This window comes from Bidens hawaiensis, unplaced genomic scaffold (assembly GCF_021521415.1).
Source record: "Bidens hawaiensis isolate Kalapana, Puna unplaced genomic scaffold, B.hawaiensis_p1.1 tig00004773_1, whole genome shotgun sequence".
Lineage (NCBI taxonomy): Eukaryota > Viridiplantae > Streptophyta > Magnoliopsida > Asterales > Asteraceae > Bidens > Bidens hawaiensis.
The window spans coordinates 524598-596686 of NW_027491297.1; the positions used below are offsets into that span (position 1 = coordinate 524598).

Consider the following 72089-nt stretch of genomic DNA (forward strand, 5'->3'; position numbering starts at 1 on the left):
AAAAAAAATTTTATTTTTTCCTTTATTTTTACTCAAATCTTGTGTATTTTGCTTTATTTTCTTTCGTGTTTGAATATTCTGCTTTATTTCTTTGGTGTTTCGTATAAATGCTTGAACTTTCTCTGCGCGATAATACGACATTTTCCGAATTGATTGTTAAAGCCGTATACACTTCAACTTATTTTATGTTTCTATTTTGTAAAATTAAAACCTTATCTGCATGTAGTAATGTTGATCTTAATGGAAAATTTTAATCCTCTGTTTAATTTTTTTCTTTATTTTTGCATGTGACAAATCTAATTATACTGAATCTGTGAAAAATAATACATGTGACAATTATGATAAAGATTGTGTCTGATAGGTGGGGTCCACCTATGATTTGTGCTTAATTTAACCTTAAACGTATCGTAAAGCTACTGAAATATTTGTGTAAAATTTAAAGTGGATAATTATATATGAAATCATCATTGAATTGTGTGCATAATAATGTCGAAATAGAAGTGTAGCTTAGAACGTTACTAGTCAATATGATCCCATGTTTTGATCTTTCTCACAAAAATATATATTGCTTATTGTATTTTGATTTTTGATTTTATTATTTTGGAAAAATTACAAAAATATTTTTGGAGTGTGTTGATATAAACTTTGAAAAAGACAAAAAGGTATTACGTGTGTTTTGGCTTAATTTTTTTTGAAAGTCAAAAAGATTTTGTTATACCACAACCTAAGGCGGAAATGACGGGGCACGAACTGATTGTTCACAACCCTCAAGGTACTATCATGCAATAATTTGAAAATGACAATATCTATTAAATTTAATTAAATAATCAAATAATCCAAACAAATTCAAATGACAAAATACAAATCATTAAAACAAAAATAAATAAGTTCAAATTTAAATCTTGATAAATTTGTGTCTTGATAATGTTCTTTTAACTTATGGCAACACTTAATACTCTTCCAAATCTTGCAATTAATGCAATCCAAAACCTGCATATGCGTAAAAAAATAGATATATTTTGTCAACACTAGTTTGAGTGAGTAAAAAACGAGTTAGATCAATATAATATAATATAAGAAAAATGAGCAAACTGTCCTTGTGAGTTATACAATCAAGGAGAAGCATTTAATATCGTAAGAAAATAATAATGAGCGGGCTAAACCGTTACCATGCGAATCGTGCGTTGTTTACCATAATTGAGTTGTCGGTGAAACCATTGTCATGCGATCGGACACCGACCACAACGACATGATTAAATGGAGTTTATCTCATAATGAGCATTGTTATGAACATTAAAAGAGATGATGAAAACAAACACATTATTAAACTAGAACAGTCTAACCAAATGTGGATGAATCACTCTTCTTAATGATGATAATGACGGATAATGATGATGTTAATGATGGTGGATGATAATGATAACCTCCAAGCCTTCAAACTCTTCACAAGATCTTCAATATGAGTGTAATGTGAGTGTTTTTATAAGAGAAACCCGTATAGAGATTTTCTTCAAGCACACTTGATTAATGCAACTTTATCCTCTATTTATAAGCAGTCTGAGGAATCAGGCAAGACCCCGTGTCTCTAGAGGCACGCCCCTCGTTTCCATGTGTCAAGTTGCATTAAATGCTATGTCAGATCGTACATGATGACTCACCACGGGGGGGGGGGGGGGGGGTGCTTTCTGAGTGTCACACCCCCATCTTAGGCCTGGGCATATGACTAACAGTTGGTACCACATTTGTAAATATATCAGAATTACGTGTTAAAGCGGAAGTCTTTTGAAACATGTGGATATAATATTTACATTATAAAAGACGGGATTATAAAATACCTGTTTTAAGTTATAACAAAAGTATTACTTGTTGTAACATCCCGTTTTCTCGTTTCGGTTAATAAAACGAAAACATGAGTTATTATGAGTCGGACTAGGGTTGGGTTAACGGATATGGGTTATGGACTTGGATTAAGAAGGAAAGAAGGAAAGACCATGGGCTTAAGACCATGATCCATAATTATATAAACCTTAATTACCCATTTAATTCATTCATTTACACATATTCCATACACCACCAAAACACACACTTAAGCTCTCTCTCTAGTTTCTCTATTTTCTCTAGCCAAACCAAGAAGGAAAACCGTTCCCAATTCAAAGTAATGATAGTATGATATTGTATGAACTCAAACCGGCTAGATTTAGTCACAAAACGACGAGCCGACACCTTTGAACCGTTAAAGTCACGAGATCCGGGTGAAATCGGGTATAAACCGAACCTAAGATTAGCTTAGGGTTCACCCTAGATCATATCTGGATCGAACGAGACGAAAAACGGTGAAAACGGTGGTGAGATAAGCGAGATCTCGCTTTTCCGACGAGATCCCGGTTTTCCGGCAATGGTGGCGCCGGAAAGACGGCGGGTACGAGGAAGGGAATGTCAGAGAATGTTTCTGACATTCTTTGGCCTAACTCTAATTAGTTAACGGAGAGTTAACGAACTAGAGGTAATTCGTCAGATGATTCGTTAAAGGAAGCTTAACGAACTAGCCTTAGTTCGTATCCAATTCGTTAAGGAAAAACATAACGAATTAACCCTAATTCGTTATAGTCATTCGTTAAAATGAGATAACGAACTAGAGGGTTCAATTCGTCAAAGGACTAGTTCGTTATAGGGTTCAATTCGTCAAAGGACCAGTTCGTTATAAGGTATGATTCGTTGCAAGGACCAGTTCTTTATACTGGTCAATTCGTTATAAAGTAACGAATGGGTCATTCGTTATGAACCCAATTCGTTAGGAACCAAGTAACGAACTAGAAGTTTGATAAAATGACAGAACACTCACTAGACTTAGAAAAGAATGATATAATTACATAATAGTCATTGGACTTTGATAATTATGAAAGATACGTTTAAAGGGTAACAAGTAATGATTAACTAACCGGTAAAGGTTCAATGAAGTAAAACCGGCTTAGACGCTTAATATTAATTAAGTAAATGATAAGAAGAGCTAGAGTCGTATTTAATATATGTAATGATTATACAGTTAGTCGTGCACAGCTCAAGAAAGGGATAACCATAAACGGTGAACGTAACCGAGTTCAGGTGAGTTTCTAGCCCCACTTCCTTGTTATGTTTTCGGGGTTGTGTGCATACTCGATGTGATAGTTAATACACTTACCTTAAGTGGTAAGTGTATGCTTGGTATGATTTATGTATGATGATTGCTTGACGGTGCATGAACGATCTTCGGATATTGCATGTACTCAGGTGGTAGTTAAAGATATGATTGATATATATATGATGTATGTATGTTATGTTGATAGGTAGTGAACGATCTTCGGATATTGCACGTATTATTAAGGAAGGTATGTAAAGACAGGTATGTTACAGTTGCACGAAACATAGGGACCAGAACCTAACAATATTTATGAGGATAGGGACTAGACCCTAATAATATCTGTGAGGATAAGGACCAGACCCTAATAATATCTGTGATGTTGGGGACCAGACCCTTATAATATCTGTGAGGTTATAGGGCGGAAGGCTCTTTAAGTAGTATGGATAATTATGCATGTAAAGTAAAGTATGAATAATGTACACACCTTCGGGCATGTGTGCATGTATGTGAACTGATTGTATGTTGTATGATTAACTAAAACTCACTCAGCGTAGCTGACTTTTAGTATGCACGCAGGTGAGTAGAATGAGGCAGCTCGCTTGAGAGGAAACACATGGCATGAAATTGAAGACACTGGCATCTCAAGGAAATGTTATTTTATTTAAAAGACAATGTTTTATGTTTAATGATTTGAATGCTCGTTAAGACAAGAATTGTTGGTTATGTAATATATTGGTTTGAAGTTTTAATATTCCGCGTAAATTGGAATTGGAATTTGCATAGGATTGGAATTTGAAAGAATTACATTTAGCATTTGAACAATTAAATAGGAATTGGAATCCAATTCCATTCTTCTTGTGTTCGTTTGACAAATGAATTATAGTTTATCACTACAAATGAATATGAATCGCTTTTTTTAACAAGGATAACGACGAAACATTTTAGTTTTTTCAAATTTTTTTGTTTTTTATTTATATTTTGAGTAACACCCTGGCTTTAGCGGAATACACCCGGCTGTTACATACAGATTGCCCAAAACACATGTGACACTATTAAGTGACAATAATATCATTAATTCATTCAAATCCCAAGTACACAAGTTATCAAGTAAACAAATACAAAGTAAAAGGAACAAAACACGTCTTCTTGTTTATTCTTTAAATAACCTAACTTCTAGTGTCTTTCGTCATTTCATCCTCTAATGAAAGTACCTGTAGCATATATATAAAATAAAGTCAACTAATTGAATAGTTGGTGAGTTCATACAAGTTTGATACATATACATAAAAACCATAAAATTCCATGAAACTTGGTGTAGTAATAGCGCAAGTAATGTACATTTGGTAACAACCAAATGTACTCGGATCGGGGGTCCCTATTCCACTCATAACATCGAGGCCGTGAGTGCATAGGGGTGTGTATGATCATACTTATTGAGGGAACCATTAGCAAGTAGTCTTTAAGCAAGTAAGCAAATAAGCACACAAGCCCATGTAACGAATTGTAGTTTGTAATAATAAATAAACGAAATTGAATTGTTAATAGGATATATATGCTACCCCCAAAATAGTTAAAAAGGTAAAAAGGGGGTGTGAGAAAACTCACCTTTGAATTGGGATGACAATCTTGAAATTGAAAAGAAAGCGCGTTATATGAAACCAAACGATCGAATCTCACGAGCTAGAAATAACAAGAACAAGAGAATTACTAACCAATTTGATGAACTAAAATGTGGTTTTATAATTCATACGTTTTTATTTATAAGTATTTTGTTACACACTTTTAGGTGTATTAATATTTAAGTTAACGGGTTTTTATGAATTATTATCATAATAGTACTTATAAAATTAATATTATATTTGAATCATGTTTATGGAATTTATCGTTATCGGTATGTTTTATTTTAGTATGAACATTTGTCGGTTTAGGATTTACAAAATTACAACATTATTATATATATTATTTATATAATTATTCTACGAGTTTCAACGAGCGGTTCGGGTTTGTAAAAGTTGATTCTTGAACAAAAATGCTAACGAAAAACAAAACAACCTTTATTTAACTATAAAACTAATATTTATTATTTTTTTTATAAATATATATATAATTTATTCTAACTAATAAAAATGGTTTTTAAAAATAAAAACTTGGATCTGCAGTGGCAAGTGTTCGAACCCGGGTCTCCATGGCATCAACAACAATACACAACCACTAGACCAGGCTGTTCTGTTGTTAAGAGATGGAAAAAAATAATTATAAACAAATGCCCAACTTCATCTTCTTCACATAAACCCTGGATTTTTAATTCTCCAGATTCATTCCATGTTTGATTTATGTTAGGGGTTTTGTTAGTCGGGTCAAAATGAATCAAAACCATGTAAAAACTACCTTGGATGGTGCCGGAAAGTGGATGAACGATGCTTGGCCGGAATCGGAATAATAAGAACAGATATGAGGTTATGGGTGGTTCGTTTGTGTAATTTTATGGTTGTAGTAGTTCTAGCAGATGATTAGGGTGCTATTTATAACCTCAATTGAATCATTCGATGTTAATTACGTGTTATTGCGATTTCATAGAAATTCCGACGATCTTAATGATTATTATAAGTTAATTAGGTGTTACATGACGAAATAACTCGAGAATTAATGTTGATAATTTGTGGAGGAGTCGTTTGGTGGGATTAACGGATCAAAACGGAGTTTTAATGGGTGTTTTGAGGGTCGCCGGAAAACACCGCCGTCGCCGGCTGGTGTACCGGAAAAACGAAGGGGCTAAGGGGGCGGCGGTTGGGTAGGGTTATTAATATTATAATACTATATTTTGAATTCCAATTTACACTATAAGCCCCTCATCTTTGAATCATTTTATGTGTCGTTTTTAAACTTATAAAACTTTAACCCTTTAACTTTATAATTATACATAATTGATTAAAACTTGTTATATTTATAATATACAGAAACAAGATCAAATACATTTTATTCTTAACATGAAAACGGTAAGAACCAATTTGCTATTATTATTAGGTTTATTTTTATAAGTGTTTGTTGTTATTTTTTGTTCGTATTTGCTAATTTTCCATTATGAGACGTTATAACTATTTGTTGATTTATATTTTTTTTCTATTATTATATGTTTTCTTTTGTTGTTATAAGTATTTGTTGGTATTTGTTGTTATTATTTTGTTCTTGATTTTGATTCTTTTGTTGTAATTTTTAAGTTTTTTTCTTTGTTATTATATATCATTGTTTATGTAGATTGGTATTGTAGTTGGTATTGTTTCTTACTTTCTCATTTTTTTTATAAATTGATATTATTTCCTACGTTCTCATGTTAAGATTAAAATGTACATGAACCTTCCCCTATCCTTATATTGTTTACGTTTTATACCTGATAGATTTACTTTGATTATTTTATAGGCTTTTATAGCTCGGAGATTTGTTTTTTTTTTAAATTAAACAAATAGACAATGAACAGGTAATAACTATAAGTCATCGTAATTAATATTAAATGATAAACGACAAAACAAATTTATAGAAACGACACAACGGGCTGGTTTAACGAATACAAATACAAATACGAATAAAAAATAAAAATTGACAAATGTCACAACATTCCCTACTTTTGAGAATTTCGTCCCGAAATTAAGTAGAAGAATCGGTAACAAAAAGATGAGGATACTTTGTTCGCATTTGATCTTCTCGTTCCCAAGTGAATTCAACGCCACGCTTGGATTCCCAACGAACCTTTACCAAAGGTATACGGCTACGTTTAGTTTCCTTGTCTTTGCGATCCATGATTTCCACCGGTTTCTCGAAAAAGTGCATTGTTTCATCAATACGCACTTCGTCGAGTGGTACATGGAGATTTCCATTAGCAAGACACTTCTTCAAATTTGAGACGTGAAATGTCGGATGAACGTTAGAAAGCTCTTGAGGAAGTTCGAGTGTGTAAGCAACACTACCAACACGAGCAAGAATCTTGAAAGGTCCAACGAATTGAGGAGATAGCTTGCCTTTCTTGCCAAAACGAACTACACCTTTCCAAGGGGATACCTTGAGAAGGACACGGTCACCAACATTAAACTCAAGAGGGCGTCGTCGGTTATCGGCATAACTCTTTTGACGACTACGAGCGGTTAAGAGGTTTTGTTGGATTTGAGCAATTAAATCAGTAGTCTCTTGAAAAAATTCTGGACCGGTGATTTGGATTTCACCAATTTCACTCCAACAAATAGGTGATCGACATATACGACCATAGAGAGCCTGGAACGGAGCCATACCGATACTCGAATGAAAACTATTATTGTACAAAAACTCAATCAAGTGAAGATGAGAATCCCAGTTTCCATCAAAATCCATGACACATGACCTAAGCATGTCTTCGAGCGTTTGAATCGTGCGCTCGGATTGCCCATCGGTTTGAGGATGATAGGCGGTGCTAAGATCCAATCGAGTTCCCAACGCCTTTTGAAACGATGACCAGAAGTGAGAAGTAAAACGGCTATCACGATCGGAAATGATACGCAAAGGTATACCTTGATGACAAACAATACGCTGAACATAAATTTGAGCGAGTTGATCAAACGAAAACTTTTCGTTGATCGGGATGAAATGAGCAGATTTAGTCAAACGGTCAATTATAACCCAAATACCGTCATGACGTTTTCTAGTGGTCGGGAGTTTGAACACAAAATCCATAGAGATATCCTCCCATTTCCAAATAGGGATGTGTGGTTGAACAAGCAAACCAGATGGTCGTTGGTGCTCGGCCTTAAATTTAGCTAGCGTAAGGCATTTTCCCACATACAACGCGATGTCTTTCTTCAAACCGAGCCACCAAAATGTGGTCCGCAGATCAAAATACATCTTATCCGCATCGGGAAGAATGGAATATCGAGATGATGTGTTGTAAAACACACTTACTTTCCGTATCGTTTTATCATGTTTTAAGTACTTAATTATTTAATTAATAAGAGTTATGGATGGTTTTTGCTTGATTTTACAAAGTTGGATTGATTACTTGTAGGTTTTGTGTTTTAAGGAAAAAAAAGAGTAAAGTTTGGAGACTCTAGGGGCTTATTTGATAAAGTTTTAATACTACAACTCAAGGCCCGACCCAAGCCCACAAGTTCAAAGCCTTTCATGCTTAATATAATAATTAAATAAAAAAAAGGAAAACCCTAACACTTGGGCAGCTAGTCCGATCACAGCGGGCAGCAGCAAGGTAGAAAGAAAAATCTTTTTTGCAAGCTTCTAGGCGGTTGGAAGAAGAAGAAGACCAAGGAGGGTTCGGTACAGCAGCTAGGGATAATATACATTCATAAACTCAGCCATATACTTGAGTATTAACTCCATAAACCTTGATCTTTAGTTCAAGATTGTTAACTAGTTGTTTTGATCTTTTGCTTTGGATTGTTTTGCAAGTAAAGCGAAGATTAATTTGTGTTTGATTGCTATTGAATCTTGAATGAGTTTACATGTGTTTATATTGATGTTTATGATGTTTAACTTAAGTGTATGCTACTGTCCAAAGTCAATGTTAGGCTAAACTAGTTAGTTCTACCTAGGTTAGATGAATATTGGTAGGTTTTAATGAGTAAATTAGATTGTTGATGATCATGACTTGTTTTGTTAATGAAAAGTTTGGTTTAACATTGAATTAGGTTGTGTTTAGTGGCTGTGTTTCGATTAATTATACTCAGTTACCTCTTGCTTTGATTGATTGAATCGGTTTTGGTTAATTTTAGCTTGTTTGAACTCTTTACTTTGCGTTTAGAGACTGTTTGCGGGGTGATCAATCGTAGGATTTAAGTGGGTATATTAATTAGTTAAAATCAGCGGGTAGGCACCTTCTTAGAGACCGAGAGGTGATAGGAAGTAGGGTCGTCTCATAGCTTTTACTTTTTAGGATTAGGATCGCGCGAGAGCGGGTTCTGTTCTTGTCGGGTTTGGGTTTGTGAGCGATTAGTTGACCTGGTTTAAGTTAAACTAAATTGTTCCTCTATCCTTTGTTGCGTAGTATTCGTCTCCATTAGGGTAGTGTGTCGGTGAGACCGAGAGGAGAGTCGACATTAGAGCACTTTAGCAATTCGTTACCCGGTTTTGTTCTTAAAATCAATTAAGGGTAGGTTAGGGTTTGTTAGTGAGACCGAGAGGTGATCTAGCTTTCTTGAGTGAACCTTAGTTGTGTCATCCTTAGATACCGGTGTCGTGAGATTCTACAGTCCATTAGCTTATTATACCTTCAATAGGATACTTACTTAGGTAGACATTTTCTCCATTGATAAGTCTTATTCTCAAAGTTTCGTCTAGTTTTGTTCATTTAAGACTTTTTAAGTTAATTAAAGTAAGTTAGGTCAAGTAGTTAATAATTAAAAATCAATTAAAAAAATATTATTCTTAGGTGAGTCTTGGTTAGGGTTAAGTACTAAATACGTTTTCACGTGTCCTTGTGTTCAACACCCGGACTTCCATATGTCTATACTATTAGTGATCGGTACACTTGCCGGTTGTGTGTGGACGCGTTAGGATTTTCGTTTATAAATTTAAAGCTTAGTTGTGAGTTATTTAAAAAGGGCATTCATTAAACACACATCACGAGACTTATGAGCTTCGTCCATGATGAATGTGCGAAGATTGTCAAGGTTTGGAACCCACAAACGATTGAGGTAATACAACAAACCATCGCGCTTAGTTTCAAGTTGATTCTCTACACCACAGGAAATTTCATCGTACATGTTATCCTCGGTGACAGAGACATGTTGGGCTTCGAAGATACGAAGTTGGAGATCGGTTTGAACAGTCACACAATGAAGCAGAATTTATTTCACATGGGTCTTTCGACTAGGGGCGTCGGCTACAACATTCGCTTTACTAGAATGGTAACGAATTTCGCAGTCGTAGTAGCTATGTAGTTCGACCCATCGTCGTTGCCTCATGTTTAGATCTTTTTGGTCGAAAATATGTTGAAGACTCTTGTGGTCGGTGAATACCACACACTTAGTGCCATAGAGGTAATGTCTTCAAATTTTCAACGCGAATACAACGGCACCGAGTTCAAGATCGTGCGTTGTATAATTCCTTTCATTAACCTTAAGTTGAAGTGTAAGCGATAACTTTACCTCATTGCATAAGGACACAACCGAGGCCTTGGTTGGAAGCATCGCAATAGACAACAAAATCAAAGCATGTGCTTAAGTGTTTGAAAAGCTTCATCTTGCCTTGGCCCGCATACATAAGGTTTATCCTTGTGAGTTAATGAGGTTAGGGGCAAAGCGATCTTGGAAAAATTAAGAATGAAGCGACGATAGTAACCCGCAAGACCAAGAAATGAACGAACTTCGGTAGGAGTGGTTGGAGTTTTCCAATTCTTAACGGCTTTGATTTTGGTTGGGTCAACGTTGATACCCTTTTCGTTTACTATATGCCCTAAGAACGGAATTTCTTTCAACCAGAACTCACACTTTGAGAATTTAGCATAGAGTTGTTCCTTCCTTAAGAGATCAAGTACGGAATGAAGATGTTTCTCGTGCTCGGCTTTGGACTTGGAATAAATAAGAATGTCGTCAATAAAAATAATTACGAATTTATCTAAGTAAGGTTTGCATACGCGGTTCATGAGATCCATAAACACCGCGGGTGCATTGGTTAGCCCAAAAGGCATAACCATAAATTCGTAATGCCCATAACGAGTCCGAAAAGCGGTTTTGGGTATGTCATCTTCATGCAAGCGTAGTTGATGATAACCCGAATGAAGATCAATCTTTGAGAAGCATGAAGCTCCTTGGAGTTGATCAAAAAGATCGTCGATACAAGGCAAAGGATAACGATTCTTGATTGTGAGCTTATTGAGCTCGCGGTAATCGATGCACATACGGAAGGATCCATCTTTCTTCTTGACGAAAAGCATGGGTGCGCCCCAAGGAGATGAATTAGGACGAATGAACCCTTTATCCAAAAGTTCCTAGAGCTGGTTAGCCAATTCTTGCATCTCGGAGGGTGCAAGACGATAAGGAGCCCTAGCAATCGGGGTTGCACCAGGCAAGATATCGATTCGAAATTCCACATCACGAATAGGAGGAAGACCAGAAACATCATCTGGAAACACCTCAGGATACTCGCGAACAACAGGAATGTCCTCAATTTTTCGTTCCTTCTTTTCCACCACATGGGCTACGAATGCAACATACTTCTTGCGTAAGTACGTTTGTTCATGAAAACAAGTAATAAAATTTAGGCTCAAGGAAGAAGGCTTTTCACCAGAGACACAAAGAATTTGACCATCGGCATGCGGAATACGAATGAATTTCAAGAAGCAAACAATTTCAGCACGTTGAACAGATAACCAGTCCATGTCTACTATGATGTCGAAACTTCCCAATTGCATAGGAATAAGGTCGATCGAGAACTTGGGTTCGTTTAGATTTAATTTGCAATTTCGAATAACCGAGTCAATTGTTACAGATTTACCATTAGCTACTTCAACAGAATACGAGTTCGTAAGCTTAGATCGAGGTTTAGCAAGTAAAGGCTCAAATTCAAAAGACACAAAGCTCATATCGGCACCAATATCAAATATAATGGTTGCAATGTGATCATTCACGAGAACGTACCGTTCACCACATCGCCGTTTTGTTGAGCTTGATCGGCGTTAATCATAAAAGCACGCCCACGGTTTTCTTGAGGAGCTTGATCAGCTTGAACAATTTGACCACCTTGTGGTTCAGGAGCTAAAATGGCGGGATGCGGCTGAACTTGAGCTTGGTTAGCCAATAATGGTGGAACTTGTGGCTGATAAGCTTGTTGGGTTTGATAGGTCTGAATATGGTACATCGGAGCTGGAGCAAGCTAAGAGTATTCACATGTGCGAGTCGTGGACACGCGTTGAGAAAGTGGTTAGGGTCACCACAATTATAGCAAGCTCGCATTTGGTTAATGGGTTGAGAATACGGTGCAGGGCGAGGGTTAGGTTGAGCAAACCGCTGAGGAGCAGTTGGTACAATAGCAGTCTCAGGACAAGCGGTGCTAAGGTACCCAAAACGGTTGCCACGGGTGCATTGGCGGCAAGCAGCATTGGCGGGGTGATGACGTCGGCAAAAGTTGAAATACGGATGCAAGGTTAGTTTGGGGTTGAGGTGCGGTTTGTTGAGTTAGCTCATAGTTCTTGTGCTTCTTGCTATGGTCCGTTGTTGAGTTTCTTGGGTGGTGATGCAAGGTTAGTTTGGGGTTGAGGTGCGGTTTGTTGAGTTAGCGCATAGTTTTTGCACTTTTTGTTATGGTGGTGTGAGGAGAAAGCAGGCTTGGATGCCTCAGGTTTTGATTCTTTGGACTCAGTAGAAGGTTTATCAGCAGGTTTCTTCGATCCCTTCAATGTCAAAGTCCCAGCTTTAACATGATTATCAGTTAAAGTTGAAGCAAGGTTGATTGCGTCACCAAGTTCTTTGGGAGAACTACTCAAAACACTATCTTGGATTTGTCTCGGTAGTCCCCGAATGTATTTATCAATGGCACGCGAAGTTGGGGTAACAGGTTAGGTACCAGCACACTGAGTTCATTGAAGTGAGAAGTGTAAGCTGCGTGATCACCACTCACTTGTTTGAGGTTCCAAAACTCAGCTTCCAAATTCATAAGCTCACTTGGAGGCAAGAACTGCTTGGTCATTAGTTCTTTCAATTCATCCCATGGCATAGCCATGGCAGCTTCAGCACCACGGGTTGTCTTTTCCTTCACCCACCAGGTAAGTGACCCTTTTTCAAAGACACTTGTAGCAAAACGAGTTCTCTTATCATCGGGACACTCAATGTGGACGAAATTTGAATTCCATTTGTTCGTACCACTGAAGTAGGGAAGTGGCACCTTAAGTCCCATCAAACTTCGGGGGTTTGGTGCTGGTGAAAGTCTTATACGAACAGTGAGATGGTTTAAGCTCGCTTGAAGCAGAGGCGATACTAGCAGAAAGGTTCTGGTGAATTTGGGTCATCATATCAGGAATGACCGCGGCTAGTTGTTTGGTGATTTGAGCAGTTAACTTGCGGCTAAGGTTTTGGAAGAACGACGCTTGTTGAAATGGATTGACATTCTGCGAACAATAGTAACGAAATTCGTGAGACTCGGAATAAGGTGTGGTATAATGAAATTCCTTGTTAAATTTTGTTTTAAAATAAATACATAAATGAAAATCATAACAATGTTAATAAATCTTGTGTGGAACTTTAGAATTTTCATGAACCACCATGGACTCTTATTTTTCAAACATCAAAGAAATTCGAAATCAAATCGAACCGAAAGCTGGGTTTTCGTGTACAGACTTCCAGTTAAAACACATTGTAAACATATAGAAGTGCAACCATATTCTTTTCACAAAGAGAACATGATCGCGGTGAAAACTTAAAGTTGTGATTCATATGGCGTTGAAAGTGGTGTGCTTTGGCCTAATAGGATTCATGCCCTTTCCTAACTCTCCAGGTAAGCAACCGGGTCCCGCGTCTGATTGGGATTTATACGCATTGCTTATCCTTAGGTTTCAATAACCTTGGTGTCAAGAGTTTCGGAAAACAAGCACGTCCCCCTTCCAGTTACTACATACCCGCCATAACGAACCATATTTAAGAAGAAGAAATATCGGAACACCACAATAAAAATCGATAATTGAAAATTGTTTGAAAAATCTTTGCTTTTAGGCATAAGCCTTGGACTTGTGTGTGATTTGTATACATGAGGCTTACATGAACTGATAATAAACTATTAAGCAAGTGAATTGAACAATCACATAAGGCCCACATAATTTTCTAATCATACAACCTAAACAATTAAGCAAATAAACATAACTAACTAGAACACTACGTCTAACGTCCTATCTTATAGTCACGGGTCTGATACCAATCTGTAACACCCCGGCTTTAGCGGAATGCGCCCGGGTGTGACGTACATATTGCCCAAAACACATGTGACACTATTAAGTGACAATAATATCATTAATTCATTCAAATCCCAAGTACACAAGTTTATCAAGTAAACAAATACAAAGTAAAAGGAACAAAACACGTCTTCTTGTTTATTCTTTAAATAACCTAACTTCTAGTGTCTTTCGCCATTTCATCCTCTAATGTAAGTACCTGTAGCATATATATAAAATAAAGTCAACTAATTGAATAGTTGGTGAGTTCACACAAGTTTGATACATATACAAAAAAACCATACAATTCCATGAAACTTGGTGTAGTAATAGCGCAAGTAATGTCTTTTCCATTTGGTAACAACCAAATGTACTCGGATCGGGGGTCCCTATTCCACTCATAACATCGAGGTCCTAAGTGCATAGGGGTGTGTATGATCATACTTATTGAGGAAACCATGAGCAAGTAGTCTTTAAGCAAGTAAGCAAATAAGCACACAAGCCCATGTAACGAATTGTAGTTTGTAATAATAAATAAACGAAATTGAATTGTTAATAGGATATATATGCTACCCCCAAAATAGTTAAAAAGGTAAAAAGGGGGTGTGAGAAAACTCACCTTTGAATTGGGATGACAATATTGAAAATGAAAAGAAAGCGCGTTATATGAAACCAAACGATCGAATCTCACGAGCTAGAAATAACAAGAACAAGAGAATTACTAACCAATTTGATGAACTAAAATGTGGTTTTATAATTCATACGTTTTTATTTATAAGTATTTTGTTACACACTTTTAGGTGTATTAATATTTAAGTTAACGGGTTTTTATGAATTATTATCATAATAGTACTTATAAAATTAATATTATATTTGAATCATGTTTATGGAATTTATCGTTATCGGTATGTTTTATTTTAGTATGAACATTTGTCGGTTTAGGATTTACAAAATTACAACATTATTATATATATTATTTATATAATTATTCTACGAGTTTCAACGAGCGGTTCGGGTTTGTAAAAGTTGATTCTTGAACAAAAATGCTAACGAAAAACAAAACAACCTTTATTTAACTTTAAAACTAATATTTATTATTTTTTTATAAATATATATATAATTTATTCTAACTAATAAAAATGGTTTTTAAAAATAAAAACTTGGATCTGCAGTGGCCCGGGTTCGAACCTGGGTCTCCAAGGCATTAACAACAATACACAACCACTAGACCAGGCTGTTCTGTTGTTAAGAGATGAAAAAAATAATTATAAACAAATGCCCAACTTCATCTTCTTCACATAAACCCTAGATTTTCAATTCTCCAGATTCATTCCATGTTTGATTGATTTATGTTAGGGGTTTTGTTAGTCGGGTCAAAATGAATCAAAACCATGTAAAAACTACCTTGGATGGTGCCGGAAAGTGGATGAACGGTGCTTGGCCGGAATCGGAATAATAAGAACAGATTTGAGGTTATGGGTGGTTCGTTTGTGTAATTTTATGGTTGTAGTAGTTCTAGCAGATGATTAGGGTGCTATTTATAGCCTCAATTGAATCATTCGATGTTAATTACGTGTTATGGCGATTTCATAGAAATTACGACGGGCTTAATGATTATTATAAGTTAATTAGGTGTTTAAATGACGAAATAACTCGAGAATTAATGTTGATAATTAGTGGAGGAGTCGTTTGGTGGGATTAACGGATCAAAACGGCGTTTTAATGGGTGTTTTGAGGGTCGACGGAAAACACCGACATCGCCGGCCGGTGTACCGGAAAAACGAAAGGGGTAAGGGAGGGGGGGGCTGGGTAGGGTTATTAATATTATATTTTGAATTCCAATTTACACTATAAGCCCCTCATCTTTGAATCATTTTATGTATTGTTTTTAAACTTATAAAACTTTAACCCTTTAACTTTATAATTATACATAATTGATTAAAACTTGTTATATTTATAACATCCTTAAATTGTTTACGTTTTATACCCCATAGATTTACTTTGATTATTTTATAAACTTTTATAGCTCGGAGATTTTTTTTTAATTAAGCAAATAGACAATGAACGGGTAATAACTATAAGTCATCGTAATTAATATTAAATGATAAACGACAAAACGAATTTATTAAAACGACACAACGGGTCGGTTTAACGAATACAAATACAAATACGAATAAAAAAATAAACATTGACAAATGTCACATTTTGCGTTATGATTTTTTTATTTTTATTTTTTTGAATTTTTTATGGGTTTTCTATTAAGATCAAAAGCCCCTCAAAAAATATTCAAAAACTATAATAAAAAACTTCATAACTCAAAATATAAATTAAAAACAACTAAAGTGAAAAAAAAAACTAAAATGTTTTATTCGTTATCCTCGTTAAAAAAACAACTCGAGAAAAGATTCTAATGAATTTCTTGAAATTCCTTAACATTTTGGAAGGATTTGGAATTACTTTATTTATAGGAATTTGAAAGAATTGAATTCTAATTTCAATTCTAATTCTTTGAACCGAACACACCAAAATGGAGTTAAAATTTTAATTCCAACTAAACGAACACGCAATGTCATAGGATTTTAATTCCAATTCCTTTGAATTCACAAGAATTTTGTGAAACGAACATGCCTTAAGGTTTATGATATTTCTTCTTGGTTTATTATGAAAAAATGGAGGTGAAAGAGATGGTGGAGGTAGGTTGTGACATTCGTCAAATTCGAGTCTCGATTTGTATTCGTTTTGTAAACTTTTATTATGTAAACCGACCCGTTTTGTAAACCGACACTTTGGAAATAATCAAAATGATGGATGTTTTGTTACAATATTGTTTCACACTTGTTAGGTCTTGAAAACATTCATTTCGGTCTTTAAAACGCGTAAAAATCACCTAAAACGAACTCCGGGGACTAAAACTGTCATTTTAAAAAGTTGGAAAATCCTGATCATCACCTCATCGCGTAGACCCTCCCTTGGTCACGTATCGCGAAGCTCGGGTCTGCACAGCTGCACATTTTTGTTGTTTTATGTTCGTTTTTGACCCCATTTGCATGCAAACTCTTGATATAAACACCCATAATTGACCAAACTCTTTCCCGTATATATACACACTCTTTCCCCCTCATTTACATCTGCTACAACTTCAATTTCTCTCTCAAACATCAAAGATTCAAGGTTAATATTAGTGTGTTCTTGAAGGTTTGACTTCTAAAAGTCAAACTGAGTTTAATCTTTCTTTTTTATTTGTTTACCTAACCTTATTAATACTTGTTAATTGTGGCACAACATATATATAATATAATACCCCTTGTCACCTTTGGTAGTTACTTCTCCGACTCCGGTCGGTGAGGTGTCGGACCTCGTAAGGCAAGGCTTCATGGAGAACTTCGTGTTCTTGATATATATATATATATATATATATATATATATATATATATATATATACTTATCTAACTTTATTATTGCTTACTAACCATGCTTAACTTTTGCTCATTTTAGTTTGTTAGTCACATTTACAAGTCTTGGGTATGTGGAGACCATCTATGAACTCATTGTGAGATGGAAACAGAACCAAACCAAACTTTTGTTAAAAAAAAGACTTGTTGTGGACTTTTTAGTTGTAGAACTTAAATATTTTCATTTGTACATTGTTATACAAGATCTATCATATATAGGTATGTGGAATCCATCTATGAAGTTGTTATGAGATGGAAACCGAACCGATCCGATTTTTACTCGCTTAAGACACACAAGTGTGTTTCTAGCTAACAAGACTTGTATATTTCTTTAAAAATAGTTTACAAACTGATTTTAATTATTTTCTTAAGTACTTGGAAATGTTGGATTAAACTTGATCTCATAACAAAGTTTGGACCGAAAAAACCAAACACTAGCTTAACGTACCTTGTTAGTTCTAAAACAATAGATCTACATATTTGGTTAAGTCTTATATAGTTTTGGTGAGTTATCTCATAACAATTAATATTTTGGAAAGTTGACTTTGAGTTTGACCATTCGTCAAGACCCGAACCAATAACCCGAACACTCGTTAAAGACCCGTTTTAGTATCTTTAGCCCAATGGAACTTGCATTTTGGCATTTTTCCCACCTTATTACTTAACATTGGTTAAGTAAATATTAAGGTTAGATACTTTAACCCGGTTACGAGCAAACTTACATTTTTAAAGGGTTATTGATCTAAATTCTTAAATACTTACATTTTAAACCTTGAACTTTAATTGTTACTTTTTGCAACAATTATTTTATTAAATATCTTCAAGACAACCTTTCTAAATCCAAGACTTTCTTTTATTTAGGCTTCATACATTAAACCCTTCGTTCCGGCAAATCTCCAAATTATCAACTTTTCAAGTTTATTATTTGAACGTGAGTACATTCATCTCCCGTTTTTATCTTTTATATTGGGGGTGACATTTCATATTTATTCAAATTAAATGCTTTATACTTGAGTCTTAAACCACAAACGTTATTGTATACTTTACTTAAATAAATGCTCGATTTGGTATTCTATGCTTACATGATTATATGCTTATGTGTTTACTGCTTTTGGAGGGTTGATTCATAAATCCGTGAACTATCTGGTATTCTCTTATAGCACGGTGCCGTTAATGTATTCTTATTAACGACCTCAAGAAATCCGAATCTATTTGGTATTCTCTTATATATGGTGCCGCTAATGTATTCTTATTAGCGACCTCATTTTATCCAAATTATTGCTATTTATTTGTTGTTTTGTATACAAGATTGTGGCTTTTCTTATTATATACATATTGTTCAAATCTATGAATTGCTCACCGACCTTTGTGTTGATAAACTTTATTTTATGAAATGTTACAGGTTTGCATCTAGGTTGATTATGGAGCTTGTGGAGAAAAACGTCACAAATACCTTTAGGATATTAGCAAAATGAACAATGTATTTCTTTGCTATGTTTTGTGTATTTGTCATATGAATATTCGTTATGTGGCATTTTCGATGTTGTGAAATGAAATGAGTTTATCTAAATATTGTTGCTTTAAATAGTGTCATGTGCTTATGGGCAATCGTTACACCTCGGCATGTTCCGCCGCCTTTGTTTGGGGTGTGACAGATTGGTATCAGAACCATGACAATAAGATAGGTGGTTAGACGTAACGACCTAGAATTGTTATGCTTAGGGTTCTACACATGTGCTTATACGTGTTTACTCTATAATGGATTGTTCATATCGCATGTTATTTATATACTTGTTTAAAATTCACCAATATCCTAAATGTTCACATACACACACTTTCATAGTATTTCCAAGGTATCCTTACCTTAAAACGCAAAAAGTAGATTTTCATTGTGTTTTATGGATTACAAGATTAACTTGGATCCCGTTGTTTCAAATCCCTTAAAGGTTTCGTTATATTGGGTTTGTAGCCATCATAAAGAATGAGACATTATAAATTGACCATTTGACAAAAAAATTCCAAGAATCGAAGGTGATTTACTTACTTGGGATGGTTGAGTTATAATGCTCGCTTTCTAGGCCACAAATCGCTATATATATGTCAATTCTTTAGGTAGTCGAATGCGAGCGTTCCGGTCACCATCCTTATTTTCGGTGTCAAAACAATAGAGCTCTGATGGTACGTGGACTAGTGTTATTATCGTTATTTGAGTCGAAAACATGAAAAAGTTGGGTGGTACGTACACATGTTTAGACTCCAATATGTTGTTTTATAAAAAAAAATTTTTAGTGTAGAAATATCAAGTCATGGTGGTACATACACGATTTTCCGACTCTATAAATCTCAAAATCTCAAAATCTTCAAACTTTAGCATCTCAAAATCTTTTACGTTAGTTTTTGGTTTTGCTATTTATAAACAAAGTTTTATATATTTTATCTAACACTAACATCTTCTCCATACTGACTCTAGGATCCACAATCAACAATCTAAACTTCATCTTATTTTATTTCTATTCACCTTCATATTCATTCTTTTTTTACCCAAAACTTATTCCATTTCCTTTATAATATTTTAGTATGCCTCCGGTTAGCCGTCATCCGCGCAAGAACTCCACCCGACGTATGGCCGCCTTTGTCGTCAAGAAAATGGCCACGATGATTCCCGAACTCATAACCCAAATCCAAGCTACCCAACACGCACCCGTTGTTGCACCTGTCGAACCTAAACCCGCATCTTACTTGTATAAGCAGTTTACTAGTACCAATCCGTCCAAATTCCTTGGAACCAACTGTGCAACTACTTTGTTGCAATGGTTCGAATCGACCGAAAGTGTGTTCCGACACAGCGAATGCCCAGACGGGAAAAAGATAAATTTTGCGTCAAGCATGTTTAGAGAAACCGCCTAACATGGTGGGGTAGTGTTATGCACCTCCAAGGTTCGGAAACGGCTATGGCTCTTTCATGGTCTGATCTAAAGGCACTCATAATGAAGAAATTCTGTCCTAAACGCGAGCTCCAAAAGCTCGAGGAAGAATTTTGGAACCTTAACCAAGAAAGTGGTGATAACGCCGCTTACTCACTCCGCTTCCATGAGTTGAGCATCCTTGTTCCTCATTTGGTTACCCCAACCGAACGTGAAATTGATAAATTGTAACATCGAGAAAATTTCGAGTTCAAAATATCAACTTTCCAAAGTATAGGGACAAAAAATGTCAAAATTCCAAACCTTAGGACTTAAAATAAAAATTCTGACTTTCTGTCCCTTCGCGATACGCGACGGGACAAAGGACAAGCCCATCACGTATCGCAAAGGGCTTACTAAAACCTTCTAGAAGCAAGTCAACGGCGACACGCGATCGTTGTGGAAGCTACGTCATTGTGTATCGCGATGACGTGGCCTGACACTTCTGGCACAAGTTCTGCCACGTGACCACACGTGGTACGTCGCCTGCCACGTGTCAACACGTGTCACACCGTCTACCACGTGGCGACACGTGGCAGACCTATATGGTAACTGGCCTGACCTATGTCGCGATACGCAACGGGTGACCAGTAGGCCATCGCATATCGCGATGGGTCTCTAGATTTTGTCTATAAATAACAAGCTCGGGACCATTTATTCTCATCACAAAATCAAGCATTCCTCTCTCTCTCTCTATAACATCTCACTAGAAGTTCATAACCATTTCCTTGATTCACCTCGAAAAGCGTGTCCGATATCTTGATTTCCGTGTCGTTTCCTCTTTGTCCGTACCACGTTCCACCGACGTATAAACCAAGAAGGAGTTTGCTGTTCCCCGACATCATGGTGATTAGTCTTGTAAAGCGTGTCGACGAGTGGTGAAAGTTTTGGTGTTCATCGTTTGGCGCGCTAAGGAAAAAGGTGACGAGAAAAGAAGTTTGATCAAGAAGATAAAGAAGGCCAAGTGGCGTTGGAGTGCTACTCGAGTTATTAGGGTTTATAGGCCAAACAAAGGTAGCCATAATGCTCGAATAAAATAAAAATAAAATATTATAAAGGCTTAAACCTTAAGCCGAGGTTATACTCGATACCTCGATAAAAGAAAAGAAGACATAACAAAGAAAGAATAAAAGATAGAATTATGAATGTCGATAATTATATATATATATATGTATAAGTATATATATTCTTTGTTATGAAAATATTATTTAAGTAATAATAACTATTCTTAAATAATAAAAAAAATAAAAGAATATGTTTCTTAGAGAAGAAGAAACGTAGAGATTTTATAAATAAACTAAAAGTTTATAAATTACTTTTGAAACTAAATGTTTTAAAGTAAAAGAGATTTTTGAACTTAAGGTTCATCGAGGTAAATTTTATAAAATAAGACTAAAGGTCTTAAGCCGGATTGTATATCCGACTAACAATTGGTTATACTCGTACTATAGGTGCGAGATAGCAATGGGAAAGACCCTCGGAAGGTGTTCGAAGCCGATCCAAATCAAAAAAGTGAATACGCCCCAACTTTTACAAACTTGTTTTCAAACGAGTCAACGTGTTATATGAAAAACTTTACATGAGACTAAGTGTCTCTAAAACATTTATAAACAAGGGTATAAACACTGGCCTCAGGCTATCGTGTACGTTTGTCTGGATCCTTTCATATGTGGTGGGCACATCACACATGGTCACAATTATGCTTGTCTGCGGGGAGTACGACCTTGTGTATACGAATAGGCACTCAACTAGTCGAACGCTGCGGTGTTTGCTGGGGGAACCGAGTATAGAGACTTGAGTTTATAAATTGTATTATTTTAACTTTATTATTCCTAAGCCATGTTGGGCCGAGACCTACGTAGTCTCGAGGGGTGATTAAGTAAAGAAAATATTTTTAGCGTCAGCATATTCGCCAGCATTCGTTGCTGACGTATTTTCTTACATTTTGCAGGTGATCAAGGTTAGCACTTGGAATGACGAAGTGCAAAGATATCCGATTGCTCGGATCTTTGGTTTAAACTTAATATAATGTTAATGGTAGTTTGTAAAGTAAAAAAAAAAAGTAATCCTTAAACATCAAACGGGAAACTTTTAAATCCCGTCTTTTTTTTTGTATATGTAAATATTACATTTCAAATCCACAAGTTTATAAAGTCTTCCGCTATTAAACGTAACTCTGATTTATTTACAATTGTGGTACCAACATATGTGTCACACGCCTAGGCCGTGGTTTGGGGTGTGACATAAATACATTGGGGGTTTACCGATGAGATCCGTGACTCCGTCATGAGTAGCAAACCCGTGAATCTTGATAACTCCATCACTTTAGCCGGTGCGCTATCGGAAAATCACGTGAAGGCGGGTACTCTAACCCTCATGAAAACGAGTGAGAAAGCCAAGCCCGAGCCCGTAACCCAAGCCAAGGTTGAACCCACACCCCAAGCCATCAACTACTCCAACTCATCCCGTCACAACAACAACAACAACAACAACAAGAAATCCAAAACCAACTACCGAAACTATGTCGTTACCCAACCCCAAACCAAAAAAAACCAAACCCAAGCTCTCCAAAACCGAAGACCCTATACCGGTACTTTCCCGCTATGCAACACTTGCCAACGAAACCACCCATCACATTTGCCATGTCGCCAATGCACCATTTATAACCGCTTTGGTCATCTCAATACCTCATGTCGATCTGCACATCCAACCCAAGCCAAGCAACCAAGAACCACTCCCCAAAATGCCCAAAACCGTGATGCACCCTCCCCATCAAACCAAACCCAACCACCCCGAGCTTGCTTCAATTGTGAGATCCAAACCATTTCCGCAACAATTGCCCTCGCCTCACTATTGATAACCAAACCATGACCGTACCTTACTACCAAACCCAAGCTTACCAAGTTCAAACCTACCAACCCCAAATTCCCTAACTCAATGCACCACTCATCCAACCCATCCAAGAAATCCAAGCACCACCTCCACCTCCACAACAAGCACCTCAAGTCAACCATGACAATCAAGGGCGAGATTTTATGATGAATAAAAATCAAGCTCAAGTGGCAAACGATGTCTTGAATGGTATGTTTTTGGTGAACCATCACTTGGCTTCTATTTTATTTGATACTGGTGTCGATAGAAGTTTTATTTCTTTGAAATTTGAGTCAAAACTTGCTATGCCTCGAACTAAGCTTTCCCGACCGTTCTTCGTTGATGTCTCCAATGGCAATTCCATTACCATCACTCCGTCGTCCGCGATTGTACTCTTATCCTTACTAATCATAAATTCTCCATCGATATCATCCCGATGCAAATGGGAAGTTTCGATGTCATAGTAGGCATGGATTGGTTATCTTTGCACCGTGCCAAAGTTGTTTGTTTCGATAAATTCATTCGCATTCCGCTCGTCAACGGCAAAATTCTTAAAGTCTTTGGAAACTCTACTTCTAGAAGACTAAATCTCATGTCGTGTGCTCAATCGCAAAAGTATTTACGCCAAAAGTACGCTCCGTTTTTAGCTCTCTTGGTGACAAAAGACAAAAAGGAAAGGAAAATCCAAGATATTTCCATTGTACGTGATTTCCTCGATGTCGTTTCCGATGATGTCACCGGTCTTCCTCCCGTTCGCTCAATTAAATTCTGAATCGATCTTGTGCCCGGCGCGATACCCGTGGCCAAGGCTCCTTACCGTCTAGCCCCGTCAGAAATGCAAGAACTATCAAACCAACTCATAGAACTTTCCGATAAAGGTTTCATTCGTCCAAGCTCTTCTCCTTGGGGCGCTCCCATCTTATTCGTGAAAAAGAAGGATGGTTCTTTCGTATGTGCATCGATTACCGAGAACTTAACAAACTCACCATCAAAAATCGATATCCCTTGCCACATATCGAGAACCTATTCGACCAACTTCAAAGCGCAACTTTTTTCTCCAAAATCGATCTTCGATCGGGTTATCATCAATTGCGTGTTCGCAAAGAAGACATTCCTAAAACCGCTTTCCGTACTCAATATGGGCATTTCGAATTTTTGGTTATGCCCTTCGGGTTAACAAACGCACCGCGGTAATTTATGGACCTCATGAACCACGTTTGCAAACCATTCCTCGATAAATTCGTCATTCTCTTTATTGATGACATCCTTATCTTCTCTAAATCCAAAGCCGAACATGAACATCATTTGCATTCCATTCTCGAACTCCTTAGAAACGAACGAATCTATGCCAAATTCTCCAAATGTGAGTTTTGGCTCGAGGAAGTTCAATTTTTGGGACATATCATAAACAACAAAGGTATTCATGTTGATCCCGCTAAAATTGAGGCTATTAAGGATTGGAAAAATCCAACGACTACCACGGAAATTCGATCCTTCCTCGGTTTGGCCGGATATTATCGGCGTTTCATTCGAATTTTTCCAACATCTCTTTGCCTCTTACCTCTCTCACCCATATAGGAAAACCTTTTGATTGGGGTTCGAAGCAAGAAGAAGCCTTTTGTACTCTCAAGGACATGCTTTGCAATGCTCCCGTTCTAACCCTTCCCGATGGAAACGACAATTTTGTGGTATTTTGCGATGCATCCCATCAAGGCCTTGGTTGCGTTCTCATGCAACGAGGTCAAGTCATCGCATACGCATCAAGGCAACCAAAGGTCAAGGAGAAGAACTACATGACTCACGATCTCGAACTTGGTGCCATCGTTATCGCTCTCAAAATCTGGAGACATTATCTTTATGGTACGAAATGTGTGGTTTTTACCAATCATAAAAGCCTTCAACATATTTTTGACCAAAAAGATCTCAACATGAGACAACGACGATGGGCCGAATTACTTAGTGATTACGATTGCGAGATTCGCTACCATTCCGGTAGAGCGAATGTTGTAGCCGACGCCCTAAGTCGAAAGGTTAATGTTAAATCCATCCTGCTTCTAAGCGTCGTTGTTCAAACCGATCTTCAAATTCGTATCTTTCAAGCCCAACGTACCTCCGTTAAAGAAGGTAACATGTACGACGAAATGTCATGTGGAGCCGAACTTCAACTCGAAACCAAACCCGATGGTCTTTTATACTTTCTCAAATGTTTGTGGGTTCCCGATCGCGATAACCTTCGTACTTGTATACTCGATGAAGCTCATAATTCGTGGTATTCCGTTCATCCCGGTGCGGATAAAATGTATTTCGATCTTCGTGCTACCTTTTGGTGGCCGGGTATGAAAAAGGACGTAGGGTTGTTTGTATCTAAATGTCTTACTTGCTCAAAAGTCAGAGCCGAACACCAAAGACCTTTTGGTCTACTCGAGCAACCACCGATTCCCGTTTGGAAATGGGAAGACATTGTTATGGACTTTATCACTAAATTACCCAACACCCCAAAAAGGCAACGATAGCATTTGGGTGATCATCAATCGTTTAACCAAATCCGCTCATTTCATTCCGATTCGCGAAAAGTACTCTGTCGAGCAGCTTGCTCAAATCTATGTTCGGGAAATTGTGTGCCGACATGGTTTACCACTGACTATCATTTCTGATCTTGATGCTTGTTTTACCTCTCATTTTAGCGATCTCTTCAAGAAGCCTTGGGAACTCGTCTCGATCTTAGCACCGCTAATCATCCTCAAACGAACGGTCAATCCGAACGTACGATTCAAACAATCGAGGATATGCTACGAGCGTGTTTTCTTGATTTTGGTGGAAATTGGGATTCTCACATTCCATTCATAGAGTTCTCTTATAACAATAGCTGTCATTCTAGAATTAATATGGCTCCTTTTCAAGCTCTTTACGGTCGTAAATGTCGATCTCCGATTAGTTGGAACGAAATCGGTGAAGCTCAAATCACGGGACCCAAAATGGTCCAAGAAGCTACCGATGTGATCGATCAAATCCGTACGAATCTCATAGCCGCTAGAAGTCGTCAAAAGAGTTACGCCGACAAACGGCGAAAACCAATCGAATTTATTGCTGACGATCTTGTCCTTCTAAAAGTATCTCCTTGGAAGGGGGTAGTCTGTTTCGGAAAGAAGTGTAAGCTAGCTCCTCATTTTGTTGGTCCTTTCAAAATTCTTGAACGTGTTGGGAAGGTAGCTTATCGATTCGAATTACCGCAAGAACTTGCTGGTGTTCATCCGACATTCCATGTTTCGAATCTTAAAAAGTGCCTAGCCGAGGGCAATATCCATATACCTCTCGATGAAGTACATGTCGATGAGTCGATGATCATAGCTGAACGTCCCGTTGAGATCATGGATCGCAACGAGAAAAATACCAAACGTATTCGGTTAGTCAAAGTTCGATGGGAATCACGGCGTGGCGCGGAATTCTCTTGGGAACGAGAAGACACAATGAAAGAGAAGTATCCACATTTTTTTGCATCATCGTCTTCGTCTTAATTTCGGGACGAAATTTTTTAAAGTAGTATATACTGCGTCAAATTCGGGTCTCGATTTGTATTCGTTTTGTAAACTCTTTTTATGTAAACCGACCCGTTTAGTAAACCGACACTTTGGAAATAATCAAAATGATGGATTTTATGTTACAATATTGTTTCACACCTGTTAGGTCTTGAAAACATTCATTTCGGTCTTTAAAACGCGTAAAAATCACCTAAAACGAACTCCGTGGACTAAACTTTCATTTTAAAAAGTTGGAAAATCCTAATCATCACCCCATCGCGCTACACGATGGGGGAGACCCTCCCTTGGTCGCGTATCGCGAAGCTCGGGTTGTAGTAGTTCTAGCAGATTATTAGGGTGCTATTTATAGCCTCAGTTGAATCATTCGATGTTAATTACGAGTTATTGCGATTTCATAGAAATTCCGACAGGCTTAATGATTATTATAAGTTAATTAGGTGTTTAAATGACGAAATAACTCGAGAATTAAAGTTGATAATTAGTGGAGGAGTCGTTTGGTGGGATTAACGGATCAAAATGGAGTTTTAATGGGTGTTTTGAGGGTCGCCGAAAAGCACCGCCATCGTCGGCCGGTGTACCGGAAAAGCGAAGGGGATAGGGGGGGGCTGGGTAGGGTTATTAACGTTATAATATTATATTTTGAATTCCAATTTACACTATAAGCCCCTCATCTTTGAATCATTTTATGTATTGATTTAAACTTATAAAACTTTAACCCTTTAACTTTATAATTATACATAATTGATTAAAACTTGTTATATTTATAATATCCTTAGATTGTTTACGTTTTATACCCCATAGATTTACTTTGATTATTTAATAGACTTTTATAGCTCGGAGATTTGTTTTTTTTTTTTTTTGAATTAAACAAATAGACAATGAACGGGTAATAACTACAAGTCATCGTAATTAATATTAAATGATAAACGACAAAACGAATTTATTAAAATGACACAACGGATCGGTTTAACGAATACAAATACAAATACAAATACGAATAAAAAATAAAAATTGACAAATGTCACATTTTGCGTTATGATTTTTTTATATTTTATTTTTTTGAATTTTTTTATGGGTTTTCTATTAAGATAAAAAACCCCTCAAAAAATATTCAAAAATTATAATAAAAAAAATTCATAACTCAAAATATAAATTAAAAACAAAAAAAGTGAAAAAAAAACAACTAAAATGTTTTATTCGTTGTCCTCATTAAAAAACAACAACTAGAGAAAAGATTCTAATGAATTTCCTGAAATTCCTTCACATTTTGGAAGGATTTGGAATTCCTTTATTTATAGGAATTTGAAAGAATGAATTCTAATTTCAATTCCAATTCTTTAAACTGAACACACCAAAATGGAGTTAAAATTTTAATTCCAACTAAACGAACACGCAATTTCATAGGATTTTAATTCCAGTTCCTTTGAATTCCCAAGAATTTTGTGAAACGAACACGCCTTAAGGTTTATGAAATTTCTTCATGATTTGTTATGAAAAAATGGAAGTGAAAGAGATGGTGGAGGTAGGATTTGACATTCGTCAAATTCGGGTCTCGATTTGTATTCGTTTTGTAAACTTTTATTATGTAAACCGACCCATTTTGTAAACCGACACTTTGTAAATAATCAAAATGATGGATTTTATGTTACAATATTGTTTCACACTTGTTAGGTCTTGAAAACATTCATTTCGGTCTTTAAAACGCGTAAAAATCACCTAAAACGAACTCCAGGGACTAAAACTGTCATTTTAAAAAGTTGGAACATCCTGATCATCACCCATCGCGCTACGCAATGGGGGAGACCCTCCCTTGGTCGCGTATCGCGAAGCTCGGGTCTGCACAGATGCACATTTTTGTTGTTTTATGTTCGTTTTTGACCCCATTTGCATGCAAACTCTTGATATAAACACCCATATTTGACCAAACTCTTTCCCCTATATATACACACTCTTTCCCCCTCATTTAAACCTGCTACAACTTCAATTTCTCTCTCAAACATCAAAGATTCAAGGTTAATATTAGTGTGTTCTTGAAGGTTTGACTTTTTATAAAAGTCATACTGAGTTTAATCTTTCTTTTTTATTTGTTTATCAAACCTTATTAATACTTGTTAATGGTGGCACAACATATATATAATATAATACCCCTTGTTACCTTTGGTAGTTACTTCTCCGACTCCGGTCGGTGAGGTTTCGGACCTCGTAAGGCAAGGCTTCATGGAAAACTTCGTGTTCTTGATATATATATATATATATATATATATATATATATATATATATATATATATATATATACTTATCTAACTTTATTATTGCTTACTAACCATGCTTAACTTCTACTCATTTTAGTTTGTTAGTCACATTTACAAGTCTTGGGTATGTGGAGACCATCTATGAACTCATTGTGAGATGGAAACCGAACCGAACCGAACTTTTGTTAAAAAAAGACTTGTTGTTGACTTTTTAGTTGTAGAACTTAAATATTTTCATTTGTACATTGTTATACAAGATCTATGATATATGGGTATGTGGGATCCATCTATGAAGTTGTTGTGAGATGGAAACTGAACCGATCCGATTTTTACTCGCTTAAGACACACAAGTGTGTTTCTAGCTAACAACACTTGTATATTTCTTTAAAAATAGTTTAGAAACTGATTTTTATTATTTTCTTAAGTACTTGGAAGTGTTGGATTCAACTTGATCTCATAACAAAGTTTGGACCGAAAAAAACAAACACTAGCTTAACGTACCTTGTTAGTTCTAAAACAATAGATCTACATATTTGGTAAGTCTTATAAAGTTTTGGTGAGTTATCTCATAACAATTAATATTTTGGAAAGTTGACTTTGAGTTTAACCATTCGTCAAGACCCGAACCAATAACCCGAACACTCGTTAAAGACCCGTTTTAGTATCTTTAGCCTAATGGAACTTGCATTTTGGCATTTTTCCCACCTTATTACTTAACATTGGTTAAGTAAATATTAAGGTTAGATACTTTAACCCGGTTACGAGCAAACTTACATTTTTAAAAGGTTATTGATCTAAATTCTTAAATAGTTACATTTTAAACCTTGAACTTTAATTGTTACTTTTTGCAACAATTATTTTATTAAATATCTTCAAGACAACCTTTCTAAATCCAAGACTTTGTTTTATTTAGGCTTCATACGTTAAACCCGTCGTTCCGGTAAATCTCCAAATTATCAACTTTTCAAGTTTATTACTTGAACGTGAGTACATTCATCCCCCGTTTTCTATCTTTTATTTTGGGGGTGACATTTCGTATTTATTCAAATTAAATGCTTTATACTTGAGTCTTAAACCACAAACGTTATTGTATACTTTACTTAAATAAATGCTCGATTTGGTGTTCTATGCTTACATGATTATATGCTTATGTGTTTACCGCTTTTGGAGGGTTGATTTATAAATCCGTGAACTATCTGGTATTCTATTATAGCACGGTGCCGTTAATGTATTCTTATTAGCGACCTCAAGAAATCTGAATCTATTTGGTATTCTCTTATAGACGGTGCCGCCAATGTATTCTTATTAGCGACCTCATATTATCCAAATTATTGCTATTTATTTGTTGTTTTGTATACAAGATTGTGGCTTTTCTTATTATATACATATTGTTCAAATCTATGAATTGCTCACCGACCTTTGTGTTGATAAACTTTATTTTATGAAATGTTACAGGTTTGCATCTAGGTTGATTATGGAGCTTGTGGACAAAAACGTCACAAATACCTTTAGGATATTAGCAAAATGAACAATATATATGTTTGCTATGTTTTGTGTATTTGTCTTATGAATATTTGTTATGTGACATTTTCGATGTTGTGAAATGAAATGAGTTTATCTAAATATTGTCGCTTTAAATAGTGTCATGTGCTTATGGGTAATCGTTACACCTCGGCATGTTCCGCCGCCTTTGGTCTGGGTGTGACATAGGGTGATCGATTGAAATTAGAAAGAAAGGAAGAGTGAAGTGAGTTAGTAGTGGGCTAATGATTATAAGATGTGTGGTGAGGATACTTGGTGTGTTGTAGAGAAAGATGGAAACATGGGCTCCATGTGTTTCACCCACACACATCTAGCATTCTTAGGTAATTATTTACAAGGGTTTTGGTGGGGTCCCTTATGGTGGACGGTTTTGGAGGTGGTTTGGTGATGAATTCTGTGTTAAATTGTTTAAATCTTATACTACATATTTCACATTTTATAAACTTTAGCTAAGTGAATGGTCTTTATATTTTTAATAGTTTACTAGTTGGTTTCAATATTAAATTCCCTAAAATACTAGCTAAAAATATTAAGTTTTGGTGAAGGTTGGGTTCGTTGCTCTTACGGTATGCTATACCGGCTCTTAAGCGTTTACTTTTTCAGCTTCGCGAATTAAAACTTCTAAAAGTAAGTTTATGATCTATCATTAATATTTTCATCAATAATATATTTTTTGGGTTATTCCCGACATTTGGGAATATTTTTGAACTTTTAGTTTTATTTGGGTCGTCGTCGGCGTTCGTTTCACGCAATGTCCGTTAACTTATCCTTTTAAACATAATAAAATATAAGCCACACATTTTTTTTATTTTGGACTAAAAATAACTTTATTTTATTATTATAATATTTTATTTTACCTAATTACGGATTAAATTAGTGTGTCAGATTAGGCTTAAAATAGTCGGGTGTCACATTTTACCCATGAATTTAAGTTAATTTTTGTTGGTTTTACTTCAAAATATTGGTTTTTAAGGGTAATATATAAATTTTCAGGGTTATATGGGTAAATTTACATCCATTCATTATTTTGTGTTCTTTCGTTATGAGTGGTGAATAGAACCCTTTCATTATATTAGTCTAGCAAATGAGTCTCATTCGTTTTGTAACTCATTCGCTTCAGTTACATACGCTAGCATTGTAGCTAATGAGGACTCATTCGTCAAATGGTGTGGCAAATGAATGGACATTCCCACATATGTAGCGAATGAACCCATTCGTTTCCTTGAAATTTGAGCTAAGATTGTACGGAGTATATATAGAGAGAGATATAACAAATGGCATTCATTCTTTCATCATTGTTTTACCTCGAAATTCCCTTTCTAAACGTCACTCTGCCAATTTTTTTCCATAATCATTATACCAAGATTGTGTGTTCAATCTTTGTTAATCATCATCGTTCGTCATTTTAGGTAGACTATCATTCACTTTGATTATTTAATTCTTGGTTTAAACTAATTTAGACAATTTGACGGTTAACCCTAATGGATTCTAAATGAATCAATTGACAATTAAAACATGGTTTAAAATTAAATTACCGATTGTGTTTGATATATCGATCATGTATCAGTGCTATTAAAACAAGTTTTGAGTGTCGATTTGTTGTTATAAGGTTAATCAGAATTTGAAATGCATGTTTGACAATCTGGGTTCTTGATCTGACTTTGACTCATTCGTCAATTTATTGACCCATTCCCTATTTCTGAATCATTAATTTCCATTCGCTCTGATTCTTTATTCATTCGTTAAATCTGTGACGAATGGATTCCATTTGTTATTTTTCTTTAACGAATGAACTCGTTAATTTACTTAGCAAATGAGCCTCATGATAGCGAATGAACTAGTTAATGATAGCGAATGTGGCCAACATGAATATTTGTTAGCGAATGAGTCATTCACTAATTCATTTTAGCGAATGAACGTATTCCAATCGTTAAGATCTTATGATTTTAATGAATGAGGGAAAATTGGTCATTTTCATTTATTTTTCAAAGTATACACATGCTCGTTTTTACAGAAATGGATGAACAAGAGCGGGTTCATATTCCTGAGGGACAACAAGAACAACTAGTGATTCAGCATGCACAAATTATACAACATCAACAAATTGAGTTCCTGTTGATGAACCACAACAAGAAGAAGATCAACCTGCCGGTGCTCAGTGGGTTGTTGAGCCCAAGCACAATTTTACGGCGTTTCTGGGTCAGAACTTCTCGGATCGTTCAACATTTGTAGACGTAATTAGACTTTTACGCCGATCAAGAATATATCAAACCATTTCAATAAATCTCCCGGTATTTTACGCATTATCAGACCGTTTTGGGAGATGGCTCGGCATGTGTCCACGGAGAATCATATTGCAGCTGAGGTTCAAGGCCACAAGATCATTATCATTCCTCAAGTTATTAGAGATGTGTTGTTTTTTGTTGATAATGATAATGGTGGTGGCTTGGACGATTAAAGTATGATGGTAATTTGGATGCCTCTCAGTACAACAAGGCGAATCTATGTGAGCAGTTAAGTACCTTCTCCACATGTTGATACATGTTTAGGTGGACGAAGAGGTGGTTTTGACCAGTGTCACATAATGATACAATTTGCTATGGTTTCCTTGATACTGAACAAGAAATTTAACTTTTCTGAGATGATATTCTTTAATGATGCGGGAACGGAAGCGATCAAATGGCTAAAGACACTTATGATTAATCAAAGACCATAATCGAACCAATGGTTCAAAGAAACAAAGTTCTTTAATATAAATCTCAATCAAAAACTAATGAAACTAAAGACTTAACAACTTTATTTATAAATAAAAATAAACGTTTGGGCCGGGCCGGGCCGAGCTGACTTAATGGACCGGATGCTCCTGCATCATAAATGATGCGGGAACGGAAGCGATCAAATGGCTAAAGACACTTATGATTAATCAAAGACCATAATCGAACCAATGGTTCAAAGAAACAAAGTTCTTTAATATAAATCTCAATCAAAAACTAATGAAACTAAAGACATAACAACTTTATTTATAAATAAAAATAAACGTTTGGGCCGGGCCGGGCCGGTATGACTTAATGGACCGGATGCTCCTGCATCATAAACTGACGTAGCGTGGAGATAAAATTGGAAGTCAAACACGTTGATTCTAAGAATACCCGTGAAGTACTTCCCAAAACTTCCAAAAAAAAGACGTAGATCGTAAATAAGATAAATAATTGAACCTGTTGATTCACACGAATACCAGGATCAATTCTTTCAACTATCGTTGATTTACAAAGAATACCGATAATTAGGTCCTTCACACACTAACACACACTGTGATAGAGAGGAAATAATTTTTTTCATATATTTCAAACCTTATTTTCTTACATGACAAAATCTCAAGTATTTAAAAGAAACTATAAACCATTGGGCTTCTAATGATTAAACCAAAAGACAAAAAATATTAATTATAAACTCTTGTAATTCCATAACCCATGTCTTCATTATTTGGTAAATGTTTGATCTCCCAACATCATTCTCTCCACCTTTGAAAAAACTCGCCCTCGAGTTTTTGTCTTTGAACCATAGCCACCTGGGTCAAAGGGATCATCCATCCGATTCATGTTAAATACTATCACCACACCTTCACCTTTAAGAGTTACGTGTATGGGGCCGTCACAAGTAATTACCACTTCATGTAATTCTTTTATATTCATGTAATCATCATTCACTTTGGGGCCCACCATATCAAGCTCAAACATAAAATATTTTTCTTTGACCTTCGAATGTGGGAAATAGTTGATGATTACGGTAGGCAATTTCTTAAAATTTGCATCTTCATTTAACTCATTAATATGAAGTTTCAAAATAGTGGGAGATACCATGTATATGAAAGACAATTTCGAACCACCATTAACCACAATATCACCACCATTTTCTACCGTACCATCCCTTAAAATTTCATCAAAAATACCTGAATAAATTGTAGACCACTCATGCTTTCTTTTTAAACTTTCAAGAACATCACCGGTTGCCCAAACATACCATTCCTCGTCTTCGTATTCATCAAACACGGGCCAAGAATCATAGATATTGTCCCCCTCACAAGCCATACTGAGCCAGGAATTCGGCTTTGATACCAACTGACGTAGCGTGGCGATAAAATTGGAAGTCAAGCACGTTGATTCTAAGAATACCTGTGAAGTACTTCCCAAAACTTCCAAAAAAAGACGTAGATCGTAAATAAGATAAATAATTGAACCTGTTGATTCACACGAATACCAGGATCAATTCTTCCAACTATCGTTGATTCACAAAGAATACCGATAATTAGGTCCTTCACACACTAACACACACTGTGAGAGAGAGGAAATAATTTTTTTCATATATTCCAAACCTTATTTTCTTTTATGACAAAATCTCAAGTATTTAAAAGAAACTATAAACCATTGGGTTTATAATGATTAAACCAAAAGACATAAAATATTAATTATAAACTCTTGTAATTCCATAACCCATGTCTTCATTATTTGGTAAATGTTTGATCTCCCGACATCAATTGCACTACAAAGACAAACAAGTTTCTAATGTACCATCGATTTCTTCAAATGATCATTGACCACTTGGTGTCGAGCTTGCCTAAAGATCCTCGAATTAAGGTTGATCTTATCAATCTTGAGAATATGCATGAAGAGACAATGAAGATTGATGGTGTATAGGGGCGAGACTGAAGAATTGTACCTGCCACCACCGAATGATCGTTGAATATACAATGATTAGGAATCTGAACGTGAAGATAACCAAGGTGGTCCTGGTGGACATGATGGTAGTGAAGCAGCACGTAAAAGAAAAGCTAAAAGCAAGGTTGTTGCCACTGATGAGTTTAAGAAGAAAAGAACCAGAAGGGGTACTAGTGTGTCTATACAAGAATCGGAACAAGTTGTTGCGAGAACTGTTCCTGTTATACTCCTCCTACACCTGTTAGTACCGATGCTCCGAGAACTCCAGTGGTTACTTTGGTGAATACTACATCTTCAGAAATAAGATCCTCAACCATACCTCAATCAAGCTTATGGCCGATCCAGACTCCTATTCCTTCAAACTACTGCAATTGTGTCTATTGGAACTATGGTGAGGCCTACACTGATGTTATCTCCTCCATTTGATGCCTCTTCCTCATGGTTTCTATAATTTGTCAATTCAAGAACTAATGTTTCATCTTATGAACCTTGTTCATTTACAAGCGACACAAATGAATGGTGATCGTTTATTTTAAGAAAGAGTGAGGAACTAATTAGTTAAAGATGAGAGGGATATAATACTTGAATCGGGAAAATAACAAGTTGAAAGCCCTGGCAAGAAAATAGAAGGATCGAGATCGTGACGATGATCCTGAAGCGGGACAATTTGATCAGCAACCAGGTGCCTCATCTGGTCCAATGCCTGTTGAGGGGGAGAGTCTCGTGGCAAATCGTTGGTGGTTTATAAATATTCTACTAAAGTACAACTCGTCAATATGTTGAAAGTGAAGAATGTTTTATTTGTTGACATCACTAGGGTGTGATTAATATGCTTAATGCGAACGAAATAGAAGAAAACGAGTTTGTTGATCACGGTTTGACGAAAGAAAAATTCTGATGAGAATCAGGATTTATACAAGGAGGATGTGGAGATATTGGAGAATCAGGTGGATGTGGAAGATTTAGAAGTTGATTGCCACATTACGGTCGAGGAATATCCCGATTTATACACAAAGAAAAATTCTGATAAGGTGATTCCGTTCTTAACTACAGAGCATTTAAAATGGTCGAGAAACAATTGCAGAATGAGAAAGGCCAAAGTGGGATATGGAATTCAGTACTTCAATCAGAATTTAGATTCTGTGATAGTGTTGGGTTCTGGGACAAGATCAAATTCTTTGGATTTTGGATTCGATGTGGTTGGCCAACATATAACGACGTTTTATTTCATAATCAGATTAGATGGGCGTATAACAAAAGACATTCAATTCCAGGTCATGCGTGTATGTCACGCATTTGGGATTCATAGATGTGCTAACTTGAAGCCCAATAGATTTAAGATGTGAACACTGACAAAGCTCGAGACGAGGGGATGTTTGTTGATACTATTGTCGTCTTGTTCTTTGTTTATAAATTTTGTAACTTGTTAATCTATAGACTAGTTTTGACAATTAATGTAACTTCATTCACTATGGTGAACACAATTTTGGTTCCTCATACGCTATATATAGGTCGCTATATATAGGTTGTTAGCGTATGAGATGTTAATTTATTAGGTCAATCGCTAGGTGAATGGCGCATAGCGAATGTGGCTCATTCACTATGAATGTATAATGAATGAGCCGTCACCTATATATATATATAGTCTGTAACTTATTCGTTTAACTTCCACCCGGTTACTCTGTCCATTTGATCTATCAAAACACAGGCAAACACACACTGAACCCCTTGAGTGCAATCAATCATATCATAGACTAGATTCAAGTGTATACCAATCCTATTGATCCTCGTGATTCCTCACGAAAAGGCTACCCGTGTTGATAACAAACAAAATGTTAATAGAAATTAAAGAAAATAAAAAACAACAATATATAAACACCAGCCCTATCATCTATCGTCTTGAGCACACATCTCGCCGTAGCATTAATGACACACACTTCTCATAGAATATAACATCCCAAAATTTTCGTTCTACACTAGACAACTCATAAAATATGAGAGCTTACAAATATTTCCATAATATGTAATAGAGAACGTGAGATAAGAAAAGTTGGTTCATCGAAAGAAGAAAATAGAGTTATCTCACATGAGTTTATCATGCATCGATTATTTACATAACAAAAAAGAATTTTATCACACATCGATTATTTACAAAACTTGTGAGCTCCTCATAAGAAGCTTAGCTCACAAAATAACAACAATGGTGCAAAGTACTTGACGCGCACGGGTTTGGGCGATAGGCAAAATGTGACGCTTTGGAATGTGACGCTTTAGTGGCACACTTTTTATTTCACACACTTGCTTCACCTCAAGATGCCTTAGTATTTTTAAAAGACGAACCAAAAGTCTTGCTATTTTTAAATTCTTGCATTACCAAGGAACCATCGCTATTCACAATGGAACAAGAGAGAAATCAAGGGTAAGCAGTTGCACTACACAACGTAAACTTCACAGCGAGGTGACACGTGTCACACCACCTTTATCACAATTAAGTAGAAGCGAATGTTCAATCAATCTTAGACAACTAACTGCAATGTAGTATAGGTATTCTGCTAGAATTATTCTAGAACCTTGATCACATTAAGCATAATTACTTTTCTTAAGTATAAAAAAATAATTAAATTAAAAAGATTTTTTTTAAAAAAAAACTCAGTATGTTTCTTCATAAAGAAGAAACGCATAATATATATGATAGATAATTAAAGAGAATAAAGATCCTAAGTTATACACAAACAAAAGATTAACATTATGTCTAATGCTAATTATTCTCGTATTATAAGTCCAATGTAACAATCAGATGCAGATGATAATTTAAAAGTTGAATACGCCTTTACGAGTGACCTATGAATCCTTAAAACCATATAGTAAAATAAAAAATTATCATAAAACTAATCTTTTATTGAATCGAACAAACACAATAGAAATCTTTAATTCAACATATATACAAAAGATACAATCAACAATTGCTCTAGGGAAAAACTAATAAACAAATTTTGCAAATGATTGTATACAATTGCTAAAGAATCCAAAGAAAAGATCAAACCCTAGATCATTAACAAAGAAGAAAACCTATCTAAATTCCATAAGTATCTCGAATAAATAACCCATACGCAGATTTATTTACTCTATCAATAACCGAGCCGAATCTGGTGTATCATAAGAGATTTGCCTTTTCTATTGATTCTTATGAATTAAATCCAAAACAATTATGTATTTGATATTTGAATTGACAATTGAAACTATATATTTTTAACAAAAATTGGACTATCTAATTAAAGATTTGTGTGGATATATCCATGCACTTTTGAGTAATTACAACCTAATAAGCTCAGTGTACTATAAGTTGTCATAAATATAATAATGTTGATTTAACTACTGAAAAAATTTTACTAACAAACTTCATGTTGGCGTAATTTCCTTCCACATTTAAGAACATGTTGGCGTAATTTCCTTCCACATTCTAGAAAACCAATAAAAATATTCTCTCTCTATTCCTCTACAAGTATCATGGTTTAAAAAACACAAAAATTAAAAAAAAATGATTGCACTTTTTTCTTAACAAATAACTTTAATGCTCTGAATATGTATAAAAAGACAAAATTTAATAAAGATGAATGATTGCATCTTTAAGAGTAAATTTGAAAATTAATTAATAAAGTTTGAAAGTGAACATTTATAACAGAACAAACTAAAAAGAAAATGTAGACATTTTCAAACGGACGGAGTAACATACTTGAAGATTGGATTAGAAGCTTGAAGATTTAGTCATTAGAAGCTAACCCCCATCAATGGGTCACAAATCTGGACCCTTAGTCGAAATGTGACAAAAACACTCTTGAAACTCGCCAACTCGAGTCGATAGTTCAAACATAATTTTATCCTTTTTTTAATAGGAACAAGTTTAATAATTTTTCTGTATAGCGACTAAACTTTCAAATTTTACAAGTTAAATGCATATCATTTACCAACTAGGTTATAACCGTCGACTTTATAAGCTTATATTAAAAAAAAGAAAAGAAAAATACGATACTAGACACCATTAAGATGAAAAATAGAATTTAGTGCTGTTATTTAACTCCAGTCTCGTGAAATTTACGAAAGAAGAAGCTGATGACAACACATACTTTGTGAGTTTTAAACTCAACAAAAGAAAATTATTAAGTCAAATCCATTATTATCAAGTGAAATACAGCTTCAACCAAGTGGTTCTCCCTGTAAAACAGGGTCTTGGATCCACGTACCTCATACGTTCGGATTATATCATCATCGGATGTAATAAAATTAAAACAATTAAAATTCAATAAGTAAGCTCAGAGTATAAAACAGCTCTATCAATCATGAATTCTCAGAAGCAGAACTGGCTTAAAGCTGTGAATTTAATCATCACTGCTTAGTAATAAAAAATAACAAAAATAATCAGAGAATCGGCTCATATTAAGAAATTCAACCATTTTATATCCTTTACTTCACTGATGACTCTCAGAAGCGCGGATAAAACATTCAAATCATTGCCGATGAAAATACTAAAAATTAAATATAGCGGATGATTTTAGAGGAAAACAAATGTTAAATAAATAAACCTCCACGTTAACACCGCCTAGCTGGTTAACTATTTGCCTCCATGACTAGACCTCTTTCCAGTGAAAATAAGTTAGGAAAAACGCTTAAGGTGAGGTAAGGCAAATGATAACTAATAAAAATAAAAACAAAAGATTTGTAGGCGTCAATTTGACACAGAAACGGCCATAGAAATAGGTACAAAAGACTGAACTGCAACACTCGACGACAGAAGAAGATCTTATATAGCACGAGCATTGGGGCTTACTTCTTCATACGACCATTGTTGTTTCGGAGAAGCCCGGGGTGCTACGTGCAGATTCATAAAATCAAATTTGTAGGTTTTGGTGGATGTGTGCGGCTGTGATTGTGATGTCAACACCCAAGCAGGTGATTTGATTAAATAGGCAATTTGGGGGAAATTTGGAACCCTAAAAAGTACCTATTTTGTTGCTGTTTTTTGGGTTTTAGGATCGGATGGGCCGGCCTATTCGCTTCAGTTTAAAAAATGACAGATCAAGTCCCTTCACTTATTAGTAACCGGAAAGTAGCAGTGCACAAACCGGGTTTCTCAAATACCTAGTTTCATGTATAGAATCGTGTTTGGGCATGGCCAGATCTTGCAAAATCGAGTATTGGTAATACCCGGATCGGGTTCAGGTTCGGGTCCAGATATTGTCTCTAAAAACCATACCCTATGAATCGGGTCGGGTATAAAAACGAGTATTCTAAAAATCGAGTATTTGAATACCTAATTTCCGAGTATTAAAAAAACCCTATAATCGGGTTTTTTTTGGCTTTTTATCATGTGTAGATTGTATTTTTTTTAAGGGGGGTGCACTTTTTAGGTGCATTTTTTCGGGTATTTTTTTGATAATTGCACGCTCCGTGTATGGAACCGGTTTCGGTTTTTGGGTATTACCATGTACAAATCAGGTTTAGTTCCGAGTACGAGTTTTGGTACTTAAATGAATACCCTATACGTACTATATGTGTAGGGTCAGGTACAGGTTCGAGTATAAAAAACTTGGGTATAAACAAACCCGGTTCTGGGTTCGGGTTTTTTTTCACATCTACCGGAAAGTAATATGTGTATAAAGAAATTGGAATTGATGTTATCGGTCTCGAGTCCGAGTCTCGTGGAAGACATTGGTGTATAGTTATTATTAGAAGTAAATTAGATTGTTTGTCGTTCAACAAGAAAGGACACAAAAATAGCCTTGTTTCGTGCTATCCAAATAGTAACATAAGAACCAAGATAAGTTATATAACTATATATAGGCAGTATTATTGTTATGTATCATGAACCTTTCTTTTCATTGATACTAACGTGAGGTCGAAGACTTACTCAAAAATAAACCGATTACAACTATTAGATAGCGGTAAGCGGGTATCGAACACATGGAGTTTGTGGAAAATGTGTTACGAATTAGCTTTATAATTAAACTATATTAAACTAAATGCGAAAAGTAAATTCAATGATTCGGTTGTTTGATTTGAATAACAAAAAGAACTAAAGCAATGAACGAGTTTTAATCAATATGCGAAAATATGCCTTCCCTCGGTTTTAGGTTTCCATGAATGTTACGGTTAATGTTTAACTGAGATGAATAATAGATAAAGTTCGTGTTTATGTAAACGATTGCGATAATTGAAGATCAAGTACTTGGATTATACAACGCAAGGTAATCACTCAAAAACCAATTAGTTTATCCAACCCTAAATCCCTCCCGATAAATCTCGATTACTTAAAGCACCAAGAACTGACGGTTTAGAACACAAAATCGATAAACTAACAATCTATCAACCAATACACAAACACCATAATAACGAAATCAATAAGATCAAATATTATCTCAGAAATTGTCTAAACAATCAACCAAACAAACATAGCAAACCTTACAATCCGAGGGAAAACACGAAGGAGTTTAGCCGAGCATGATTCGGTTTGTCATTCCTTCAATTACAATTGTCATAAGAATTAAAAACAAGCGTCTAATGATTACCACACTCACAATTGATCAATTATCTCCAAAAATCGCCCTTGGGTCGTCTTTAGATGAAAAGATATGATAATCATGTGAAAGGCCGTCCAAAAATACAAGTTAAACTGGCAGTTACGATTTCAGCGTTGCGCCCACCGTAAGCTACGGTGGCCACCGTGGCTTACGGTGGCTTTAAAAAAACTGACCGTGGGTAACAACTGCCTTACGGCAGTTGTTTGTTTTCTGGATCCACCGTAGCTTACGGTGGCTACCGTAAGCTACGGTGGCTTTCACCACAAACTCTTTTTCTTGTTTTTGCCATAACTTCCTCGTTCTAAGTCCGTTTTCGCCCACGCTCTCGTAATTCCATCTTCTATCTTCTCATACCTGCCATTATACGAGTAAACGTAGTTATATAATTCAACAAGATAAACCGAATAAACGCATGATTATTACCGAACTTAAACCACTTAAGGGTTGTCCCATGGACCACCCGTCACATTTCCACACTTACACGTTGCTTGCCCTCAAGCAACATCTCAACACAAACCTTCTATTACATTCAACTTGTATCCACCAATCTTACCACAAATCCAGTTCAGTTAAGGTCCTAAGTCATAACTTATTCCCTTATTTTTATCAGGTGCACTAGTTCACTTGATGTTCCATTTAAACCGAAGATTTCTAACCAAACCTAACATGCTTTCGGTTTTTACCTATAAATAACACACATTTACACATTAACTTTTCCTTGGTGATCATCCATACAATTAACATTTAATCAATTCTCCTCGCATACGCTTGTACAATCATCAAATCTCCACCTATGTAAATGCATTTGACATGAATACAAATCAAGAGGTCTTAAAACGGGTTGTAATGTGGCCAAGTGTAAGGGTATGGAAGGGAATATTGAAAGTAGCTCAAGCGGCCCGATCTGACTTATTACAAATAAACTACGCAAACAATAAAATAAACAACTATAAACATCACTAACTTTTTTTTCACTTAATAAATAATACTTTGAACTATGCATACATAAACATTGCAACTCTAATACAAACTTTTTTTTCCAATGAACTAATATAATACTTGAACATTACATACCAGCATGATAAACATAATGCTTCACATATCTAACTGATAAATACTAAAACAATTACATAGAAACCTATTAAGTCGGATAGTTTCGCAATATAACGACGGGGTTGATTAAATAAAAGAATAGGCCCAATAAGGTTTTCTAAAGGAACCAACCCCCCGCCCCTCACATAACCTCCTCATATGTATAATGTATGAAGCCCCAACCCCCCAGTACCCACACTCTCGCTCATCCAAACGAGGCTTAACCTAAGTGCCTCTATCACTTTTGCACTCATGCCAAGCTAAGATCTCGAAATGCACTAATTGTACAAATTCTATCGGAGAATATCAACCATTTCACCAATCCTTGCTTTCTGAATTTTCAAGTGTAAACGAACATGTTATTCAAGTTATTACACCGAAAGCATGCTAACATTGATTAGAAAACTACATAATCTCCTTTAAAAAAAACTAGGCACATGTTATTTAGGGAATTGTGACCATGAAAAGGGACCAAAACTTTACCCCGCCATCTTACCACTTTCCGATTCTTTTAAACACATTTTTTTTTAAATTTTTCTGTTTTTCTGATTTTTTAATTTTTTTCTTATTTTTGATTTTTTTTATTTTAATTTTTTCAAAACAAACAAAATTTTTCTCATCCCCACACTTGGGATACATTGTCCCCAAATGTACGGTTTTTGAGAGACAAAAGAAACAAACTACTTCAAAAACACAACCCTCTTTTCAACACAACCCTTTAATACTTAATCAAAAGTATTTTGTCCACCACCCATCCACCCAAACAAATAAAAACACAAAAGATAACTTATACAATAATATACAAAATGATGTTCACCTGGTAACACGAGATTCCATCAGAAGTAGGGCGATCGGGCCGGCCCGAAAATGGACGTCATCACATCGTTGAACTCACCAAATCCAAATGCATCTTGATCATCACCACCTTGCTCACCTCCTTGTTGTCGGTAGGTGCTTTGACTTGAACCTTGATTGGGATCCACCCACATAGAATGATGCAATGGTGGTGTAGGGTATGACACACTACCATCATACGGTGGCAAAGTGGTGTAATCCACATATGGCGGGTCAGCCACAACCGGCTGTCCCGCATGCCACGCGTCATGCATCCGTTGCTGACGATCATCAAGGTATCGGTTGTTCATGTCATTCTCAAAGGCATATGCATGGTTGCGGTTCCACTGCTCTTTTCGATCATAATTCTGCTTTAATGCTCTTTCCATGACCGCACCCATGAAGGTTTGTTGATCAAAAATGGTTTGGGAATATTCGGGCCAATTCCCAAACGTGGGCTGTCTTTGTCTTTCTACCACCTCTTGCATCATTCCTTGATAAGCCCAATTTGAATCATACGGCCTTTGTGCATAATCAAATGCACTTCCCACATAACCCGACTGCATACCCGGTTGCCTTCCATCCCAACTCGGTCCCGCTTGATCCGTTTCCATGTGAGCTACATTTGGATCATCTTGATACGCCTCATCACCACTTACCTCATCTTCACTTTCCGGGTCATCCGCTTCACCCGCATTCAATGGTCTTGAATCTTCCTTCAACACTCTCCATCTTCTCGCATCACTCTTCAATTTATGGTACCGTTCGGATTGTGAATATACCCACCCGGACCCCAAATGTGCAATATCAAAAGGTTTGAACTTTTTGTAAGACCCTTTATCACCTACACCAATTGCCCCGTACTTCTTTAACAATGCAGTGATCAATCGACAGTGAGGTATGATTTTTCTATCCACATTATTTCGGCTTATCCATATGTTACTCATTACTAAGAAACGTATGAAATAAGCGGTGATCCATGAAACATTGTGTATAATATTGGAACTTTGGGATATCTTACCTCGACCCTATCATCCCGACGCGGGATGATGTTATTGATGCTTATTGTTAACATCAATTTTGCTTTCATTCTCAGATTTTTCGGTACAACTTCCCAACGTATGTCCCGGGTAAAAACAAATCATCTAACATGGTGTTCCACATCGGGTGCTTCTCGGGGGCCAAATACAAATCATCCAAATCCGGGCACCTATACTGGTTTTGCGGTTTACTATCAAACTTTTCCACCCGTATCAAACTATCAAATGACATTTCCACTTGAACCCCATTCACAGTACCAATCAACCTGTCCTTTGATGGATGGTTACATGTAACCCGTCGTAAAGTAGCCATCCATTCTTGAATCTCTACATCAAATAAGTTAGTTGATTAGTTGTCCCAACACTTTAAAGCTGCTTCCCAACCCAATGCTCTGAATTTATCGGTAACCCCAAATGGCCCAAAATCCTCTTCTCTAACTTCTTTTTCACAAATAAACGCATCAGTTCGCTACCTCAACGAGTTCATTTGCTCATGAAATAGTGTTGCTTGCCATTCCTGAGGTTGATCAGCCAAAGACCCTGACTTCCAAATTGGCTTTTCACCAATTTGATCTTCTTCCTCTTCATCCATATCTGCTTGAAGAACTAACCTTCTTCTTTTTGGTTGATCAGCAAGGTTGCTCGAGGACCCAACCGGTTCTTTCCCTTTTCGACCCATTCTTGATATTGTAGAAGATGAAGATGAACAAAACTTCAAAATACACCAAAACCCACAAAATTTTGGATTTGATTATCCAAAATAGACCAGCAAAACGATAGATTCTCTCAAATACAATGGTATAATTGAAACCCTTGTGAAATTCTAGCCAATTTAGACCCAAAAGTCAATTGATTTGGTTATGAAATAAGAAAGTTATGATGATATGATGTAAGAGTTAGGGTTTTGAAGGTTTGGAGATGATGAAGATGATGTTGGTGGAATGAATGGTGAAAGAGATAGGAATCTCATGTGTGGTGTAGGTTAAATGTGAAAGTAAAAATATATATATATTGTTTTTAGATAAACCCGGTTCCCGTCGCCCAGCTCCAGGGTCCACCGTAGGCTACGGTGGACACCGTAGCTTACGGTGGACACCGTAGCTTACTATGGCTCTAGTTCACAATAACCCTGTCGTAAGGCAGTTCCTAGCCAGCGTTGGGTTTTAACTCCCCACCGTAGCTTACGGTAGGTACCGTAGGCTACGGTGGAACCTGCAAGTTTTCAAAAAAAAAATTCTTTTTTTTAATAAACATACTAAGAGGAACGAAAAATAACCAAAAATGATTAACAACTTATTTACCAAAAATTAAAATTCAAAATTACCCTACCCTCCATGAAAAACCCGAGTTGTCCCCAACACGGTAAAGAAAATCATAAAGACTTCCCCACACTTGACTTGGACAAACTCCAAAATGAGGAAGGTAATTTTTAAAACCAATTTTGAATAAAAACTAGATTAACCTATACTAAAATATACAACATACCTTGGCCTCTCAATTTGTTTCCTCGTCTGGTGAGTTTAACAAATAACTCACCTTATCCACATCAAGCACATTGATGTCTTTTCCTTCCAAGTAAGGTTTAAGTCTTTGATCGTTCACCACTTGTTTCATTTGGTCTTGAATATCTTCTATCTCCACATCACCAAACTGACCCACTCTTGTGATGATATATGAACCCATCCACTTACTTTTTAGTTTACCCGGAAACAACTTTAATCTTGAATTGTACAATCACACCTTTTGACCCACTTCAAAAGTCCTTTTTTTCAACTTCGCATCATGGACTTTTTTTAGTTTGTCTTTGTATGCGGAAGCACATTCATACGCTTCATCCCGGATTTCCTCAATCTCATTCAATTTCAACTTCTTCAATTCACCCGCTTCCTTATAATCCACATTCACATTCTTGATTGCCCAAAACGCCCTATGTGCCAACTCCATTGGTAAATGACACCCTTTACCATAAACTAACCGATAAGGAGTTGTGCCAATAGGAGTTTTGTAGGCGGTCTGATATGCCCACAACGCATCATTTAACTTAGAAGACCAATCCTTCCTATCGACCCACACCGTCTTCATCAAGATTTCTTTAATTTGGTGATTGGACACTTCAACTTGTCCACTTGTTTGTGGATGATAAGGAGTAGCAATGCGGTGATTCACATTGTACCTTTTTAAAAGTTTCCCAAAGTTGAAATTCTTGAAATGTGACCCACCATCACTAATAATAACCCGTGGGATACCAAACTGAGCAAAGATGTTTGATTGAACGAATTTGCAAACTACCGAATGGTCATTGGTTCTTGTTGCTACCGCTTCTACCCACTTGGAAACATAATCGACCGCAACCAAGATATATAAAAATCCATTTGAGTTTGGAAACGGGCCCATAAAGTCAATTACCCGTACATCAAAAATCTCTAACACCAAAATTGGTTGCAATGGCATTTTATCTCGTTTTGAGATACTACCCAACTTTTGGCAATTCAAACAATGTCTGGCATACTCACTTGCATCTTTAAAAATTGTGGGCCAATAAAACCCACATTAAGCACCCGGTAACCCGTCTTTTGACCTCTAAAAGGACCTCCACACGCCGATGCATGTGCATGAGTCAAAACCTCCCACACCTCGGAATCGGGAATGCATCTCCTTATCACTTGATCCGAACCAATCTTGAACAAATCCGGTTCATCCCAAATATATAGTTTCATTTGGGCCATGAACCGTTGTCTTCTTTTCTTCACCCAATGACTTGGAATAGACCCCGTTGCTAAATAGTTCACAAAGTGGGCATACCACGGTGTAGTTGACAAGGCTAACAATTGTTCATCGGGAAACCGTTCGTTTATTTCCATCGGGTCATCGACACCCTCCAATGGAATTCGGGATAGGTGATCCACCACAACATTTTCACACCCTTTTTTATCCCGAACCTCTAAATCAAACTCTTGCAAAAGCAATACCCATTGAATTAACCGTGCTTTTGCATCATTCTTCTCCATCAAATATCGAACCGCACTATGGTCCGAATAAACAATCACCTTACTCCCCCAAATATACGAGCGAAACTTATCCAAAGCATACACCACCGCAAGAAATTCTTTTTCGGTGGTTGTATAATTAAGTTGCGCTTCGGATAAAGTTTAACCCGCGTAATAAATTACCAGCGGCTTTTTATCGATTCATTGACCCAAAACCGCTCCAATAGTCGTATCACTAGCATCGCACATAATCTCAAACGGCTTTGACCAATCCGGTGGTTGTAGAATGAGAGCTTTCACCAACTGTTCCTTCAAAACATTAAGTACTTGCAAACACTCATTAGTAAAATCAAAAGGAGCATCTTTTAACAACAAATTACATAAAGGTTTTGTGATCACACTAAAGCTTTTAATAAATCTTCTATAAAAACCCGCATGCCCCAAAAATGACCTTACCCCTTTAGTGTTTTAAGTGGAGGTAAAGATGATATTACCCGGACCTTTGCCTTATCCACTTCCATTCCCCTTTTCAAAATCACGTGACCCAACACGATACCCTCTTGCACCATGAAGTGACTTTTCTCCCAACTTAGAACTAAATTTGTCTCAACACATCTTTTTAAAACTTTTTATAATTCATTGAGACAAGTTTCATAAGTTGGACCAAAAATGGAAAAGTCATCCATAAATACCTCAAGTGACTCCCCGACCATATCCGAAAAAAATACTCATCATACAACGTTGGAATGTGGCCGGGGCATTACACAATCCGAATGACATTCGCCGAAAAGCAAAAGTTCCATACGGACAGGTGAAGGTGGTCTTGTGTTGGTCATCCGGGTGGATAGCAATTTGATTATAACCCGAGTACCCATCCAAAAAACAGTAATACTTTTGACCCGATAATTTTTCAATAATATGGTCAATAAAAGGTAATGGAAAATGATCTTTAGATGTAGCGGCATTTAATTTACGATAATCAATGCAAACTCGTCACCTAGTGACCGGTCGGGTGGCATTTGTTCACCGCTTTCATCTTTAATTACCTGTATACCTGCTTTTTTCGGTACCACCTGTCTAGGACTTACCCATGCGCTATCCGAGATGGGATAGATGATTCCCGCATCCAACCACTTTATTTCCACTTTCTTCACAACTTCTCTCAAATTGGGATTCAACCTTCTTTGAGTATATCGGGTTGGTTTTGCCTCCTCATTGGTGATGATTTTGTGCATAACTATAGATGGACTAATGCCTTTTTAATCGGAAATTGTCCAACCTATGGCCGCTTTATTCGTCTTCAACACCTTCAACAATTCTTGTTCTTGGGCCTCTTCCAAATTAGATGCAATAATGACCGGTAATGTGTCATTATTCCCCAAAAACGCATACTTCAAGTGGCTAGGCAAATCTTTCAATTCCAATTTCGATGGGCTTTCCAATGAAGGTTTTGTACCCGAATCGATCACAGCTGGCAGACTTTCAATTTGATGAGTCCATGGTGGTCGTCCCTCTTTACTGCCAACACATCTTGTTTTTTCTCTTCCATCCTCAATGCACAAAGATGTATCCGTTCAGAAAAATCACAAACACATGCTTCCAAAGCATCTTCCTCATAATCATGCGGTTCACACATGTCAACAATATCTGCCATGAAACACTCATCACCACATAAAGCATTAGATCCGTTGGTGAACACATTTAATCGCATTTTCCTATTTTCAAAAGCCATATCAACTGTGCCCGATCGACAGTCAATAATAGCATGAGCGGTGTTTAAAAACGGTCTACCCAATATAAAATTTTGTTGTTGGGTCGAATCAATCGATGAGTAGTCTAAGACCAAAAAGTCAACCGGATTGTAAAATACTTCAACTTTTACTATCACATCCCGCACAATTTCTCGGGGAAGTTTATGGGACAAATCGGCTAACACAACCGTTGTCTCAACTCGTTTTAAAGGACCAAAATCATATTGGTCGTATAACCCCCCCCCCCCCCCGAAGAATACTTACTCCGGCCCCAAGATCTAGTAACGCCTTAGACATTTGATATTCGCCTACTTGAATGTTAATTAAGGGCGTTCCCGGATCTTGAAGCTTAGGAAGAAGATCTCCTTTTAAAACCGCACTTACCCGCTCAGTTAAATCCACTCGTAGAGGCACTTTTTATTGCCTCTTTTGAGTGCATAATTCTTTTAAAAACTTAGCATACGTGAGCACTTGTTTAATTGCCTCAAGTAAAGGTAAATTTACCTTTACTTGCTTAAAAACTTCCCACATCTCTTCTTTTTTATAACCCTTCTTGAAATGATGTTTTTCTTACCCAGGTCGAGTAAAGCCAAGGGAAACGGGACCGCATTTGGTTCCACTTCCTTATTTTTATCGTTTAAATTTGAAGTTTGAGCCGGATTTTGTAACGGTTTTTCAAATGTGACATGTTTAGTGGGTTTATTTGTTACAATTTCATCATCATTTCATTACCCGTAATATCCTCAACTTCCCCATCAACCACACCCGGTGATAAATCCTTTTTATATTCTTTACCACTTCTTAAAACACTAACGTGGTTAATATGAACATTACGAGAAGAGTTATGAGAAGGATTTACCTTTGTGTCGCTTGGCAATTGACCCTTATTCTTCTTCAAGTCGGACACTTCAGTTGCGAGTTGACCCATTTGTGTGGTCAAAGATTGGATAGCTTTATCTCTAACTTCATCCTTTTGCATGCGAATTTCATAGAGTTGATTTCTTCGTTGCATGTCTTGTTGCATCACTTTTAGCATCTCCATCACTTCATTTCCACTCGATGAACTTTGACCTGTTGACCCGCTTTGACCGCCACCCCCTTGACCTTGAAACCCTTGACTATTCCCACCATGAAAATTACCTTGATTATTATATTGTTGGCGAGGAACATAATTGCCTTGATTTCCTTGAAAATTCAGATTAGATTGAGTGGTCGGGTTTTCATATCGAAAATTTGGGTGATTTCTTAACCCGGGGTGGTAGGTGTTGGATTTCATGTTGTAATTCCTACCACCTCCCCCTTTAAGTGCATTCACCTATTCTACCGGTGCTTGACCTACCCCACATACTTCCGAAGCATGACCCAACTCGTTACAGTTTGTACAAACATCAATTACCTGATTAGTGGTTTGTACATTTCCTTCTTCTACGGCTTGCACTTGCGGTCTACCAATCGCCGGTCTTGCTGTTCGTCCGGTTTGGGCTTTTCTCTTTGAAGTGACCGCCATTTGTTCCAAATATGCCCAATTATCTTGTTCATAATTGGTACCAAATGTGCCATTCGTGATCGACCGCAAATCCCATTCATCCTCCATACTCAAACCCTCATGAAACGCATTCAACAATTCCCATAAAGCAATACCGTGATGAGGACAATTCTTGATCATCATATTGAACCTCTCGAATGCTTCATGAAACATTTCCCCCGATTGTTGTTGGAAGGTTTTTAAACTTCGTCTCGCGTCATTAGTCTTTTGGGCCGTATAGAATTCTTCCAAAAATCTTTGTTGCATTTCGGCCCAAGTATAAATAGACGCGGAAGGCAAAGTGTAAAACCATCTCTTTGCCTTGTCTTCCAATGAAAACTGAAATAGAACCAACTTAACATCATCCGATGTAAAACCTTGACCCCCAATTGTGTTGCAAATGGAGTCATATGCCTCCAAGTGGAAGTAAGGTTCCTCCGTTGCTAGACCCTTATACTTAGGAAGACTTTGAAGGGAATTGGTTCTTACTTCAAATGTCCTCCCTTGTTGATTGTGAGGGATAACCACCGGAGACGGATTATTAGTAATTATGGGTCGGAAATGTGCTTCAATCCCCTTTACCATCTCTCTTGCATGCCTTCTTGGTACCCCCATTGGTACTCTTGGTTGACCCATTTGCCTATAAATAGGCCTTGGCTGCGCAAATTGTTGTTGAAACTGTGGTTGGGGCATATGCGGTTGCATTGTTGATCTTGAGGTTGCCCTTGCGGTTGTTGAATAATTGGTGGCGGTTGAACTTGATTAACAACAACCGGTGGTTGTTGTTGAGCTTGTTGTTGAACCGGTGATGGTTGCACATTTTGTTGGACAACCATTGGTTGTTGTTGAGGTTGTTGTTGAACAAGCGGTGGTGGTTGTCTATTAAACCCTTGCACCGATTCCGGTTGTTGCCATTGACCATAGGCCAAATTTTCCGGATTTACCCTTTGACTTCCATCACCTCCTGTGTAGTAACCTTCCACTTCATACCCCTCGAATTCACTATCAAACCCATATCCGTACCCGTCACCTTGTGATCTTGAATGTTGCATGAAAGGCGGGAGTTGGTATTGGTAACTTGATTGTGATTGTTGAAAGGTTGGTGGTTGGTTTTGTTGAGATGATGATGCACCAAAGGTAGGAAAAAGGTTGGAAATATATGGCAATGTGGATCATGTTTGCGTAGGTGTATTGAGCAGGGATGGGTTCGGTTGTGTGAGGTGGCAATTCACTTGATGTTGTAGGTATATTAGTAGTGATAGGTGTAGGTGAAACTGGTGGAGGTGTGGATGGTAATGTTTGACCCGAAGTGGGAACTGGTGAATCCATGGTGCTGTTTGATGTAGTTGGAGAACCAAGAAGCTTGTTCTCTCTAAGTAAAACTCGGTTTCTTCGAAGTGTTCGGTCAATCTCGGCATCAATAACTAGCGTTGATGACCTGTTAGATCTTCTAGTATGCATACACCTGCAGGTACCTTCACACTAACACAACCAGCGTAAACCCGAAAATAACAAACAAAAACTACTAAAGCTAACACACGTTGCGCACTACTCCCCGGCAACCAGCGTAACACACGTTGCGCACTACTCACTAAAAAATAAACCGATTACAATTATTAGATAGCGATAAGCGGGTATCAAACACAGGGAGTTTGTGGAAAATGTGTTACTAATTAGCTTTATAATTAAACTATATTAAACTAAATGCGAAAAGTAAATTCAATGATTCGGTTGTTTGATTTGAATAACAAAAAGAACTAAAGCAATGAACTAGTTTTAATCAATATGCGAAAATATGCCTTCCCTCGGTTTTAGGTTTCCATGAATGTTACGGTTAATATTTAACTGAAATGAACAATAGATAAAGTTCGTGTTTAGGTAAACGATTGCGATAATTGAAGATCAAGTACTTGGATTATACAACGCAAGGTAATCACTCAAAAACCAATTAGTTTATCCAACCCTAAATCCCTCCCGATAAATCTCGATTACTTAAAGCACCAAGAACTGACGGTTTAGAACACAGAATCGATAAACTAACAATCTATCAACCAATACATAAACACCATAATAACGAAATCAATAAGATCAAATATTATCTCGGAAATTTTCTAAACAATCAACCAAACAAACATAGCAAACCTTACAATCCGAGGGAAAACACGAAGGAGTTTAGCCGAGCATGATTTGGTTTGTCATTCTTTCAATTACAATTGTCATACGAATTAAAAACAAGCGTCTAATGATTACCACACTCACAATTGATCAATTATCTCCAAAAATCGCCCTTGGGTCGTCTCTAGATGAAAAGATATGATAATCATGTGAAAGGTCGTCCAAATATACAAGTTAAACTGGCAGTTACGATTTCAGCGTTGCGCCCACCGTAAGCTACGGTGGCCACCATAGCTTACGGTGGCTTTAAAAAAACTGACGGTGGGTAACAACTGCCTTTGTCTTCAGGCTCCACCGTAGCTTACGGTGGCTGACGGTGGGTAACAACTGCCTTTGTCTTCAGGCTCCACCGTAGCTTACGGTGGCTACCGTAAGCTACGGTGGCTTTCACCACAAACTCTTTTTCTTGTTTTTGTCATAACTTGCTCGTTCTAAGTCCGTTTTCTTCACCGTTTTCGCCCACGTTCTCGTAATTCCATCTTCTATCTTCTCATACCTGCCATTATACGAGTAAACTTAGTTATCTAATTCAACAAGAAAAACCGAATAAACGCATGATTATTACCGAACTTAAACCACTTAAGGGTTGTCCCATGGACCACCCGTCAGATACCAACTCAATTAATATGCTTTGTAGCAGTATATCGAGAATTGTTTTTATATTTGTGCATCATCAAAATGTTATTCTTGTTATAAAACGATGTAATAGTATAATTCACAACTACAAGGCATGTAGGCTGTAGCTACTCCATGTTGTCTTGTCTGATGCTCTTTCTAGTACGTAGATATATTTTCATATTCAAACTTTTCAAATCATGTTGCTCAAACACAGTTTAGTACTTCTAAGTTGGTATTATACAAACATAATAATAAAAAATTTGTCACATATACCTATTTCTAAACTAATTTTGAATTTGCACTTATAGTTTGTCAGGACCCATGATCCTCACTTGTGTTTATTCAATCTGTTGTACCTTTGTCCTGTAAAGAGTATTGTATATATTTTTATTGTTCAAAGTTCAAACTAGTTTCATATGGACCTTATGCTCATGACCAAGTGACCCAATTCCATGTTCATTTAACCAAATAATCATAAACGTAGAAACAAAAAGTGTTTCAAATACAAGGACACTTTTAACAAATCATGATGAGTCAATTATGTATCGTAATTGATATATATCTGAAGAGCCTACCTGGGAATTGGGCTCTTTGAGCTGGGTCACTACCCATTAAGTGAAAAACATGATATATAGCTAAGGATAAGAGGCACAAGGACAAAAGGTATAATAAGATAAAAGACCAAGTCAAAAGGGTTAGAAGTTACTGTGCACCTGACTTGGGGGAGGTCCCAAGGCACGCATGCTCCAGGAGGCGAGACAATATCCAGCGGATAAAAGGAGGCCAATTACAGCCCTAGGGGGAAGAGAAGAAACGAAATGATAAAGAATAGGTCAAAGGTCCAAGGGACAAAAAGGGTCCACCTGGACCCTATATAATGAAACGTAATGTATGGGTTTGAGGGGCAAACATATTCATGTAACTAAAACCTTCGATAATATTAATGGCCATTCTTGTCTTCTTACTTGCTTGATCATCATCCTCACTAAAACCCATCATCGAACTCACACACAATCAGATTCGGTTCAACTAGGGTTTCAACAATATCAGATGCATAAACAATGTATTTGTATATTATGATCATGTTTAAATAATTTATATTCGATGTTTTACTAATGCTACTTATTGTCTTTACGGGACGGATTCGTTTAAATTGCTTAGTGTGTATCCCTTTATGGTCTTATTGTGAGCATTAGTGTTATCACGTGTTGTGTCTTGGACTGTTGGATATATAGATCCAGTTACTTCTATGAAAATATGAAATGTGTTCATATACATGATAGTTCAATACATTATTATACGTGATAATAAATGAGGAGAAATGGCCTTCAAATTTAGATCCTTGAATTTTAAAGGTGCAAGTGATATTTAGATTCTTGAATCTAAAAGGTACAAAAACAAGTGATATTGAGATCCTTGAATCTCCAAGGTACAAAAACACGTGACGTTAGGATCTTTGGGTATCAAAGATACAAGACAAAAGACATTTCATATTTGGATCTTTGAATCTCAAGTGTATAGTTTAAAGGTGTTGAAATCACTTGAACTGAATGGTCGTCAAAGTAGATATGTAGAAAACAGTTGCATGTGGAGTACGCGCATGACACAATCGTTATACGCTAACATGTGCCACATTTTGGCGATTAAAGCCGGCGTACTCGCACGCTGGCGCCAAATTTTATCACAAGATAAGAGAACTATTTATGCATACAAATAATTAAGGAGTTGTTGATTAAACAACACTCTCTTTAATATGACCATATTGAATTTTGGTTTTAAAACACTAAAAAATCACAAATGCAAGCTTACAGATTTTGGTATAGAAAGCATAACTTAGTCTGCATAGCTTCAAAAACTTAAGAATGCGATGCAGATTGTAGCAACTAGCAATATCCTTACCCAACAATTAGCCACAAATATGACTAAGATGAGGGGAATAAATTTTGCTACAGGTCATAATACTAAAAAACATTTCGAACATTATGCTTCAACTTAAGCTTTAGCATTTAACAATGTAACTACAACAACCAAACCCAGTTAAAAGTCCGACCAATAACAAGGCTATAAAGATGTAACAAATATAATCTAATTACCGGCAAAGCAGACGCCACATAATCCCTCTCCTCTTGGAAGTATTTAATTATAACAGTAGTTGTATACAAACAAAATGAAAATGAAAAAGAGAATTACCTATATAAAAAGGCCATGTGACGGGTGGATCAGGAACTTGTTGGGTCAAGTATCTAAATCTTTCAGGCATCAATAGCATCTTCTTCTTGTTGTCCGCCGTTGGAAGTTGATTTTACCTAGGTTTTTTGTACCTGCCCCCTATTTCTTTCTAACAGCCGACAAATTGCAGAAGCAGCAGCCTTGGATTGGCTGTGTTCTACGAAATGGAATTGAGTTCGAAATTGAAGAGAGTTTGTGGGAAGAGTAGTTGTAAGTGGACGCCAGTGTCGAGACCATCATCATCGCCAGCCAGGTTTTAGGGTTTACAAATTTAATTACCCATCTTTTATCTTCTCCTGAAATCTTAATTGACAAAAACAATTACAGTAGTATTATTATTATTATTATTATTAATTAACTAAAACTTTTTCTTTTTTTTTTTTGATAACTCCCTAGAATAATAACCAATTTTGTTCCAATCAGGTCACCGATAAAAACTTTTGTTTCAATCAGGTCACTGAACTTTCATTTTTGTTCCAATCCTAGATATTTTATCTGTATAGCAGGTAATCTAGGTTTTTTTTAATTTTTTAATGTTTTTATTTTGCATAATAACTTTTAAATGTTGCGAAAATTAGTAAAAATGCGAAATATAATTTTAAAATTCCAAAAATTTGAAAAAAAAGTTCTGAAAATTGTAATAAATTGCAAAAATTGAAAAAAAAAAGCAAAATGTTCAATTTTTTTTTGAAAAATTGCAATAAATTACAATCCTTTTAGTTATATTGTTTAAGCGATTTTTTTCAATTCCTTTATAATTTTAAAGCTCGTTTAAGCAATTTTTTCAGTTCATTTCAGCACTTAACAGCTCGTTTAAGTGATTTTTCAGTTCGTTTCAGCACCTAACAGCTCGTTTAAGCGATTTTCAGTTCGTTTGAGCACCTAACAGCTCGATTAAGCGATTTTCCATTTCGTTTCAGCACCTAACCGCTTGATTAAGCGATTTTTCAGTTCGTTTCAGCACCTAACGGCTCGTTTAAACGATCTTTCAGCTCGTTTCAGCACCTAACAGCTCGTTTAAGCGATTTTTCAGTTCGTTTCAGCACCTAACAGCTCGTTTAAGCGATTTTTCAGCTCGTTTCAGCACCTAACAGCTTGTTTAAGCGATTTTTTAGCTCGTTTAAGCACCTAACAGCTCGTTTAAGCGATTTTTCAGCTCGTTTCAACACTTAACAGCTTGTTTCAGCACGTTTTGACCAAAATGGGTTGTTTTGGTTCGGGTCGGAACAGGTTAGGGTCAACAGGTTTGGGTCAGAACGGGTCCGGGTCGGAATGGGTCCTGGTTGGAAAGGTCAAAACGGGTTTCGGGTCGTTTTTTTTTGTTGAACGAGGACAACAGACGAACGTTTTAGTTTTTTTTTTTACATTTTTTGTTTTCGTTTTATATTTTGAATTATGGTTTTTTTATTAATTTTTTTGAATTTTTTTTTGGGATTTTTTTAAAAAAACTTAGATTACCTGCTATCCAGGTAAAATATCTAGGATTGGAACAAAAATGAAAGTTCAGTGACCTAATTGGGACAAAAGTTTTTATCAGTGACCTGATTGGAACAACTTTCAAAGTTGGTTACTATTCTATGGAGTAATCCCTTTTTTTTTCTAATGTAATTAAAAATTTCTGGCTAGTCCAGCCCACCATAAACAACACTGGGTAGTCCAGCCCACCATCTCTTGTTCCGGGTAATATCTGTCGATTGAAGGCCTACTGCAATAAAACCCGGCTGAGATCATATTGGAACATGAGACATTGCGGCATCCAACCAAATCTTCACTTCCTTTCCAATCTCAATTTCAGTTAAGCTAAAGCTCATTCGCTAAAAGTTTGGTTTTGAGAAACCTAATATGTATATATCTTAATCTTAAAAACTATAATATATATAAACAAAACCTTTATAAGTTCTCTGGTTGCTTCATACTTTCTCTTAAAACATCATATTGCTTTATTTGTAAATGAAGACTTTTCATGCATTTGGCCCGAATTCACGGGTATAAGTCTCACGAAACCTAGATAACCCTTAAACATAACATCTCATTAAATTAAAAATCAATCTCACAAAATATTTGATATGAAAATCTTATAAAATAGGGATATACCAAAAATTAATATCTAACTTTTCGAAAAAAAAATATTATTTATAATTAAAAAACGATTTTATAGTAAAAAAAAAGTGGGTCATGAGTCTCACCAAACTCATATATCTTTTAAACTGAGTTATAACATGCTATTTAGGGGCATTTACATATATCCCCTCTCTAAGTTCTCTTATTACATATCTACCCAACCTTTAAAAATTTATTACATATTTCTCCTCCCTAAACCACATATATTACATATCTCCCAATTTCATTAAAATTTACTCCTTAAATGACTATTTTACCCTTAATGAACTATTAAACTAATATATACATATATCCACTTCTTAAAACCATCAATTACATATTTCCTCAATCTATACCTTAACTGAATCGGTGAAAACGAAACATATCGAACGCTAATAAATCCAAATCACGTTGCTAAGTTGAAGATCTTGGAGAGCCATAACTATAACTTTTACCTCTGTCCCTTGTAACTAGTATAGTATTCCAATGTAGTATTTTGCAAAAAGATTGAACATGTGGGATCAAGATGACAACTTTTACTACTCTATTATTTTTTTTGAAAAATAACCTTCATTAACCGACAAAAACAAAACAACCACAAACAAAAAACCAGTGCCTCTCCACCAAGCCCGGAGGAGCCACTGCCAACACAACCAATTACATTAAGACAAACTTACACCAATTAACTCAATTACCCGAAAACAAATTAGATCTATTTTTAACCCACAAAAAACCCAAAGATCTTATTTCATCAAAAACGTCCTCCATTTTAGTGTATTTCCCTTCGTGAATCTTCTTGTTTCTAGCCTTCCATAAACTCCAACAAGCAATAACCTTAATTCCTTGAATGATCTTCAGGGGTGTTTGGGATTCCTTATTTTTATCAACTTATAAACTTTTTGAAAAATTAATAAGGTGTATAAGGTGTTTGGTAAACCATAAGGCCTTATGGTTTTAACTTATGGTGAAGGCAAAATAAAGGGGTTTTGAAAAGTTATGAATATGTAACTTATTAACTTAATGAGTTTGATTTACTTATTACGCCCTCTAACCCTTAAGCCCCATTACACTCCTTTTAAAAAAGAGTGTCTCTTTTGGTCATTTTGGTTTTCACCAACATATAAGTTAATCTAAATATTTTTTTAAAAACTTATTTTCAAAATTTCATAAGTTTATAAGTCATTTTTACCAAAAGTCATTTTTCACTTAAATAAGCAATCCCAAACACACCCTTCTTCTCAGTCTCACCTTTGTTAACCTTGTTATACAAATTGAAGATATCTTTTACTGAAAAAACAAATATAGGGGGTAACTTGCACCAGACACTAATATCTTTGACTTTGGTTCGATATCCTAGTATGCTTACATAAATACTTCCTTGTAGTATTTTTATGGATCTTATTTAGGGGGGACAATCTTGACCAAAACCCTTTCAAATGAGTTAATTTGAGTTGTTTTCAAAGTTAAATGAGTTGGTTTGGGTAAAAAGTTTTAAATAAATGGGTCAAAATAGAGGTGCACAAATCGGTTTTTTTGAAAAAACCGGTTCGGTTATTAACCGGACCGGTTTTTTTTATCCAGAAAAAAACCGGTTCGGTTAATAACCGGACCGGTTATTAACCGGTTTTTAATGGTGAAAACTCAAACCGGCCAAACCGGTTTGGACCGGTTTAAAAACCGGTTAGAACCGGTTATTAAACCGGTTTTTTATAACCGGTTTTTAATAACCGGTCTAACCGGTTATCCGGTTTTTTTTTTTTTTTTTTTTTTTTTTTTTTTTTTTTTTTTTTTTGCTTTAGGGTTTAGGGTTTAGGGTTTAGGGTTTCGTTGTTAGCATTCTTTGCTTGGAAGATTAAAAACACATAACTTTCATTTATAGCTTTTACATTAAAAATACAAACATTAAATCGTTATCGCATATTCGTAACTCAAAAATACAAACATTAAAGAATGCTTAGACACGATTACATTAACAAGTTGATGTTTGTTACTCATTTTCTTCGCTACCCGATCCCGAGCTATTCCTTAGGTAATCGTCGTACGCGGCTTCTTCATCGGTCATTGGTTGAATGTGTCCTTGATTGACCTCGTCTTCATACAAGGCCGCCTCATAGTCCATTTCCCCCTCGAGTGAGCGTTGATGTTGTGCCCTGTCTAAAGAGTCCAAGTAATCCTTGTAGCAAATCGACATCTCTACAGCTGCTGGAGTGAGTCGAGTCCTCCTAATCGATATAACCCTGCCAGAAACAGAAAAAGCAGACTCCGAAGCTACCGTGGAAGCTTGGACCGTTAGTAAATCTTTGGCCATGGCGGCGAGGATCGGAAACTCATCCTCCTTACCTCTCCACCAAGCCAGCAAATCAAGACTTCTAAATTCATCCGGAGTCATGTGTTTCACAAAGTTGGTACCACCATACCTTCCAAGTTCACTGCTTGGGGTGTTTACCCTTTGACGTTTACCGGCGTCTTCCCAAATCATGTAGTACATCCCCATTTCAAGGTCGGTTTGGGATTGGGATTGGGCAACAGCTCTTAACGAGTCATGAATTTGGGAAGACGACCCGTGTTTTGTAAGGTAAACATCATACATGTTTGCCAATGTGGTGTTGAAATCATTCTTTAAAGTTTGGCTATGATAGGGGTTTTGATCGTCGTTTAACCCTAGCTCATCACAAATTTTTTCTATTAAAGCTTCAACACCACCAACATTGATGCAAGGGTTTAACGCAGCCGCACAGGTCAAAACAGCGGGTAGTTGTTGAAAATATTTTATAAATTTTTCTTTCATTTTTGCACCCATATCAAAATAAGGTGCACCCCTACAATGAATTTCAGTCAACTTTGTGCACATGACAGCAATTTTTGGTAAAGCAATGGGGCTTGTTGGATAGTAAACCCCGGATAAACTAGTTGTGCAAGATTTAAAAATTTGAAGAACCTCCGTAACGATCTCAATCAATAACCAGTTTCTAGGATCGTACGGTGCACATTTACCCCTACTTGACATTATTTGATGAAACGCAACTAGTGATTCTTTTTGTTGGATGGCTTTCTCAAACATATCACAAGTCGAGTTCCATCTTGTTGGACAATCCCAATTGGGCCCCAACCATTGACAATTAGCTTCATCACAAAATTTTTTGTATCTTGAAAATGTTTTATTGTTGCTAAAAACATCTCGTAACATTCTTTTAAAATTGTTTCTTTGCGTTTCGATCACGTTTAACCCATCTTGCACGGCCAAGTTGATAATATGTGCAATGCATCGGCTATGAAAAAACGCTCCATCACAAATAGGTTTATACTTTAATTTTAAATGGCCAACCGCGGCCGTATTGTTGGACGCGTTATCAAACGATATTGAAAAGATTTTATCTTCAATCTTGTATTGTCGAATGACTTTATCCAAGAGTTTAAAAATATTTCTACCCGTGTGCGGGTAATCAAACAATTGAAACGCAACGGTTCGTTTCATCATTTGCCACGACCGGGGGTCAACCCAATGAGCCGTCACACAAATGTATGAGTCGGGCGAACCATTAGGTACCGACCACACATCCGTTGTTAAGTTCACACCAGTTTGTAAGTTTGAAAAGTATGAAATTAGTTCGGATTTAGCGTCTTTCCATGCTTTAAGCATATCTCTTCTAAGGGTCGAACGACTTACGTGTTGGTAGCGTGGTTGAACATACTTTTGCATCATCTGCGTGAATTGAGGGTTGTCGAAGTGGTTGAAAGGAAGTGATTGTTGAATCACAAAGTTGCCAAACTGTTGACGTACCGCTTCAAGGTCGTACGTAAACACCGTTCCTTGATTCGTCATCTCCGGCTGCGAACTACTTCCGGATTCGTCCTTCAAGACCTTGCAAGAGGGCTTTTCTACATGAGCTCTTAAACTGGAGTTTGCTTCTTTGTTATAAAACTTCAAACAATGTTTGCATCTAGCTTTTTGGGTTCCGTTAGACATTTCGCATAGGTCGAAATGTTGCCAAATATCTTGGTTTCGTTTCGTGGGGATGACCCGAACGACGGTTTCTCCCGTGTTCGAGGCACCCATGTTGACCGATGAAGCAGCACTTTGGGAGGCCATGATAATCGACAACGAATTAAGAGTGGTATACTCGAGTATGAAATAAACGACTACGAAAGAAGAGCGTTTGGAGTTATAATCGCGTATGAAATAAACGTTTAGAGCTTTTGGAGTTGTATAATCAAGTGTGATCTAACCAATACCCAACCTAAACTATATATAGATGTTTGTGGGGGTTAAAAAACAAAAAAAACGGCAAAAAAAACGGGCAAAAAAAAAAAAAAAACGGCTATAAAGCCGTTTGGTAACGTTCGAAAACCGGTTTAACCGGTTAACCGGTTATTAAAAAACCGGTTAACCGGTTTTTTTTATAACGGCTATAAACCGGTTATTTTAAAAACCGGTTAACCGGTTTTTTAATAACCGGTTATTAAAAAAAACCGGTTTTTTTTATAACCGGTTACAAAACCGGTTTTGGCTCCAAAACGTATAACCGATACGTAAACCGGTTACGTAAACCGGTCAAACCGGTTTTTAAAAAAACCGGTTTTTAAAAAACCGGTTTTCCGGTTAACCGCCCAAACCGGTTCCGTAACCGGTTTTTTTGAACACCTCTAGGTCAAAACGAGTCATTTGAAATTTCATCCTTTTATTTTCGAGTCAAAATGGGTCGACAAGTTCAAAGAAATGGGTCGATGTGGGTTAGTGTCCTAAGGAAATGTGACAGGTTTCGGATCGGAACGGGTCTTCGTACAAGACAGGTTTCGTCACGAAACGGGTTTCAGATTGGAAGGGGTTCGGTTCAGGTTTCAAGTCAACACGAGTTTTCACCCGTGACGTGTTGGGTTTTGGTTTCTTTCTGGTCGATTCCGGACTCGTTTTTGTTCGTTTTTTCAGTTTTGTTTTTGTTCGGTTTGAATTCTTTTAGTTTCGTTTTGATTGATTTTTTCGATTTCGATTGATGTGGTCCGGTTTTGGCTTTTTGTTTCTTTGTTTCATTTTCGTCGATTCTTTCGGTTTCGGTTTGATTCTAGATGGTTTTTTTTCCTTTTTTAATGGAACGAGGACAACGTATGAAACATTTTAGTGCTTTTACATTTTTGTTTATGATTTATATTTTGAGTTATAATTTTTTTATTATTATTTTTGAATATTTTTTTAAGGGTTTTTTATCTTAATAGAAAACCACTCAAAAAAAATTAAAAAAAAATAATTAAAAAAATCATAACTTAAAATACAAGTAAAAAACGAAAAATCTAAAAAAACTAAAATGTTTCCGACGTTATTCTCGTTCACAAAAAAAAACCCGGTTTGACCCTAACCTATTTTGACCCAAACCAAAACAACCCTTTTTTTAATTGACTCGTTTTGACCCAAACTCATTTTGACTCATACTCGTTTTGACCCATGACTCATTTCAACCCATGACTCGTTCGACCCAACCCAACCCATTTGCCATCTCTAATCTTATTAGTAGCTCCTTCAGACACACAATTATTAATTCCAAAATTTTGTGACGAAAAGCAACAAACTATTATTCGGTTAATCATCTGCTTAAGGAAGTGCTTCAACACCTTCTACATCATCATAGCCGAAAATTGGAAATTTATAATCTATCAAACAACTTTATTTACTATATGTGTATGTTTACCCAAAGTTCTTAAACAACAGCTGATGCAAGGGCTCTTGCATTTATAATCGTAAGCCTTAGTTAAACTAAAACAAGGATCCAACAATATATAACAAAAAGTGATCAACGTTATCTAGCACATAAATAAAACATTATTTAAGTTTAAAATGTATTAGGGTTTGCAACAACCATTAGATATCGGAACATACCAATTAAAACAGGGAAGAACAAACGGGAAACGTCGTTCGTATGCAAAATTAAAAGCCACAATCGAACGGAAGAAGAATCTCTTCGTTCTTGGTTTCTGCTGCGTAAATGAAGAGCATAAATTAGATAGATGTTCGCTGTGTGAATGGAGAGAAGGACGTTCGATTTTTTCAACTGGGCATCGCAAACTCCGAAGGACAGATATTAAAAGGGGAAATATGTAATTACAATTTAACAATTGGGAAAATATGTAATTAAAGAGCTTAAGAAGAGGATATATCTAAAAATCCCTACTATTTATTCGTGAAACCCTTTCATTATCAAATTCAAAGTATGTTATTAACTTTCTTATAATAAATAAAATTAAAGTTCAAAAAAATATATAAATACTAAAAACGAATAATGTAACACAACTCCGTAATATGGTATGATTTGCATATGTGCACACACTACATGTAAATACACGGTTTTTTTTTCTTTTTAAAATCCATAAGTAAATAAAATCAAAGAAACAGTTACGAGGGGACACAAAACCATTTTTTTTTTCGATTTTCCCTTAAAACATGTGTAATATACCAAGGCACATACTTTTTAACACGATTACAATGGTACGTCTATTTTAATGAGTTTTGACTATGCAATAAACCCTCCACATTATGACTAACACAATTACAATGTTACGTCTATTGTAATGGTACGATTACAATGGTACGTCTATTGTAATGAGTTTTGACTATGCAATAAACCCTCCATATTATGACTAACACAATTACAATGTTACGTCTATTGTAATGGTACTTCCGACTTGCATAGTGTATATAGTTGCTGAACACTTGTGTACAAAATGAACACACATTTACACCTCTACTCGATACACTTCTTACGCTCGATGTATACTGTTCTTTTCAGAACAATCACATCATCTACTTATAGAATTTAATGGTGTATAATAATACCAGTTGCAAAAGTTTTGTATTTTTTTTTTGTTTTTAAGAGTAAAAACTGATTATAAAAGCCCGCAAGAAAATTCCATATCCCAACACAAATGAAATGAAAAGGCAAAACTCCACCATATGAACAATATGATCTCATAATAACTCTTTTAAGGGTAAATTAAATAAACAAAATCATATTACAAAATGATAGTTCTGAAATTAGCTTTAAAAAGAGCTACATGTTTGATGGTGTAAAACCACTGTAAACTGTATTTTCCCTGTTGAACCACAAACATCATGAGTATTGACCCTGCTCAATGCAATCTAAACTCAAGTATTATACTTTTGTGTATTGAGCATCAAGGGGACCTAATAATATATCTAAGCTGCCAAATCCAAGAGTACATCATTCCTAAAGCAAAATAAAGTGAGATCATCATAAGGGGTAAAAATGGAAGCCTATCACCAAAAAACACAGGATGGACAAACTGCCCCCCTACCTCCACACCGACAAAACCAATCAAATAAACCTTCTCTACCCATCTTCTAACAAGACCACCATTTTTCGAAATGGATTCAGAAAACTGAGAAGTAAACCCGACCCACATTAAAGCCACGTGTAAGAGAAGCAAAACCACTTTTATCGGATATTCTTGAGCTTCATATAAAAGAGGAAACAACGAGTACACAGAAACTGCACAAAAGAAAAAACCAAATAAATTTAAAACTTCAAACCCAACTTGAAAAATTATATATTGACAAAAGCTTCAAAAACAATACCTATAGATAAAATAAAGTAATGGCGTGCATCCTCGATGCTTTCCACCGCAACAACTGCAAGGGGGATTAAAAAGTGAAGTGATGCCTTCTCATGCACATGCCATCCAAACAAAAAGCCACATGTGTATGCATACGCCACCTGTCTAACTATCATCTTCGGGTCGGGTTTCCTCCAAGCCTTAACAAGACAAGGAGATATAGCAAGCAAGACAATGGCAAACGTTACCGAAGGTGTAATCTGCATATCATATTTCACAATTAATTAATAGATGTATACATTTTGTTATTAATCATTATATATGGAAAACGTATCCACAAGTGAATAATAATAATAATACCGTTGGGAGTATGGCAAAAGGAGAAGAATCCCCAACTAGCCCACCAGTGAATGAAGCGGTTGGTGGTTGTATATGAAACCCTAATTTTGCCAGCACAAATGCAAGCACTTTATCTGATAATATATAAAACACCCAAAAATTTGGAGCCCAATAAGCATGACAAAGCCCCCTACCAAAAGGAAACATGCGCCTCAAAACTTCTGGTATCTACAAACAAAAAACAGCATAACAATAAACGTTATATTAACTTAATCATCTACAATTAAATATAAACAAGATAGAGATATTTTACCTGCCCATAATATGCAAACGGTCCAAAGGCAGCCACGAAAACACCAACTACCACAGTGCCCATTATCACCAACTTGCCAAAACCCTTTAAAATCCCGCCACGACAGTAATGCCGAAACAAATACACAAAATAAACGGGTCCTGCAACTGCGAACAGATGTTTGAAACACAACAAAACCGCGAAAACAAATCCACCAATCAAGTCATTTCCTTTCCGGAGTGCGCCCAATGATATTAATAAAATCCCTAAAAGAAACCCGTTGTACTGAAAATGCACATGGTCAACAATCAACAACCCGGGTGACCAAACAACCAAAGCCCAGATCAAAAATCGCTTCTTTAACTCCATGTTTTTAGTCAACTTGTAAATTGAGTATATTAATACTGTGTCTGAGGCGATTACACTTAGCCTCTGAAAGATTATGACTGAAGGAGCCTTGTAATTAAGGCCATTGTAGAGGTCTGTGATGGTGGGGTCCACAAAAGGCGCAAAAAGGGATAAAAAACGCTCAAAATAAGCAAAGAAAGGAGGGTAATCAAGGGTCCATGGGCTGGTTTCATCTGTGTACCATTGAGATAATGGTAAGGTGTGAGTGAGGGCTAGCCAGTTACGATGGACCTCAAAATCAGTGCTGTGATAGGCCGGGATCAGGAGAAGTTTGAAAAATGTAGCAATGAGAGAGAACCAAACGAGATCTTTGATGACATGTTTTTCTGTTGTGGTTTTTTGTGGTTTTTCACGGTTTTGTTGTTTCATGGTTTCTTTTAGTTGGTTTGTTTGAAAACAGATGGTTGTTTTGCACCTCTTAATGCATTGCCACCTGCCACATCAGCTGCATTGTCAACTGACATCAGTTAGCTTATCCTTAGACGAAAAAAGACACAAAAGCTATAGAAATCATTCATAGACGAGCCATTTCAACATATTATACATTTTCGAAGATGGTTTATGGCAACATTGATCAAAAGACAAAATTCTAACTGGATCAATTTTCCCATGATGTTATTATGTTATCCCTAAATAATAACTAGGTTTAGAATCGAAATGTAATGTAAAGTACCTTTGATACAACACTCAATTGAATAATAAGTAATGATCAGATAGAAACGCTACAATTAACGGACGGAGGATTACCTTAAATACGGTTTCAATTGATTGGATAGAATAGAAGAAACAGGGACTGATTTGGTGGTGGTGTTACTGTTACTTCTCGGTTGACACTTTTTGTGGGTCTTGGATTTGGGTCGACTTCGGGTGTCCTTTTTTAGAAAAAAACATTTCTTTATTTTCTTTAAATAATTAATTTTGTTTTCTCATCTCTAATTAATCAATTAATTATTAATTAAAGCTAGTTGAAAATTCGTCATCCTAAAGTCCTATACAAACACACTAAGGGTGATGGGGACAAAACCCGTTCATACTTGTCGGAAGGCCAAACACCGATCACCACCTCAACAATTGTTTTCAAACCCGTCGAAACCTGATTCCGGGATGCAACGGATTGCCTATAAGCGCATGCCACTATTTAAAGCGACAATATTTAACAAACTCATTTCATTTCACAACATCAAATGTCACATAACAATATTCATAAGACAAATATAACAAAATATAGCAAATCATATATTGTTCATTTTGCTAATATCCTAAAGGTATTTGTGACGTTTTCTTCAATCTCCATAATCAACCTAAATGCAAGCCTGTAACATTTCATAAAATAAAGTTTATTAACACAAATTGGTGAGCAATTCATAAGTTTGAGCATATTAGTATATAATAAGGAAAACCACAAAACTCGTATACGAAACAATAAATAAAAGCAATAACTTGGATAAATAGATATCGCTAACACATTAGCGACACCTAGCTATAAGGGGATGCCAAATAGTCTAGGATTTTATAGTTATCGTTAATTGCATTACGTTAACGACACTTTGCTATAAGGGGTTGCCAAATAGACTAGGATATTATAGTTCCACCAACAAAAAACGATAAACACATAGGCATTTAATCATAGAACACCAAATCGAGCAATTATTAAGGTAAAGTATACAATAACGTTTGTGGTTTAAAATTCAAGTATAAAATATTTAGTTGAATAAGTATGAAATGTCACCCCAAAAACAAAAGATGGAAAATGGGGATTGAAAGTACTTACATTCAAGTATTAAACTTGGTTTGGAAAAGTCGGGTAAACGGAAGGACGGGTCTAACGAGCAAAGCCTTAAATAAAAATAAAAGCCTTGTATTAGAAAAGTTGTTTTGGGAAAGCTTTAAAATAAAAGACACGAAATGTAAACAATTGAAGTTTAAGCTTTATAAAGTAACTATTTTAGAAATTGCAATAATAACTCTTTAAAAATGTAAGTTTGCTCGAAACCGGGTTTAAGTATCTAACCTTAATATTTACTCAACCTATGTTAAGTAATAAGGTGGGTAAAATTGCAAGAATGCAAGTCCCTTTGGAATATAGATACTAAAACGGGTTTTTAACGAGTGTTCGGGTTGTTGGTTCGGGTCTTGATAATTGGTCAAACCCAAAGTCAACTTTCCAAGATATTAGATGTTATGAGATAACTCATTAAAAATATATTAACATTTAAATAAATATGTAGTTCTATTGTTTTAGAACTAAAAACGCACGTTAAGCGAGTGTTCGGTTTTGTCGGTCCAAACTTGGTATAAGATCAAATTGGATTCAATCCAAGTACTTTAATAACATATTTAAAATCAGTTTGTAAAGTATTTTTAAATAAATATACAAGTCTTGATAGCTAAAAACACACTTGTGTGTCTTAAGCGAGTAAATTTGGTTTAGTTCGGTTTGGTTCGGCTTCCATCTCACAATAAGTTCATAGATGGTTTCCACATGCCTAAATATCAAAGAACTTTTATAAATGATTTTTGGAGTTTAAATCTACATAAAACATGTTTAAACAATCATTTAACAAAACTAGTAAACAAAGTTCGGTTTACGGTTTGGAGCTATTTACGGTTAAACCGAGGCATAGACTCTTCAAACCCATAACCATGGAACTTAAAATAATGATTTTAGAAACTTAAATCCAACATAAAGCATGTTTAAACAATCATTTAACAAAACTAGTAAACAAAGTTCGGTTTACAGTTTGGAGCTATTTACGGTTAAACCGAGGCATAGACTCTTCAAACCCATAACCATGGAACTTGATAAATAAGCAATATAAGTATAAGTTAGCATGGTTAGTAAGCAATAATGAAGTTAGATTGTTAGATGCGGAAAATATATAACAAAGACCACGAAAGTCCTCCATGTAGCCTTACCTTATGAGGCCTGAAACTTAACTAAACGAGGTCGGATAAGTAACTACCAAAGGTAACAAGGGTTGTATTATATATATGTTGTGTCATATGATTCAAGTGTTAGTTAAGAGTTAGTAAACTAATAAAAAAATGAAGAACTAACTTAGTTTGACCTTGGAAGTCAAACTTGACATAAACATGAAAGACAACCTTGAATGATTCTTGAATTTGAGTGAGGAAATAGTTTATGAGCAAGGATTTATGTGGGAAAGGGTTGGGTATTTATAGGACAAGCTTAAGTGGGTTAAACAAGAGGTTTGTTGGTTAAAAATCGGATTTATTGGTCAATAAAACAACCAAGGGAACACAAGAAACATTTATGTCTGCAGGTGGCCGCTACCCGAGACCTCAAGGGGCTCCCCCGTCGCGCGGTGCGGCGGGGTAGAGCTAAAATATTTTTTTTAACTTTCAAAAATGACAGTTTTGACCCCTCAAGTTCGTTTTAAGTGATTTTAACGCGTTTTAAGGACCGAAAAGGATGTTTCTAGACCAAACAAGTGTAAAACAATATTGTAACATAAAATCCTTTATTTTGATTATTTCATAAGTTTCGTTTACAAAACGAGTAGGCTTACATAATAAACAGATCAAAAACGAATCCAAACGAGTACAAACGGGACCCGATTTTGCCGAATGTCACAACTCCATTGCTGCCTAGGAACCTGAGCTTTGATGTGTCAGGATCACAAGGGAATCCCTATGACGATTTCCTTCCCACGCAGTCTGCGGCCAGAACAAGTGATCCCGCCCAGGCCACCATGATTACTCATACTCAAGAATTTGGTGTTATTTCGGGATCCCCAACTAGGATTCCTGATACTGGTAATATCAATAATGCTATTATTTCTATGACTAACCCTGATGTTGTGCAGGATTCTGGTATTAGTCCAATGGTTCAGAAGGAGTTACACAAGTTGAAGGAATTAATCTCCAGCGTATCTGGGATAGTCCAGCCAATCCTGGAAGTAGCCCCAAACAGCCACAGGATCTCAAGATTCGCACCTCCCATATGTGATGCCGAGATCCCGAAGCGATTCCAGACTCTAAGCATGAAGCCGTATGATGGAACCACAGATCTTGAAGTGCATGTCGCCCAGTATCACGAAAGGATGGAGATCAATCCCATACCTCATAATCTCAAGGAATCCTGTTTGGCAAAGGTTTTGGCTCAACCCTGACCGGATGTTCGTTAAAATGGCTCCTAAGTGTCCATCATTTCTCTATTAAATCTTTTGCTTGTTTAGTTAACATGTTTAATAACCAATTTTCTTGTAGTAGAAGTTTTGAAAGATTAACTAGCGACTTGTATAAAGTAACACAAGGTAATGATGAATCCCTTAGGGATTATGTCATCACATTCATCAAAGAAACTCTAGTGATCCCCAACCTGGATGTTGCAACAACTGTACAAGCTTTCAAAATGGGTCTCAAGAAGGATACCTATTCATATGAAGATCTTTCCATGAATCCTTGTAGGATTCTAAACAAAGCAAGGAACATGGCTCTAAGGTTCGTAAGGCTGGAAGAAGATAAGATGATTTAGCAAAGGTTGAATGGCTCCAACAGCTACAACCATCCAAACAGGAATTTGGATTCCCATCATCTAAACTGTATCAAGCCAAACCGTATTCCAGGAATGATAGGGTAAATGTGGTAGACGATGTTAAAGATGACAGATCTTATCCTAACTTACATGGTTATTGTTTTCCAGTTGATATTCCTGAATTAACATGTGCTATGCAAGACCTAGGTGAAAATGCAAGATGGCCACGAAGGAATGAAAAGAATGGTTCATGTAAAGACAAGTCCAAATGGTGCGCTTTTCATGAAGATTTCGGTCACTTAAAGGAAGACTGCATTGCTCTAAGGAGATAAACCAGCTACCTACTTGTAACATCCCCAAAATTTTGATCCAAATTTGACAACTTAGAAAAATTGAAGAATCAAAAATAAACTCAAAGATATAAAAATTTAAATAAGAAAATAGGATTATTTCATGTTAAAGAAATAAGGAAATAAAAACATTCCATAAATAAATCCATCCCATGTAAAGAAAATGGGACAAATAATTCATCCCACATGGAAAGATGGAAAAAAATGGAAGTATTACACATGGGTAAATAAGGAATATATCCAACCCACATGGAAAGTGATAAAGAAATGGAAGCTCTTTATAAGGAAGAGATTTTCCATAGTAATATTCTTTTATGCCAAGCATGCACCAAGTGGTCCTAGTGAAGGGTGCGGAGCACCCGACACGCAC

The 72089-nt window shown here is 36.2% G+C and overlaps 1 protein-coding gene and 4 non-coding genes across 5 annotated transcripts; all 5 read right to left on the reverse strand.

Annotated features, from left to right (window-relative positions):
- Positions 1-39400: 39400 nt before the first annotated feature.
- Positions 39401-39503, reverse strand: LOC143628019 (small nucleolar RNA snoR97). Its single transcript, XR_013152685.1, has one exon. It is a non-coding gene; the product is annotated as a small nucleolar RNA snoR97 (small nucleolar RNA).
- Positions 39504-39649: 146 nt separating this feature from the next.
- LOC143628018 (small nucleolar RNA Z223) lies at positions 39650-39741 on the reverse strand. Its single transcript, XR_013152684.1, has one exon. It is a non-coding gene; the product is annotated as a small nucleolar RNA Z223 (small nucleolar RNA).
- A 30-nt stretch (positions 39742-39771) lies between these two features.
- LOC143628020 (small nucleolar RNA U36a) lies at positions 39772-39860 on the reverse strand. The gene has a single exon (XR_013152686.1). It is a non-coding gene; the product is annotated as a small nucleolar RNA U36a (small nucleolar RNA).
- Positions 39861-40058: 198 nt separating this feature from the next.
- On the reverse strand, positions 40059-40222 carry LOC143628021 (small nucleolar RNA snoR134). Its single transcript, XR_013152687.1, has one exon. It is a non-coding gene; the product is annotated as a small nucleolar RNA snoR134 (small nucleolar RNA).
- Positions 40223-65342: 25120 nt separating this feature from the next.
- On the reverse strand, positions 65343-67334 carry LOC143628003 (dolichyl pyrophosphate Glc1Man9GlcNAc2 alpha-1,3-glucosyltransferase-like). The gene is made up of 4 exons (XM_077097699.1): positions 66485-67334; positions 66193-66399; positions 65855-66092; positions 65343-65768 (listed from the first exon to the last, which is right to left on the reverse strand). Exons 1-4 carry the CDS (start codon positions 67238-67240, stop codon positions 65434-65436), a joined length of 1536 nt encoding a protein of 511 aa, XP_076953814.1. The 5' UTR covers positions 67241-67334; the 3' UTR covers positions 65343-65433.
- Between the last annotated feature and the right edge of the window lie 4755 nt (positions 67335-72089).

Coding starts and splice junctions, on each gene's coding strand:
- LOC143628003 (XM_077097699.1), bottom strand. CDS start 67,240: ATGAAACAACAAAACCGTGAAAAACCACAAAAAACCACAACAGAAAAA. Junction 66,400..66,484: donor CGTTTGCATATTATGGGCAG/GTAAAATATCTC, acceptor TTTTGTTTGTAG/ATACCAGAAGTTTTGAGGCG. Junction 65,769..65,854: donor TTACTTTATTTTATCTATAG/GTATTGTTTTTG, acceptor TCTTTTGTGCAG/TTTCTGTGTACTCGTTGTTT.